Here is a 68,100-nt window from a genome sequence, read left to right on the forward strand (position 1 = left end):
GGTATGTACAACACACATACTGAGTAAATATAAGGGAACCTTAGAAAGGAAGACACTGACAGCTAAAGGGACTGTGAAAGGAAGGTGGCATTTGAGCTTGGAGACTGTCTCTTGATTTCCAAGGAACTGAGGGTATTGAATCAGAACTAGCTGCCAACAGGTATTTTAATACCATTGCTTGTCCTCTGCCAATTCTTGAGTCATTCTATAAAGACTCATGCAGACGACAGCTGCATTTCAGAATACAAAACAAAACAGTACCATATAACTAATATGTCCAACACTGAAAATAGACCAAAGAGGTAAGCAGATGTTAAAAACAAATGCCCAAATCTCAAATTTTCCATGATAGTCAAAAAACCAAATATACATGCCAAGAGAAGGAAGTAGGATCGAAACAATTCAAATAGAATAACCAAGTTTGCTTTAAGTGTCTGGTTATTTCCATTTAAAATGGTAAGGGAGCCTGAATTATGTAACTAGTTCATTGCTTCTGTCTTCCACTTAACTGGCAAAGAGATGATGATGATGATAACAATTAGTATTTATGTAGCATTTACTGTGTGCCATGTACTATGCTATGTGCTTTACAAATATCTCATTTTATCCTCACAACAGCCCTGGGAGGTAGGTGCTATCATTTTCCTCATTTTATAGATAAGAAAAATGAGCCAAACAGGTTAAGTGGCTTGCCCAAGGTCACACAGCTAGTATCTGAGATCCTATTCAAATTCAAGTCTTCCTGACTCTAGGTCCAGTGCTCTAGCCACTGAACCCACCCAGTTGCCCCAGAAAGATGATGAAAAAAATATATCTTTTCTGAGTCAAGAACCCAAACAAATGCTATGTAAAAACTAAGTTGTTGTCTGCTATGACAAGGTCAAAGGGCACTAACACGACAACTAAACCAATCTTGATCTTGTGAATTCTTTATAACTATTACGTTATACCTTAAAGAGACTGATTAAAGGAGCATTCTTTAAAACACCAGAGGAGGATGGAGCTTTAAAGGTCATCTACTTCAACTTTTCATTTTGTAACCAGGGAACCTGTAGCCCAGATATGCAAATCTATCTAAAGTTATACAATGGGTTCATGGCAAAACAGAGACTGGAATCCAGGTATCCCAAGCCAAAGGCCAGTGCTAACAAACTTAGTGTTGAAAGAAGTAGTAATGAAAGAGAACAAGCCAGCATCTGAATCTTTCAGTTAGTGGTAGTCTAGGCACCTCCTTTACTGTGCAATATAGGATGAAGGATTTATTGCTGCCCTGTTGACAGAGTTGCTTCCACTTGGCTATTGTGTAAGGAAGACATGAAGCTCATTGGTAGTGTTGGGGAATTCCTCAAACCAGAGGTCTTGGGATGCTCTCAGGAGTAATTCTTCCTACCTAGGTCCATTTGACAATCAAGAGGCAACACTAGAAGATAAAAGGGTTTAATTAGCGTCAGCGGGATGGGAGGCTGCCAGGTGGATAGCAATGTGCAGGACAGAGATACAGGTGTATAAAGGATTTTACATGGTCTTAAAGCTACTTTATAGGTAACAAAAGGAGCCTATTAGGTGAGGCTGCTTAGCTTCCTTCCTTAAAGCTGGGTAATAGGGACAAGATGGCAGGTGATTTGGGGGAGAACGTGTTAACCTTGGGGCCTCAGGAGTTGCCAAAGATGGGGGTTGTTCCAGTAGGATATTTTCTCTGTAGTTGATCATATCAGATATCCTGGTGGGACAAAAAATCTCCATGATAATAGAATAGGGATGGGGAATCTGTGACCTTGGGTGTGGCCTTTTGACTGAGTCCAAGTTTTATGTGACTCCAAGTTTGGATTCCATCAAAGGGCCACACCTGAGGACCTAGAGGGCCACGTTTGATCTCAAGGCCACAGGTTCCCCATCCCTGTAATAGAGGTTTCCTTCAAAAAGAAAATCAATAAGGATCATCCTTTTTTTGCCAGCCTTAGGTTCTCTATTTATACAACCCATAGCTTTGTTTCATTGACTTTTTTTTTACTTTTTCTATGAAGATGTTTTCCTCAGACTCACAGTACACGTTTTTCTCTATTATACTTACACTATATTATTATTATAGTAGTATTATTATTATAGTATTATTATTACATATTATATCTACTATATTATACTACTTCTATTATACCTCTACTATATCTTTGAACTTGATTGCACACTCCCCTTTCATTTGGGTTCAGGGTGAAAAAAATTATTTTGGCATGGAAAATGCATTCCGGATCCAGAGTGAAAGACAGAAGCCAGGGTCTAATAGAGCTAGCTTGAAGGCTCATAAGAGCAAACTGCTAAATTTTCGGTTTATAGTAGAATAATTGGAAGACATCCCTCAGTTTAAGAGGTCTTGATATTTTATGGCAACCATTTCCCAGTGCAGCCACCATTTTTGTGTGGCTACTTCCTCTTAGCTTGGTTTGATTCAAACAAGGTGACTTGCTCCATTCTATCTGCGGAACTGAAGCTTTACCTTGGTTTCTGTTTTGTTTTCAATAAACAAGATATTTTACAGGGGAGGAAATCTAATAATAAATATTTAACTATTCAGAGTATATGTTTTCCAAATTATCATTACCCATAAACAGGAAGGAGTGCCCCCATGGGAGTCAAGATGATTGATTAAGCCATGGCCACCATGACATAGTACCTCACCAAGGGGACACAGTCCTAGGCCTAATGGCGGTCCACATTTAGTTTCCTACAGTAAAGTGTGCAATTAACACAGTCCTCTTCACTAAAAGAAGTATGATTGTAAACCTCCATCTATTTTGAATAACCACATCTTCTGAACAATATGCAAAACTGGTAGCAGTTAAATTCAATTCAAACACTTGTTTTGAGGACCTTTACACGTCAAGAAAAATAAGAGAAAGGTCATCCTGGAGTGAGGTTAGTTAGGGAAGACTTTCTGAAGGAAGTGAATCTGGACCTTAAAGGGTCCATGAAGCTTTGGATTCGAATGTGAAGAGGAGAGGGGAAGGCCTTGGAATGAGATGAAAAGTATGAACAATGGTATACAGTTGGGACTAAGCAAGAAGTGCTAACAAGACGATAAAAAGATAGTCCTGATTGGGGTGAAATGGTATATTGATGAAGAGCTTTGGATTGAGCCATTTTGGATTTGCAGTAGCAGTTTAGAATGATAATCCTACTAGGGAAACATGATAGCTGTCCTACCAGAGGGCTATCTCATAAAAGAGGAATTCGACTTATTTTGCCTGGCTCCAGAGCGCAGAACGAAGATCCGTGGGGAGAATTTGCAATATTTTCCAAGGTGCAAAGAGGCAAATTTAAGCTTGAGGTCAACTCTTAAAATTAGAGCTATCCAGAAGCGGAAGGGACTCTCTCAGGAAGTGGTGGATTCCCTTCTCCTAATTTCCCCAAGCAAAGGTTGGATGACAACCCATCTGATATTCTGTAGAGGTGAGCCTTGTTCAGGTATGTGCTGTACTACACAGACCTTGAGACCTTCAAGCATGGACATTCTGTGATTCTGTATAATGGACTCTTACCATTTGGAAAAGGCTTTGTTCCTATTAATCTGGAAGAAAAGATGGTGTCAGAACTATACCTGTTTTCAATCTTTTTAGTGATTTTTCAGTTTACCAATTTCAAACTCACTCTGCTCCATGATCTAAACCCTCATTTTCTTCAAGGAAATCTGAATTAATTTTAATTAATTCTTCTCTCCAATCCATGGGAATCCAGTCTAACTACAACTCTCCATCTCAGTCCTTCAGGGACTCACTTTGATTTGCCTTTCTTTGTATCCCCAGTACTTAGCACAGTGCCTGGCATCTAAGTAACTCTTTAATAAATGTTTATGGACTTGGTGGATTCTACAAAATGCAATTTCCTGATTTAGTGGAAAAGCACTGAAAGGTACTTACAAACCTTCCTTTGGATCAGACATTTGTCTTTTAAAAACCATTATTTTGATGAGTCCAAAATAAGGAAATTAGATTTTTTATGAACCATCCATGACTTTGTCATCACTCCCAGACTGCAAATTCCTTAAGGACAGGGACCATGTCTCATGTATCTTTGCATTTGTTAGGTGCTGAATGAATGGTGTTGCCATTTCCAAAAAATAATAACAATAAATAAGAAAGGAAGAAATATAGAATACATGAATCCTATGTTCATGACTTGAGAAACTTAAAGCTTTATTTTTCTTTTTAGAAAATCTTGGGTATCTTTTGTAGTAAAATGAATCTCTAAAACTTAAATTTGTGCATGGAAATCACATTTACTGCATTAGAGTCTATAATGTGATATAGTACAAAGATTACTAGATTTCAAATGAGGGGCCCTGGGTTAGAATCTCTACTCTGCCACTCTGTGATCTTGGGCAAGTCACTTAACCAAGGTACATTTTCATTCTAATTTTAATAATTTCATTTTAACTTCCAGGAACACACACTAAAGTTTAGGAGCATTCTGAATTAACAAGTCTTCAGAAGAAAAAAAAAACTTTTTTGGACTCTGCTATACTTTTGACAATTGAATGCAATACTCATCAGGTGTCTTCTTGGGAGCTGTCAAATTATTTAAATGAGAGCACATCTGACATTTTCAGATGATCGTGCTCAGTAAATACTTGAAAAGAGTGTTTTCAAGGTGTCGGCTTTGATGGACACCATTTAGACTTTTCAAAATAAAGGTTTTGAGAGCTTTAATTTTGGAATGACTTCCCATAGTTCAATATAGAAATTTAAAATGTGCTAAACTACTTGGAAGAAGAGTGTCAAAAAAAGTTTTGCACTTCACTACAAACAGACACACACTCAACAAAGCACTCTCGTGACATTTGAAAGGCACTGATGGTGGATAATAACTATTCATAATATACTTAGAAACTCTCAGTTCTTCATTGTTCTTTATGTATCTAATTATTCCAGGTATTGTCATGTCAAAAAAAAGTTTCATGTGACATATGTTGTTCCCTTTTTAAAACTACAAAGTCAGAATGTACTGTCGCTTCTTAAAATGCTCTCTACTTTAAAAAAAAAAGACAGAAAAAATGCTCTCTACTTTTACTGTGAAATTGAGACTTGACAAAGTTATTTTATCCAGCAATAGCAACTTCATCATTTCTAAACTGGTGGTGTTTTTATGAGCTTAGTTTTTAGACTGTAGCTATTATGTCCATCTGTCCACCCATCCATCTACCCATCCATCTACCCATTCACTCATTCAATTCATCCAACAAACATTTACCGAGCAGCTATTCCTTAGAAGTATATAGATGTATACTCTATGGAAGGTAATAAGGAAAACTAAAACAGTCCTTGACCTCAGCTCACAATTTAATAAGATAAAAAGTTCAGTCAATTGTTTTTCAGATCAAATTGTCTATTAACACTAAACAGAATAGTAAAATAATGGAGTAAACTTTGCAATTTTCATCTGGATGTCTGATATAATGTAAAGGCTGCCAAAGACTGTTCTTTCTTTACTCAAGGCTAAATATGCTATACTCCTAAAAAAGAACAAAAACAACAAAACCAAAACATTTTCTTGCACACTGTAAGAAGGTCCAAGGACTACATTAAATTAATTACTGATTATTTGAGAAATCAATCTACCTGTGCAACCTTAAGCAAGTCATTTAACATCTCAGAGTTTCAGTTTCTTCATCTACAGTGTCCCCAAAAAGTCTTAGTGCAGGTTCAAGTTTTAGTATCTTAAATTTACACAAAGACTTTTTGAACACCCTGTATAATGTGAAGAGGTTGGATTAGGTGGTATCCAAGGGCCTTTTCAACACTAACATCTGCATATGCACACTGCTTAGAGATACATCTAGACTTTGATTCATGTCTTGCTATAATCACCCTGTAAAATTATACCTTCAAACACAAAATACTTTGTTGTTCGAATATTGAGGTAAAATTGTACAAGATGATTAGACACAAAAACAAAAATCCTGAATTTAACCTAGCCCAGACAATCCATCTGCTCTTCGGAAAAGTCATAACCTCTGTGAGTCTGAATCTCTATCTATACAATGAGGACAATATTTCTTATATTATCTACCTCATGGGAGTATTATAACAATCAATGAGTTATATCTATAAGGAGGCTTTATAAACTGTAAGATGCTACATAAATGTCAATAAACCAATAAACATTTATTAAGTACCTACTCTGTATTAGGCACAGTAGAGACTGAGGATTCAAAGACAGTCTCTGCCCTCAAAGGAGCTTTCATTCTTTTAGCTATTATTGTTATTTTCTTAGAAAGCTGTTCATGGACTAGATTCAAGGACTGAAAATCTAGAAAGGACTTTAGAGATCTTTTCATTCAACCCCTTCATTTTACAAATGATACATTTACCTGAGGTCCAATAGCAGGATTAATATTCCAACCCAAGCATTCTATTGCATGCTTACCTTTCGAAAATGATAGAATTCTGGGTGAATGCAGAATTTTTGCACTGTACATGACTGAATTAGCTAAGTTTTCTATCAGTCATTTCCTTCACTGTATACTACATGACTTGACATAACGAAACAATCACGCAGTAAGAAGAGCAATGAATTTGTAGTCAGAAGCCCAAGTTCCAATTTCTGCTACATACTACTTACTAATTGGGCAAATAACATAATAATAGCAATAACAATGATGATGACAGCATTTATATAACACCTTAAGGTTTTCAAAGTGATATACAAATATTATCTCACTTGATTTTCATAATAACCCTGGGAGGTAGATGCTGTTATTAACCTTTCCCCATCTTAGTTTCCTCATCTGAAAAATGAAGAGGTTGTAGGAGATGACCTTTCAGATCCTTTCCATTTCCAAAGCCATGATCCAATGTTCCTATGAAACCCTAAACCCTGATGAGTCAGGGAGGAGGTATTTTGGATAAAGTTCTTTATCAGTCAACATGTATCAAGTGCCAACCATGTGCAGAACGCATACCCGTCTGTATTGGGAGCCTCCTAGGGACACTAATTTTAAAAAAATTAACTTTATCAGAAGAGAGATGAAAGCGTGTGTGTGTGTGTGTGTGTGTGGTTGTGGGTGTGTGAATGTGTGGGTGTGTGTCTCAGAATGCATAATTGTGAATGCAGCTTGGTGTCATAGAAAGTATACTGGATTTGGGGCAGAAGACTTGGGTTTGAGTCACAGCTCAGCTACTTATTGTGTGGCTATGAACAAGTTACTCAACCACTCTCTGATCTTCAGTTTCCTCAGCTATTAAATAAGGATAATAATCTCTGTATATTATTTACCTCACAGGGGAGTTGTGAGGAAAGTGTTCACCGTAAAGCACTACCCAAATGTGAGCTATCAGTACCACTGAAAAATTGTTTTGTATTGAAAGCATAAAAGAAAAAAAGTTTTGTCAGAGGTAAATTGCAATATATAATGTATAATAATGACAACTACATTTTTATCACTTTTTCAGTGATGTCACTAATGAAATGGATATTTATCCATTTAAATTTTTATTTAGTTTAATATTATTTCATTTTATATTGCTGTGTAATTGTTATATAACAAAGTGAACTTCTACTGAAGTGTTCCTCTGACATGTAATAGGGTTTTAATGTTTGTCAAGGGCTTTACAAGTATTTTCCCATCTTATCGTCATAACAACCCTGGGAGGTAGGTGCTATTATCTCCATGTTATAGATGAGGAAACTGAGGCAGGTGAAGGTTGAGTGACTTGCCAAGAATCACACAGCTAGTAAATGTCTGACATTGGATATGAACTTGGGTCTTCCTGACTCCAGCTCAAGCTCTCTATTCAGTGTGCCACTTACCTTCCATCAAGAGGGCCAAACCCTGGGAAGACCTACCATCTTGGGCGGTCTTTAAAGAGAGCCTCAGTGTTGGACTGTTTGTCTATGCCTCAGAAACCAGCCTAACTGAATTTGGAAAGTGGGTTCTCCCTCCTTGGAAATCTCCCAGCAGAGGCTTTCTGGACAAGCACTTGTCAGCTATGTTGCAGCAAAGATTCCTTCATGCTTGGGTTTGATGGCCACTAAGGTCCCTTCCAACTCTCAAATTATGGGATACTGGGATGCACATTACCAGAGAACTGATCAGCAGGGGATGGTTTTTTCAGTCACTGTGACTCCTGACAACCACCTACATGGCACAGCAGAAAGAGCACTAGCTCCAAAGTCAGAGGATGCGAGTTTAAATCCTACCTCAGACGTTTATTATCTATGCGAGCTTGGGCACTTTACCTCCATGGGCCTCAGTTTCCTGATCTGTAAAATTCAGGGATTGGACTACATGTCCTGTATGGTCCCTTTCAACTCTAGATCTATGATCTTATTATTTATCATGGCATGGAGGGTCTTGCAAACTACAAATGGAGAAAACCATGGATCCCTGAAGTAGCAAAGTGAATACAAAAGTCTGTCATTTCAGTTGAAGAGAAATTACTACGCAAAATGAAAATTTAATACGATGTCCCTTCCCTTCACGCTTCCCCTCACAACTAAGTCTTTCTTCTCTCTCACTGATGAATCACCTTCAGATCATGCTAGTCTGGACAGTAAATAAACTTTTGGAGTGTTCATTTTCTTTGTCACAGGCTTTCTATCTCGAAAAAAAAAAACCAAGAGGAAACCAATTCCAAGAAAATTAAAGGAGAGTCTTGTCTTGTACGCTTGTCTTGTTGACTCAAGAATTTCTATTACCTTTGGACTCATAAAATGCTAGGTCTGTAAGGAACCTTACAGATCTATGCTAACCCACTTATTTTACAGAGGACACTGTAGCCCTGAGAACTGACGCAACTTCTTCATGGGCACCCAGCCAGTTAGTGGCGGAATTGGAAATATCTGCCTCCCAGCTTAGAAACTTTTTCACTATATAAGGCTGACTCCTGATATAGTTTACTGTATAAACTTTTATACTCTTGCTCAAAGACAACTTCAAATATTTCCTAACTCTGGTTTGAGATTCAGAGTATTGTGGAAGTCTTTGTTGAATTTCCCTGCACAATGCATTAACCACACATTTTGTCTAGTTAATAAGCTGTCTTGGGCACTGGCATGAGGTAGCCACTGCCAAAAAGGAGGGGGGAAAAGGCAAGTGAACCCGGAAGAGGACAAATTTTTCAGAACTGTACAACTCATTTCACATTTTGTGACTGAAAACAACTGCTTCAGTTCTACCTTGTTCAAATGGTGTTGGGGTCCTTGAAAACATCTTTCCATCCCTGGAACCAGCTTTCAAATCATGGCTAAGAGGAAGGTGCATTTACCTCCTGTTTCTGTTAGTTAGCAGCTGGGTATGGACAATTACATCCTTTCTGACAAGGAGCCTAAAGGGCAGCATCCTCAGATGTTAGTACCCATGTCTGCCCCTCCACTGAGATGGGAGTTGGAAACTTGGACAAGTTCTGATTGCCACGTGGAGCCGTGTGAGCTGACTAATGGGACCCCACAGTCCTTTTATCCCCAAGCAGGAGCATAGGTTTCAAACTGTCTGATGCATGTTTTTAAATGAAAATGCACTTATAATTTGTCTGGCTTCTTAATTTCTCCTCAGATGAAATGACAGCCTCCTCTGCTCCTCGCCTCTGTGTTCACTTTTATTATTTCTATTTCTTTATTTTTCCACCTCACCCACTCCTTTCTGTTCCTCAGCTTCCCGGCTGCATTCTATTGTCACTTCAGCATTCCCTTAATGTCTGCCTGGCAACCCACCATTAGGCACTTATTTTATTACTTCGTTTCCTACTTTTGATTTTGTGATTCATTTCTAACCTTTATTGCCTGAAACCTAACCCCTCTTCTACCTATCTCTTCTTTCCTTTCTAACCTCCTCACCCCTTAACTTTTAGACTATGACTGTATTTCATTTAAAACACAGAATCTATCATTTCTATCATAAGGTTGAACATTTTCTTATCTTCAAGTATGCACTCTTATTTTTTTCCCTTGCAGCAATTATTTTTGTCAAATAAAGGGCTGTATTTAATGTTTTCAAGTTCCTTTATGTGTAGGAACAAGGAAAAAGGGGAAAAAACACTGGCTATGCAGGAGGGAGAAAATATGCTATAAATTTATCCCACAGGCAGATATTGAACCCAATGCAGAAGTCAACATTTGTGCTTCTGTTTGACTGCCTGGGGAAAGCAATCAACAGAAAGGTAATTTTAAGTCAGATTTACAATTCCAATATATGACACACAGGATGGCTTTGTTGCGTTAGAATCTAACCGAAAGGTTTAAGAAGAATTAAGAACTTCATAATTTGGAGGTAACTTCACTTAGGGAAAACTCAGGATAAGAAAATCCAAAGTTACATAAAAATTAGGGGCTGCTTTACTTGTTATTGTAAAAAGATTACTGGATTAACCAAAAGATTTCCTGAAGGTGGAGTTCTTCCAAATGTTATATATCACATTCTCCCAATATACTAACTTGTCAGAGGTATCTGAGGGGAAAGGAACACAGGGAGAAATAAATAATGCTTGTGACAAGAGGTACTGACAATTAAAGCTCATATTTCTCTAAACTTATCTAATAGGATGCAAAAATAAATTTGATAGAATACAGAAAAATTCCATTTACTCAAAACCTTTTAAAAACACTATTACATAAGTACTGTATTCAAATTGCAACTGGTCAGGGAAGCTCAAACTTAGTTTAAGATCCTATGAAAAACATTCTTGTATGTTTACCTAGGCATTATTATCTAGAACAGCTATTGTACCTTTAGTAATTATGCTGTCAATTTAGAGTCATAAAAAACTTTCTTAGAATTGTTTCCATAGAACCAAGATGAACATTTTGGTAATGATAAGGCACATGGACATACTTGAAGTATGTTCCTTTCATCAGTACGACTAGTTTAACTTCTACTGCCTGTCTCTTTCCTTGAACTAATTTCTTAGGTAACTAAATTCTACACCATATTTTCCCTGCATTAGCAAAAGAAATGGAAAGCTAATTGTTTTTTTAAGCTGGTAACTTAGGTGCTGCATGGCAATGAATGCAAAGCAACTACAGAAGTATATAGACCCCATTAAACAAAGGGGGTTTGGTCCTTTGGAGAATGGCAGTAAATATAAAATTACTTGAAAACCTATGTTCCCAAAATGACCAGTCCTGTCTAATTGCCTTAAGACATATTGGTATATGAATTTCTAAAAAAGAGCAAGTTACTAGAAAGAGGTCATAGAAAATCCTTAGCAAGTAGCAAGTGCCAAGTCATCTAACAAAGAACAGAGTAAACATTAATTACTGTGCCACCTAGACTTTTACCTCTGTATTTGTGCAGATGCTGTTCTGGGATGTTTACGGTTACTAAAGGTTTCATTTGTTATAGCTGAACATCTGGCAGGAAGGTAGGGGCAGCTAGGTGGCACAGTGGATAGAGCACTGGGCTTAGAATAAGAAAGACCCACCTTTGTGAGTTCACACCCAGCCTCAAACACATACTAACTGTGTGACCCTAGGCAAGTCACCTAATCCTCTTTGCCTCGGTTCTTTATCAGTAAAATGAGCTAGAGAAGGGAATGGCAAAGTACTCCAGTATCTTTGCCAAGAAAACCCCAAATGGGGTCATAAAGAATTGGACACAACTGTTAAAATGACTTAACAACAATAATCATTTGGAAAATTAAAGATCAGGAATAATATATGTAATGGTGGCTATTTCTAGGGGAGACAAGTTTTGACAATAGCCTACTTGCTACTACTTGCTATAGCAATTTCCAAGCCTTCATAGGATAGTAAGTGTAGAGCTTTAAAAAAAAACATGAGCTAGAGTCTTAAATATGACTATGTGAATAACATTATATTTTACTTTAAATATAACACCTTAAGGATATAAATTGGGACAACTAGGTGGATCAGTGGATAGAGTGCCAGGCCTAGAGTCAGGAAGACCTGAGTTCAAATCCAGCCTCAGACACTTGCTAGCTATGCAGCCCTGGGCAAGTCATTTAATCCTATTTGTCTCAGTTTCCTCATCTTTACAATAAACTAGAGAAGGAAATGGCAAACCACTCCAGTATCTTTTCTAAGAAAACCCCAAATGAGGTCACAAAGATTCTGACATGACTGAAATGACTTAACAACAGTAACAGAAGATATAAATTATATCTTCCAGATTCAAATTTTCTAAGTAACAAATCAAAACTTGATTTCATAGAATCATAGAATCTCAAGGGAATTAAAGGAAGCTTAAACCTTATCTGATCCACCCTGTCATAGGAATACCCTTCATAAGATCCCCGACAAGCAGTCATCCAATCTCTGCTTGAACACTTACAGTAACAGCAGGCTCACCATCTCAAGAGGCAGCCCATTCTATTACTCAAAAGTTAAAGATAGAAAGTTCTAAGATGCTAGGGTCATAGATTTAAAGCTAGAAGGAATCTTGGAGGTCATAGAGTCCAATCCCCTCATTTCCAGGATTTAGTAGGCACAACAAGGTTAAAGGACTTGCCCAGGGTCACCCTGCTAGTAAGTATCTGAGGCTGGATTTGAACCCATGTCTTCCTGATTCTAAATCCAGCACAGCAAGGAGATAGTAGAGAGCTCCTCTCTGAGAGAGCTAACACCACCAGAAGTTGGTGCAGTCTGGAACAGTTTCATGAAGATGGACCCTGAGCTGAGGTTTAAAGCTCAAGTTGCAATTGGATAGAAAGAGATAAAGCTAACGATTGCATAAGCCAAGACATGGAAGAAATAAAGTCTAATGCGTATTGGAGATATCAGTGGATAGACCAGTGTGTCAGAACTGGAAGGTTGTAGGGAGATACATAGACTAGATGCAGGGGTGGGGAACCTGCGGCCTCGAGGCCACATGTGGCCCTCTAGGTCCTTTGGATTAAGTCAGGGGACCACAGTTGAGGACCTAGACGATTTAGTCAAAGGGCCGCACTTAAGGACCTAGAGGGCCACATGTGGCCTTGAGGGTGCAAGTTCCCCCACCCTTGATAGAGAAAAACAGAATTGGAAAGTTAGTTTGGTGACAGATTGCATGGGCATCCTGAATGACAAATGAATAAGTTTAAACTTTATAGGCAATGGTTTGAAGGGTCCTGAGTAGATGAATGATAGAAATAAAATGATGTTTCAAGAAGATCAAATGAAACCATGTGCCAGATGGATTTGAGGGGAAAGAGACTGTGGGCAGAAATCAGTTAAGAGTCATTTTTACCTGTGTATCCTTTGGCAAAGCACTTTAAAAGGGGCCTATCTATCTAGGTGGCACCACAGTGTACAGAGTGCCAGGCCTAGAGTCAGGAAGAGTCATCTTCATGAATTCAAATCCGGCCCCAGACACTTAGTAGATGTGGGACCCTAAGCAAGCCATTTAACCTTGTTTGCCTATGTTTCCTAATCTATAAAATGAGCCGGTAAAGGAAATGGCAAACCACTCCAATATCTCTGCCAAGAAAACTCCAATGGGGTCATAAAGAGTCAGATACAACTGAACAACAAATTTTCTCACCTGTAAAATGAGGGGGTCAGACCCAATGGCCTCTAAATCCCATTCCAGTTCTGGATCTATGATGATATATGGTTTAGATAAGGTGGGAGGAGGAATGGAAAGGAAGGAAAGAATGTCTTATTTGTACCATTTAGAATTCCTGTGATAAACAATTTTTCCCCAACCATGGAATGTTGGCTGACTGGCATTATTACATTACTATATCATGGTATTAAGAGGTATGTTAGGGTCAGCTAGGTGGTGCAGTGGATACAGCACTGGCCCTGGAGTCAGGAGGACCTGACACCTCCGACACATGATACTCACTAGCTGTGTGACCCTGGGAAAGTCACTTGACTCCAACTGCCTCACACACACACACACACACAAACACACACACACAAAAAAAGAGGTATATTAGTGTAGTGAGCTGACCTTGGGAATCAGGAAGAATTGGGTTCTAGTCCTACGTCTGATATACATTGTCTTTGTGACCCTAAGCAAATCACCCAACCTCTTGGTGCCCTTAACTTCTCGGTTCCCCAGGCCACTCTCCAAGCACAATACATTGCACCACAGTTGCTAATCTTCCCAACTCTAGGTCCAAGGCTCCCTCCAATGTGCCACCCTCCCAAAAATTAATGAATGTGTGATAAAGGGGGAATCTTGCAACTCAACACTTATCTGATCATCAGGGCTCTTTTTATTAACTACTTCCACTTGTGGAATGCAGTATACTATAGTGGGAAGATCATTGTTGGTGGGGAGAGAAGAGGAGGTGTCAGTAAAACTGTCTTCTTGTTCCAGGCCTGACTCTGACTCACTGTGAGACCTTATGTGAGTGATTTAGTTTTTCTCTGACCTTCAGTTTCCTCTTTTGTAAAAATGGAGGTAAAGGAGATTAATGAAACTCTCAAGTTGCTTCAAGTCCTTAAAAAATTCTGTAATTCTATGTATTCCTCTCTTGGCTTATAGATACAAGCCAGCATTCTTTCACTTTATTTTTCATCTCATCCTAGTTTAGAACAAAAAGATGATTTTAGTGCACATTTGGTGCCCACTATGTAATTTACTTTTGAACCTGTTCCATTTAGGGAGAGGAAAAGAGGCCTTTCTTCAGAGTATTCTTTAAAAATGTAATGTTTATTCAGTGGAATAACTCAAGTCAAGCTCTAGAAATTTTCTAATAGTTTATAAACACATATTTTTACCTAGTTCTTTAATAATTATATAACATAAGATAAAAATGAATCAGAAAAATAAAATCTGAGAATTTTGTCATGACTTAGCTGTGGAGAAAGTAATTTTCCCTCTTTGCAGCTCAGTTTCCTCATGTGTAAAATGAAGAGGTTAGACTACATGGCTGTAAGGTATCTGCCCAGCTCTGACAGTCCATGAAAATGTATTTGTTGGATATGTGTTTGGTGTCAGGAGGACCCTGACATGTCATAAAATAAGTTATTGAGAAAGTATAAGTAAAAGAATATTTGTTTTCATAGCTCTTCTTCAATCTCTTTATCCCTTTATGCTTAAGTGGAAATTATCTGTCCCCATAATAATGGCACTAAATTCTTTACTGACTTTTTATAAACTTTGTAGGAAATATGGTACTTCATGTCTTGTGAACAAGACAACTCAGTGGTTCTTGTGATACTAGAAATGGACTTTAGCTTTAGCTTTAGGTGTTCTTTTATGCTTTTGTATAATTCTGAACTTATTCTTTCTAAAAGTAGGTAGAAAATACTTTCAAAAGAAAAAGTAATAATCACTTCAAGCATAACCAGTTGACAAAATCTAATCTTACCCAACAGACAAAATTAATTAAGTAGACCTTTGGGGAATGCTGTTATAAATAGCCAGCTGTCCTATGATCCTGGTCAAATTATTTAACTTCTTTTCCTCATCTGTAAAATGGGGATAATAATGTCCATAGAAACCAAATCACAGGTTTGTCATGGGGATAGTACTTGGTAAATTAAAAAGACCAACAAAAATGGATGTTATTACTAGTAGTAAATCTAAAATTATTCAACTTACACATTTTATTCATATACAACTTTTCAGGGACATACCTATTGTGTAAAGATAGCATGTTTTCAAATAATACCCATATTCCCCTAACATTAACATTGAAACTATTCTATGGTCTTATAATAACATCTCATTAATATAGTGCTTTGCAGTTTACAAAACATCTTCCTTACAGTGCAATGAAGTGGTGTATTATCATCTCCATTTTATAGATGATAACATCAAATTTCTATGATGTTTTTAATGTTAACAACATACTTTCCTTACAACAACCCTGTAAAGTAGATCATATATCATTATTCTCATTTTATAAATGAGGAATCTAAGGCTCTGAGACATTATATGACTTACGCAAAGTTGAATGGCTAGTAAATGGGAGAAACAAGATTTGAACCCATTTTCTAACTGAAAGTCCAATGCACTTTCCCCTTCACTACAATGATTCTATATTTAGCAATGAATTAAATCTGGTTTAGCAATCCCACTTAATTTAGTCCTTCACCTAAAGCACAAAATTGTGGCATTTTATCTGCTCTATGTGAGGAAATTAAGGGTTGATGTCTTATAAGAATAAAACTGGCTTTTTTTTTGTTTTGCTAGTTATGAAAATATAGGAAAAATTCTAGCATTCTAGATTGAATACTTTATACTTACACTTCATATTTTTGTAGACCAAGTTCCTATGGTGTTTACTTTTTTTAATAAATTCATTCCAATGCATAATTTGAAGATTGCAGAGAATATAAACAATCAATAAGGCTAGAAAGGATCCAATCCCACATTTGCATAGTAGAGCCTTCTAGCCCACATAATCCCCCTTCTCTGGAGTCCTGATTCTCCCAAACTCAATCTCTCCAAAGAGTAGCAAGAATTTCTTTCCTCTGCCCCCTTCCCTGGAGTCTTTCATCCTTTTCATCAATCTAATTATCTCAACCTTGCTGAATTTCTGGTGAAATAAAAGTGTGTTCTCTCTGTATCTCAAAGTTCAAAGCTTAATGATCAGTAGAATGAATTTGCTCAATGAGCAATCAGCCCATTCTAAAATAGATCCTTCTTGGAGACCCACCCAATGGTTAAAAGAAGGTTGATTTAAGTATTAGGAAATTAGTGTAAAGTCTATGCTTTTGTTTGGCTTAACTAGGGCAACATCCTGCAGTCCCCTAAGAAACTAAACATTAATGAGAGTCAGAAACAAACTATATTCACCTGTTTTAAACTTTGTTTTTTGTATGTCATCATGCCTTTTTCGTCACTGAGAATTTAAACAATCACACAGAAGGAAACACTGACTCAAACAATAGTAATTACTATATTTACTATTGAGATCCAATGTACCATGGAAAATAGACATCTAACCCTACTACATAATTCAAAAGCAACATGGGAGACAGTTTCTACACTGAGGAACAATAAATAGAATTTAACAGGGAGGCAGATTTTGGTTTAATATAAGGAAAATTTCCCTAACAAACAGAACTGTCCATACAACAGGCTACCATGAAGGGGTAATGAGTTCCCCCTCATTGGAGGTCTTCAAGAAATGGGATGTTTAACTCCCAATAAATCAATAGGAGGGATTCATTTTCTAGGTGAGGTCTAAATGATCTCCTAAATCCCTTCCAACTTTATGATATCCTATGAGATCTCTAAGATTCTATGATACTTTTATTCCTTCTGCTGGAAATGGAGAGTTGAACATAATAAGGAAATATCTGGGTTCATACCAACAACTTGTAATCTGAGAAGCTTAAAAAATGAATGCCTATAAACTTGGCCACTTTACTACAATGTGTTTCCTTTTTAATTATAACAGAAACGAGGCTGTCTCCTCCACCTTTGTAAAATGGTGCCTACATAGTACTGAAACTGGAACCCCAAGAAGAAATTTTAGGAAACCAACTGCTAAATAAACAATGTCCCATCTCTACTTCAAGTGAAGAATATCTGTTCCTTTGAAGAGAAAAATAAGAGGCAGGAATCTGGGGGGAGTTGTTACCTTGATCTTGATTCTAGCTACCTCTCCATTATTTTTTACATTTTTTTTCTGTGTGGATGTTAGATGTGGAAGATATTTGCCCCTCATCTTACAGATGAGGAAACTGGGACCAAGAGAGTTTAAACATCTTGCTAAATGGTTTTCTATGAAGACTGATGCACAGATTATTTTAAAATCATCTCCATAAAATTTAAACATACTAATTACTTTGGGGAAGTCTAATTTCCAAATAAATGCAAATATATATCATAGAACTTCTTGGGGGAACTTAAATCTTATTAATAGCACAGTCACACAAAACAGGTAGCATTTATATAGAGCTTTTAAGTTTACAAAGTGTCTTACATATGTCATCTCATTTAGTCCTGATAACAACTTTGTAAAGTAGGTGTTATTATTTCCATTTTACAGAAGAAAAAACAGACTGAGAGACGTTAGATGACTTCGATCACATAGTTATGGCTAAGGAAGGATCTGAACTCAGGTCTTCCTGACTTTAGGACTCTGGTTACTGAGCAAACTAGCTGCTGCATAGAAAAAGCATACCTATTGCAAAGTGATAAACAGGGTTAGTACCTTCCAAATTCCCAAACTGGACTGTTTCTGTAATTTGGAGTAAACTGAAGCAACCTGGTCAAGGAGAGGGAATAATAAAGATGGAGAAAGGGCTCTATGGAGATTAAAAAAAGTGCAGAAAAGAAAAGAAGCAAAAGGGGAAAAAATGAGGCCTAGCTAGAAGAGAATAATGCAATTATAGTTGTACAATCATGTCTAAGATATGCAGATGATACCACTCTAATGGCTGAAAGTGAAGAGGAAGCCTCTTCACAGGGGTGAAAGAGGAGAGTGTAAAAGTTGGCTTGAAGCTTAACATAAAAAAACCCTAAGATTTTGGCAACTGGACCCATCACTTCCTGCAAATGAAGGGAGAAGAATTGGAAGCAGTGTCAGATTTTATATTCTTGGGCCCAAAGATCACTGCAGACAGAAACTGAAGCCATGAAATTAAAAGATGCTTGTTCCTTGGTAGAAAAACTATGGCAAAGCTGCACAGCATACAAAAAAGCAGAGACATCACCTTGCCAACAAAGGTCTGTTTAGTCCAAGTGTGGTTTTTCCAGTAACAAAATAGGGCTGTGAGAATTGGATTATAAGGAAAGCTGAGTGCTGCAGAATCAACACTTTCGAATTGTGGTGCTGGAGAAGACTTTTGAGAGTCCCTTGGACAGCAAGGAGAACAAATCAGTCAATATTTAAAGAAATTAATTCAGGCTTCACTGGAAGGTCAAACACTGAAGCTGAAGCTTAAATACTCTGGCCACATAATTACGAGACAGGACTCACTGGAAAAGACCCTGATGTTGGGAAAGACTGAAGGCAAAAAGAAAAGGGGATGCAGAAGATGAGATGGATAGAAAGTGTCATGGAAACATTGAACATAAACTTGGTCAGACTTCGAGAGATAGTAGAGGATAGAAGGGGACACAAAGAGTCAGATATGACAAAACAACTGAACAACAACAAAGTTAAATTATCCTAGTTAGGCCTCCCAACAATTCCAGCTTCTGGTCCCAAAACACCCTGGGCATTACCTTGGTTCCTTTGCAAAGTAGACAGAGCTAGAATGACTGATATTATAACATGACCTCTGGGTGAGGAGGAAAAACCATGTGTTTCAATGATCTATGCTACTCCTTGACACAAAAACCCATCTCTTTAAAACTAATAGTCTCTAGTCCTTATATTCTCTCTAATCCAGTCTCTATGGGAACAGTATGGTTTCTGAAGCATCAAACTTGTGAAACACCTAAAGGGCAATGAAGCATTGAAGTATACTGTAACATTTTACCAGCAATGACTTGTGGGCCAGAAGTGATGTAAAAGACATCACAACGGAAATGGTAACTCTGTGAAAGACTGCCTGGAGAAAGAAAAGCCTGGAGGCTGAGGGTCCCACTTAGGAGGATATTGCAATAGAGAAGGCAAATGATGATGAGGTAATAATTGTCCCAGTGGAAAGAAGATAGAATCAAGAAATCAATGATACTAAACTCAGAAGAAAAAATCATTTTCTAAAGTATAGATTATCAAGAATCACCTACAAATGTTCAAAATCACTAATAAATGGGGGGGAATCAAATTAAAACAATATTGAGTTATTACCTCATACTCAGTAAGTTAGCAAAGATGAGAAAACTCATTGTGGGAGGGATTGTAGGAAAATAGGCAATTCCTAACATTGTTCTTCCCTTTTGATCCAGAGATTCTACTACTGGAACCATATTCTAAGGAGAGCATCAACAAACAAGAATATGCATATATGTAAAAATATTCATGGCCACAATAATATTTATAATATTAAAAAAGGAGCTAGAAACAAAATGTGTCCACAATTGAAAAATGGCTGAGCTACCAATCTATGGATGTAATCTAATAAAACTGTGTTCTAAAAATGATTAATCTGAATTCAGAGAACTTGGGAAGACTTGTAGGAAATAATGCAGAATCAAGAAGGCAGAGCCAAAAGAACAATGTACATAATGATTACAACAATGTAAATAAAGTCATTGCTGAGAGCCAGCAAAACCAGGGTCAAGTACAAGGGTCAATGTCAGGATCACACTATCAAATTTAAAGGACACACCACTAGTTTCTGTTAATTATTGAAAAACTATTTCGGGGGGGATGTACTCCGTAAAGGGAGGGTTATTTGGGTACTTTTTGTGAAGCATCTGTGGTATCAAAACAAACTCATCCATGTATTCATTTTAATATGGGTGAGAACAGTTAGAGTAATAAGATTTCTCTCTTAACTATGAACTAACATTAAGTAAAGTATTTGCTCTGGAAGAAAGAGTCCTATTAATGATCACATAATTCCATGCAGGATTTCTTGGAGGACAGGGACTAGAAATGCACAGGATGAGAAAGGACGGATGGACGAGTTTAAGGAGCACCCACCTGAGACTGAAGTAAATAAGGATAGTTTTATACATGAAGAAACAAAGGCCCAGATAGGCCAGGTCATTTATATTCTCATGGCTACACAACTAGTAAGATTTGATCCCAGGTCTTTCAGAATCCAAATCCAACATGCTATCAATTATGCTCTATCATGCTATTTCTCTCAACCAGGAAGGAACGAATTACAAACCATTTATTAAGTGCTTAGGATGTCCCAAGCATCTGTTGAGCTCTGAGGATACAATTAAAAAATCAAAGATAACCTCTGCTCTCAAGACTTTTATATTCTAATAAAAGGGAGTGATGGCCACGGAGGAACATTTTGGTTTGGAAAGTTCTGGGGACAAGGGAAGGAGATTAATATGCCTTTTTATAGGAAAAATGGTAGAGTTGATTTGATCAGAATGAGTTGAGTATCACAAAGCACTTGCCTCACCTTCAGAAGGTTATTCCTTTATCCTTTTCATTCTTCCTTAATATTAACTTGGGATTTTATTCTGAGTTGATAATAATAATTATAGTCTACTGTGTCAAGATCTAATTAAAGTATTTCAATCGGAGGATTATTAACCAAAGAGGTTCCTTTTAAGTCAAAAACTGAAGTGATTTTCCCCCTCCACGTCATCATTAGAAATTCCAGAAAACATGAGTTTAAAATGGAAATACTGACAAAAACTTAACTACAAATGCATGACTGGTACAGCAATAATGCAGAATTACATGGCAAGGTAGCACTTAGATGATGACGATTGTACAAGTGTAGAGAAACTTATTAAAAATGACCCAAAGGAAGATATAGTATTATACCCATGCATTTTCTTTCAATTACTTATTATCTTATGCTCACATTGAAATCTTAAGTTCTTAAATATAAAATTCGAGTGATACAACTTTTTAAAAAATCACAGTTTATATACGTGTTTTTTATTACCTGGATTTTGAATAATTTCAAATTTTAAAATGCAATAAAATACTGAGTACCTTTTAAGTGCTAGGTATTGTATTCATTGGTGAGGAGGGGAATACAAATAAATGTATGATACTGACATGAAGCAGGGTACAATCTCTTTTAATAAGTTAGAGTAATTATTTCATAGTCCTGGAATTGGCAACAGAGGGCTAAAAGTAGCAATTTTTATTGTAGTGGTTCCCAATCTGTGGGCCTAAGACTCTTGGCCAGGAGTCAGTCAAAAAGCATTTACTAAGTACCTACTACTATTAAGCTCACTGAGGATACAAAGAAAGGCAAAAGACAGGCTCTGCACACAAGGATCCTATAGTCAGCTGGGAAAGACAACATGCAAACAACTATGTACAAATAAGTTATATACAAGATAAATGGGAGAAAATCTAACAGATGGAAGGCAATATCATTAAGAGAGATAGGGAGAGGCTTCTTGCAGAAGATAGGACTTATGCTGAGATTTGAAGGAAGATAGCAAAGTTAGGGGGTGGAGATGAGGAGGAAGGGAATTCCAGGCATGAGAGACAGCTAGTGAAAATGCCCAGGGTTGGGAGATAGTGTTTTGTATGAAGAAGAGCAAGAAGGCCAGGGTCATTAGATTATAGGGTACATGGTGGGTAGGTGGAGGAGTATAAGCTCTAGGAAACCTGGAAAAGTAGGAAGGGACCAGGTCATGGAGGGCTTTAAAAGCCAAAGGATTTTATATTTGATTCTGGAGACAATAGGAAGCAAATGGAGTTGTCTGAATAGGTAGTCACATGGTCAAACTTGTGCTCAATTGTGATCAATCTGATAGCTGAGTGGAAGATGAATTAGAATAGGGTGAAACCTGAAGCAAGAAGACCAATCAGCAGACTACTGCAGTAGTCCAGAGGTGATGAAGGCTTGGGCCAGAGTGGTAGCAATGTCAGAGGAGAAAAGGGGGCATAATGCAGGAGTTATTACAAAGGTAAAATTGACAGGACATGATAACTTTTTGGATATGGAGGATGAGAGTGAGAAGTTAAGAATAAAATCTGGTAAGGAACTTCAAGGATGGTGTGGGGAATCTAGGAAGAGGTGAGGTTTTGGGGGGAAAGATGAGTTAAGTTTTGGGCATGCCAAATTTAAGATGTCATCAAGACATCGGTTTGAGATGTCCAAAAGGCAATTGGAGATATGAGAGGGGAGGTCAGGAAAGAGGTTAGAATTAGATAAATAAATATAAGAATCATCTGCATTGAGATGATAATTGAATCAGTGGGAGCTGATGAGATTACCAAGTGAAAAGTATGGAGGGAGAACAGAAGAAAGCCTAGAACAGAACCATGGGCAATACCCTAAGTTAATACGCATGACCTAGATGAAAATCCAGTAAAGAAGGCTGAGAAGGAACAATCAGATAGATAGAAGGAGAATCAGAAGTAACCAGTGTCACAAAAACTTAAAAGAGAGTGCCAAGGAGAAGAGGATGATTGACAGTGTCAAAGGCTGAAGAAAGATTAAGAAAGATGAGGACTGAGAAAAAGGTCATTAGATTTGGTGATTAAGAAGTCACCAGCGTCTTTGGAGAGCACAGTTTCAGTGGAATAATGAGGTCAGAAGCCAGAATGCAGAGTTAAGAAGGGAATAAGAGGAATGAAAGTGGGGCCATTGCTTATATCCCTCCTTCTCAAGGAGTTTAGCCACAAAAGAGAGAAGACATATAGGACAAGAGCTAAAACGGATGGACAGAAGAAGTGAGGGTTTGTTTTTTTCTTAGGATGGGGAAGACATGGTTGTATTCAAAGGCAGGAAAGGAAGAAAGATTGAAGATAAGTGAGAGAGTGGAGATGATTAAGAGGGAAATCTTAATGATGTAAGATAAAAAGGAGGGGAGAAGAATGGCCTCCATTTTTTTCAGTGAAATATGAGGCACATACTCTGTGTACACCTATGCCAGGTCTGCACAACCCGTGGCCCGCAGGCAGCTTACGGCCCCTGGGCACACCAAAGGATTTCAGGCCCACAAAAAATGTAGAGGATGTTTTCCTCTACATTTTTTGCAGTCACCCAAAATTCTTTGGTAGGCTGCAAGCAGCCCATGGGCTGCAGATTGCACAGGCCTGACCTATACTAATATCATGTAATGATCTTTGAAATTTCTTGTCGTTAAAAAAGATTGGGAACCACTAGTGTGAAGGAGGGTTGGATTTAAAGTCAGAAGACTGAATTCCAGTCCTAGTGTGCTCCTTCCTTCCTCATGACCATAGCTAAGTCACTTTACTTCTCTGGCCTCAGTTTCCCTCATTCTTTTAATCTTCTCTTTCAGTTTTTGACAGACTTTTTGTTCTTTGATTCACGGCCCTTAAACTTACTTAGGCCTTTAGCCTTTGCATTTTTTGTGCATTTAAACTTTCTAAGGCACCTATTTTGGGTTCTCTTTTCTAAAATGTTTCCATATTATTGCCTTATAGACCTTGCCCCCTGGACCTCTTTATCTTTTGTGCCTCACTAAAAATACCATTTTCTGCTAGTGGTAGAATATTGCCCCATGGTAGGAATTTTCCTATTTGATTGTATAGTTCATTATTAACCTTTGCCCTCACCGTGGCAATTTTTTTCCTTCCCATTTGCCTTCCAATCTTCTCCTAGGGTCCATGCCCTTCCACTGTATCATGTCTCAGTTGCCTGCAGGAGCTCTGATTCCCTTTCTCCTGAGGCAAGACTACTTATCTTGCTAAGAACCAAATCCTTGCAGATTTTTCTCACTGTGAGATCTGTCTCCCTTTATGTACTATTTCTCCTTTCCCAGGGGAGCATTCATCAGTGGTACCTCTCCTACCACTGAAATAATATTTCTCTTTGTCTTTCTCTATTTCAATACTTCCCTTTGCCTCCTCATCCATTTTCCTATAGGCTCTCCTCTTCCTAGGTGACTACAGGAATTATTTTCCCTTCGTTGTTAACCTTGACTTAATTAGGATACATCTCATATATTCCCCTCTGTCTTCTTCCACTACTCTCCCCTTTCATGTGCCTTCTCATTCTCTAATTTAGTTTCCACTAAAACACTGATTCACCTATAGGCAAGGTGATTTGTGGTTTATTCCATGTTTCTCCACCATCACTTCTGTTTGATATCTGTTTTCACCCTTATCTCCTTGTATACTTTTAAAAAGAAATCTCAATATTCTCTCTATTATTTTGTTGGTGTTGTTCTTGGTTGCTGTATTTGTCTATCTTTCTTATATTTATGTTGTCTAGGGTATTTGAAAAACAAATAATTTGTTCAGGCCTGGCATTTTTTCCAAGAATGCTTCAAACATTTCCTTTAAATTGAATGTCCATGTTTTTTCAGTAATAGGTTCAGGTTTGCAAGATATGTCACTTTGTGTTGAATCCTAAGCTCCTTTACTCTTCAGAAGACATTATTCCATTCACTCCTGCGATTTCTGGTGGGAACAGCATTGTGATATTGTAATTTCTTTTCCTTTATATTTGAAGGTTTTTTTTCCTAGTTGCTTTCAGAATCTGTTGTTTGCCATTGTAATTGTTAAATTTAACCACAGTGTGTCTTGGAATTTATAACACAGGTTTTATTTTTTGAAGGGAGGGCAATTCATAGGTTCTGTCAACTAGCACTTTATTTTCTGTGTTTAGAAGTTGTGGGAAGCTTTCTTGTATTAGTTCTTGCATTATATTGTTCAGGTTTTTTGACCTGTGATTTCTTTCAACAATATCTATAATCCTCAACTAGTCTTTATGCCTCCTGTCTTCAAGATCAATATGTTTTACTTGTATGGAGATCATGTTTTCTTTTAATTACTGTTTTTTGTTTTTTCTTCTCTTCTATCAGATTTTACTTGTGTGTACTTGCATTCCCAATCAATTATTTTTTCCTTCTTTGTGAGACTCGCCACTCTGGATTCAAAATTTTCTATTCTGACTATGATTTCCGCTGTGCAGACCATAAATTCTGCTTTTGCTATTCTCATTTCTCTTTTAAATGATTTAGGAAAATCCTTTGAGCTTCCATGCTCTCTTAGAAATCCCACATGGTCCTCTGCCTCAATAGATGTTGATTCATTTTCCTCTATGTTGCCTGAGACAGGACTGTGGCAACGCTCTGTGCTGCAACAGAACTCTGCCAGAGAACTGAAGGAAAAGGGAACTAAGGAAGAACATTATGTGTGGGGGAGGGTAGAGGGTGACACTCTGCTAAACCTGAAGGAAAGAGACCAGCATGTAGCTAGGGCCAGTTCTGTCCCCTCAGAAGTCACTTGGGGCAGAAATTGAGGCTGGTGAATTATGAAGTGCCCAGCATAAGAGTATTCTGAGTCAGTTTTAGGGACCAGCTCTCAGGGAAACTGTTGTCAAAGGGGAAAGAGTAAGAAAGTGAATCACAGAGGAATATAAAGAAAAAAAGACTGAAATTACCAAAGATATCAGGAGGAAGAAAATCCCATTAAAAACATTTAGCATTAAAATATAAATCAATAATGAAGATGTTATCAATAGGACTATTGCCTCTAGATCTGCTAAATTTTGTTTACAAAAAACTCACTTGAAACATAAAGTTTCATACAAAGTTGAAACAAGGGCCTGTAGAAAATCTGTTACACATAAGTTGAACTCAAAAAAGCAGGAATAGCAATCATGATCTCAGACAAGGGAATCACAAAAAATAAATTATTAAAAGAGATAAAAAGGTAAACTACACTATGCTAAAAGGCACTATGTACAATGAATCAATAGTAATAATTTATATGTATGCACCAAAAGGCACTATATATAAGTACTTAAAGGAAAAGCTAAATAAGTTATAGGGAAAATAGAACATTAACTATAACAAACTCAAGCTACTAAGGTAAGAATTCACTATTTGAGAAAAACTTCTGGGCAAACTGGAAAGCAGTCAGGCACAAATTGGGTTTTGACCAATACCTCATACAAAATACTAAAATATGCTGCAAATGGATACATGACTTGAATATGAAAAGTCACATCACAAACAAGTTAAAGAAGCAACAAAAATATTCTTTCAGATCTACAGGTAGAAGAATTTATGACCAAAGGTTAAATATGATCATGGAAGATAAAATCATTAACGGGTGGAAAAACAAAACCTTTGCTGCATATTTCTCTCATTTTTAAGATATATAAAGAATTGATCCAATAAAAGTTATTCCCTATTTGATAAGTGATCAAAGGAGATGTGCTTCTTTCAAAAGAAGCACAAGAATCAACAGCCACATGAAAAAATGCTCCAAATTTTTAATAATTACACAAATAAAGATTAATGCAACTCTGAGATTTCACCTCAGACCCATCAGATCAGCAAAGATGACAACAACAAAAAAAAGGGAAAATGAAAAATGTTGGTGGGGCTGTGGGAAAACCTGCACATTGACAGACTTTTGGTCGAGTTGTGAATTGGTACAGCCATTCTGGAAAACAATTTGGAATTATGCCCCAAAAGTCACCATACCATTCATATACTTTGATTCAGCAACACCACCATTAGGCATATATCCCTAAAAAATAAAAGAAAGAGGAAAAGGACTCGTGTACAAATAATATTATAGTTGCCTTCTTTGTTATGGTAAAGAACTATAAACTAAGGAGGTCTCCATCAATTAAGGAGCAGCTGAATTATGATATGTGAATACAATAGATCCTACTATTCTATCTGACATAATTAAAGAGATGGTTTCAGAGAAACCTAGGAAGGCGTGTATGAACTGATACAGCATGAATTAAGCGGAACTAAGAGAACAATTCATTCTATAACAGTACCATAAACACAAACAACTTTGAAAGACTTAAGGGCTCTCTGCCCAACACAGACAACTCATGATTCCAGACAATTAATAATGAATCATGTTACTCAAACCCTGACAGAGAAGTTACTGACTCAGGGTGCAGAATGAGACATATTTTTGAATATGGCCGATGCAGGTATTTGTTTTGAGTGACCATGCATATCTGTTACAATGCTTTTGCTTTGTTTTTCTTTTCTTTTTTCAATTAGTAGGGATGACAAGGAAAGATAATAAATGCTTTCTAACTGAAAAAAAAAACTTTTTTTTGTTTGTTTTGGCTAGACAATGGGGTTAAGTGACTTGCCCAGGGTCACGCAGCTAGTAAGTATCAGGTGTCTGAGGCCACATTTGAACTCAGGTTCTCCTGACTCCAGGGCTGGTGCTGTATCCACTGCACCACTTAGCTGCTCCAAAAAAAAAAAATACTTCTAATTTAAAAAATTGCCATTTGTGCAAAGAAGGATTAGAGAAGTGAAAGACTGTATGTTACTTCTTCTCTATCCCCAAAATCAGCAATTCCTTCAACCACAATTACATGGCACGACTGCAGGTCCTTTAATCAACTTTCTCTAGACTCCTTTTTGCTTGTAAACGTTCTGTCTTAAATATGCCATCCAGAGCTAAACATAACACTTCTAATGTGATCTCTCCAGGTCAGACTATACTAGAAATATCATATCATTCATTTTGAATTCTGCTTCTATTAAAGAAAAATATAATTGAAGTAGTTTTTTTTTTTAAATATCACACCACTGATTCAGATAAACCTTGCTACCCAGGAAATTCCCATCTTTTTCACATGAACTTTGTCTATCCTTGCTTCTCCCAATCAGTAATTGTGTGCTTGAATTTTAAATCCAAATATGACTTTACATTTGTTTCTAATCCATTTCACCTTACTCAGTTTGAGCCTGTTGAAATCTTTTTAAATCCAATATCTTTACTCTTCCTGACTTCTTCACAAGTCTTGAAAATATTGGGGGCATAAGTCTGTTCTAACAGTCTTAAACTATCTTACTATATTTTACTATTAAGAATTACTTTAGGGGTACAAGGAATAATTAGTTTGCTGCCTATCTAAATCCATGCATTATATTAACAAAACTACATTAAAACAGAATTGTCAAATGAATATTCAAAAAGATCAATAAATTATGACTTTGCATTTTTATAGCATATTAGTGAACAGAAATAGTTCCCTCTGGAAATATTCTCTTCTCTTATATGACAATTTGAGGCCCTTTAAAGTTATGTAGCTGTGCATTTAAAACATTAAAATCTTAAGACAAAAAAATAAAAATTATAAAACTGACACTTAAGATATTAAAATCACCATATATATAGGTGAGACACAGTGTGGCTTTGGCCACACACTTTAAGATGAGAAATCTAGAGGTGGAAAGAACTTCAGAAACTATCTAGTTCTCACTTCCCATTTTACAGATTAGGAAAATGAGATAAGGTAATGTTAAATGACATGGTGAATTCCACATACAGTTAAAGATGAGGTTTGAATCTACTTCCTCTGACCTCAAGGCAACCTTCTTTGCTCTGATCCCTCCATGTTTACTCAATTGCAAAACTGTAACTAATAACAATAAGACAAAAAAAAGAAACTGAAAGAATACAAATTGGCAATGAGAAAACAAAACTATCACTCTTTGCCTATGATATGATGGTATACTTAGAAAACCCTAGAGAATCAACTAAAAAACTCGATGAAACAATTAACATTTTCTAGCAAAGTTGAAGGATATAAAATAAACCCACATAAACATCAGCATTTCTATATCTTTTTTTATTCTGAACTTAATAAAACAAGCATTTCCATAACATAGAACAGAAAAAAGAGATGATTTCACATGAAACTGCAAATTTTTTAAATACATAATAAAATTATTATGTAACTCTTTTTTTCCCATTTTTTTCTTCCCTCCTCCTCTACCCCTACCCTAGAGTTGGCTATCATTAGACACAAATGTGTGTGTGTGTGTGTGTAAAATCATTGTATACATATTTCTATTTATTAATAGATATCAAGGTATCAAGAGATACCATCTTCATAGGTTCTTTGTAGTTAATCTGGGTATTTATAATAGTCAAAATGGCTTAGTTGCTCAAAGTTGTTCCTAAAATAATATTACTATTACTGTATACAATGTTCTCTTGGTTCTGCTCATTTTGCTTATTACTTCATGCAAGTCTACTTATGTTTTTCTAAGATCATCGAGATCATCATTTCTTATAGCACAGTTGTATTCCATCACAATCATATACCAGGACTTGTTCAGCCACTCTGCAACTGACAGGCATTCCTTCAATTTCCACTTCTTTGTCACCACAAAGAGAGCTATTATATTTCAGGACATATAGATTCTTTTTCTTTTTTCCTAATCATCTTTGGAAACAGACCTACTAGTGCTATTGCTGGGTCAAAGGGAATAGGCAGTTTAATAACTCTTGGGGTATAATTCCAGATTGCTCACCAAAATGCTTTCCAACTGTGGTTCAGTTCAGTTCCACCAACAGTGAATCAGTGTTCCAGTTTTTCCACATCCCCTCCAACATTTGTAGCTTTCCCCTTCAACCATTTTAGCCAATCTGATAAGTGTAAAATGATCTCAAGGCTGTTTTAATCTGTATTTCTCTAATCAATAATAATTTAGAGAATTTCTTCATATGACTATAAATTTTGATTTCTTCATCAGAAAACTGCCTGTTCATATCTTTTGACCAAGTATTCATTAGGGAATGACCTTTATTCTTATAGATTTGACAAAGTTCTTTAAATATTTAAGATATGATACCTGTATCTCAAAAACTGTCCATAAAAATTTCCCCCCAATTTTCTGCTTTTCTTCTGATCTTGGCTACATTTCTTCTATTTGGAGAAAACCTTTTTAATGCAATGTAATCAAAATTGTCCATTTTACACTTCATAACTGCTCTCTAGCTCTTGTTTATTCACAAATTGTTCATCTATCCATAAGTCTGATAAGTAATAATTTCCATATTCTTCAAATTTTCTTGCAATCTCTCTCTTTATATCTAGGTCATGTATCCATTTTGGCTTTATCGTGGTAAATGGTGTGAGATATTGCTCTATGCCCAATTTCTGCCAGACTGTTTTCCAGCTTTCCAACTCTGAATGTAGATTGAAGTATACTTTCTGTTTTCTTTATTTTTGTTTTATTTTGTGTTTTCTTTTGCAACATGCTTAATGTGGAAGTATTTTGCATAACCTCACATGTATAACCAATATCAAATTGCTTGCCTTTTCAAGGAAGGGGGAGGGGCCAAGGGAGGAAAAGAATTTGGAACTAAATTTTTAAAATGATAGTTAAAAAATCTTTTATATGTAACTGGGAAATACTTCGCAAAACAGATAAAAAATAATTTTAAGTAATAAAAAAGGAAAAAAGTTAAATCTATACTTAAATAGGTAAATCTATAGTTAAATAGGTAAACTCAATACAAGCAGGTAAGTAGAAGAATGTGTTCCATGGCTAAGTTTAGTCCCTATGGAGAATAACCAAGATAAGAGCCGTTCCCTCAATGGGGACATTTTCCAATAACCTTTCCCTCCACTCTGCTGTCTGCCCCACCCTTGCAAGATGCAGTTCTTCACTTTTCTCCTGTTTGGACTTCCCCTTTGTCTCTGTCTCTTTCTCTTGCTTTCTTGCACCTCATCCATTTTCCTCTTCCTTCTCCCCTCCCCCCTTTCCCCCCTTCCCACGTGCCACTCCATGCCCGCCTATACCACCCCCACCCCCAAGCAGGTTCTAACCTCGTTCTGGTCTCCTGCTGCTGAGCTTGCGCACCGCCACGTGCCTCATTTTCGCCATTCTTCCCCCCACCCCACAAACTCCCAACCACACCCTTCCCTTCCACCCCTCCCCCCTCTATCCCAAGCTAGCACGAGGCTGGGGAGCGGCTGGCAGAGCTGAGCGCGTGGCTGGAAGCCAGAGAAGGCCAGAGGTCTCTCAAGGCGAGTCAGAACGTGGCCACTGAGGGGAGGGGGTGTGCGGAGGAGAGGGAAGCGAGCTCGTGGCTGGAGGCCGAAGTCGGGCATAGGTCGGCGGTGGACCTGACCTGCGTGGGGTAAGGCCAGTCCTGGAAGGCCGCTCCAGGGGCAAGGGCGAGGAGTCCTGGGGGCTCGCGCCACCAGCCGGACAGCCTCTAGTTGGCGTGGGTTAGGGGGTCAGCGGGTCAGGTGGCGGGGGAGGGGCGGGGGCTGGCCTCGAGGGCGGTCTGGGGGAGGTGGCCTGCGTGCGTGCTGGACCAATTAAAGGGCCTGGGCTGGGGTTGAACTCTTGGGGGGAAAGGGAAGGGGTGGGGAGGAGAGGAGAAAGGCCCTGCCCTGCGGAAGGCGGTGGCCTCCACTTAGCGGAGGGTGGTGGCTAATAGGCCCCCATTAGCAGAAGATGATGGCCAGGCCCCACTTAGCGGAGGGGGGTGGTCAGGCCCCCATTAGCGGAAGGCGGGGGTTGAGGCCCCGTTAGCGGAAGGCGGTGGTCAGGCCTCACTTAAAGGAGGGCGGTGGCCAAGCCCCCCTTAGCAGAAGATGATGACCAGGCCCCATTTAGCGGAAGTGGGGTGGTCAGGCCCCACTTAGGGGAGGGTAGTGGCCAGGCCCCCGTTAGCGGAAAGCAATGGCCTGGCCCCCATTAGCAGAGGGGGGTGGTCAGGCCCCACCTAGCAGAGGGCGGTGGCCAGGCCCCCAGTTAGCGGAAGGCGGTAGCAAGGCCCTACTTATTGGAGGGCGGTGGCCAGGCCCTCATTAGCGGAAAGCAATGGCCTGGCCCCCGGGGTTAGCGGAGGGTGGTTGCCAGGCCCCACTTAGCGGAAGGCAGTAGGTCTTCTCCAGTTATCGAAAGGCAGCAATGGGCCACCCTGGTTAGCGAAAGGAAATAATGCCCTGGCCCAGGTTAGCGAAAGGCAATAGCCAGTCCCAGTTTTGGAGGTTAATTGGCCGGTCTTGGTTAGTGCAAAGCAGTCAACCAGCACTGGTTAAAGAAAAGCTTAAGGCACAAACCAGTTTAGCGAGGGCAAAGGCCTGGCCCGGTTAACAGAAGGCAGTGGGCCCTTGGTTATAGAAAGTTTTCAACCAGCTGCTCTTAGTGAAAGGTGGTGGGTCTACTCTGGTTAGCGGAAGGCAGATAGTTGATCAGCCTTGGTTAGCTGAATAGGAAGGCCAACCCAGTTAGTGAAAGGTGATGGGCTGACCTGCTTTTAGTGGAAGGCAGTGCATGGCTGACTACTGTTTTCAGAAAGCGGTGGCTCCTGTTTTAAAGCAAGATCTGTGTGAATGGCCCGGAGATCCAGGCCAGATAGATTGCAAAACGCAAGGTCTTGGAGGACCCTGACATAGATTTCTTGGTTTCCCTGAAATAGGCTTCCAGAATGGGGACGGAAGCCTCCGCCTCACCAGAACAGTTTACTAAGATAAAAGGCACCGATCTGATCCAGGAAAAGGCCAAGGAAAATGATGTAGACAAAGTGTCTAAGCTAAAGGAGAGGCAGAGCAGCTGTGGCCTTGAGGTGGACTGTTCCTGTGGAATCCTTCAAGCCAAGATTGTGGAAGGAGAGTTGGAATTAGCCCCCTCAAACGAAGAGAATGAGAAGCACATACTTACCTTGCAAACTGTGCATTTTGCCACAGATGAAGTAGACTACCAGGCGATAAGCCAAATGACTGTGCAGCCAGCAGAAGGGATTCATGTCGTGGTGCAGCAAGGAGAAAATGGTTTACAATCCTTGCTAGTGTTGCAGCAAGACATAAATGTCCAGACAGAGTTAAATGAGATATCCCACCAGAATTTGCACCAGTGTGTTGCAATAAGCATTCAGGAAGAGGTGTTTTCACTTCATGAAATGGAGGTGATGGAGATTAATGTTGTGGAAGAAAGTATTGAAGTTTCCAGTGAAGAAGATAAATTAACAGTTAACCCACCATTAGATGAAAACACAGAACTGATAAAGGTAGAAAACTGTTAGTATGTACAATTTTTAAAGGGCAACACCTTTTAGTCATTCTCTGCAGAATTAGTGATATGTTTTTTTGTTGGTTTTTTTTTTTCAGTTTAAAAACAAATCTATATAAATGCTCAGGGTAGTAACCCTAGCACTGGCTAATGTCACACATCTTGAGAGGGAGAGTGAATAAATTGCTTAAATGTATATTTTAGACATTTTAGCATTGAAAATATCACTTTTATTTATGCTGAAGACGGGTTAGTACTGAGTTAATGTATTAAATTTGAATAAGTTTGATGTTTCTGTGAATTGTTGTATTTTTCTTTATTAGGATAAAAACAAAGATATATATGGGGATGAAGGGGAGGTCCAGCAGCTATGTGAAGAAAGAGAATTTGCTGATCAAAAGGAAAATTTATTTATTTTTGAAAACCTCAGAGAGGGAGAAAAGGAAGAAATAATTCTGTTACCAGCCAACTCAGAAATTGAAGAACATGAGGATATACCTTCATCAGAACAAGATATTGATGAGGATTCTGAACCTGCAAAAAATCAAGCAAAGACAAAGGGTAGGGAAGATTAAAGTAATTTATGTTACATGAATTACTTGAGATTAAGAAAAATAGGATTGCAATTTTCTCACAGAAGGGGAATTTATACCTCCCATAAGAAAAAGGCCATAATTCTACTTGAAATTTCTAAACAAGTGGGTGATTTTAGTTGTCTTCAAAATATTAAAAGTAGTTGACAGATGGATTTTTGATCAACTCAAGAATTTTTTTTTCATTGGTACATGATCTGTGGAAATTTCCGATACTGATAAAAATTGCAACTCCTCTGTGATTTGTAGTTGTGGAGAATTGCCCAGGGCACTCAGAGGTTAAGTGGCTTGCTTGTCAAAAATAGCACTTAAACAGTCTTCCTGATGGCAAAGCTAGCCGCCAAGTTACCTTTTTTTGAATAAATTAGTTGTTAAAGCTAGAAAGATGTTTTAACTGACTTAGTATAGACTTATTTTAAAATGGTAGTAGAAATGCAGGTATGGTTTGTTCTCAGAGTAAACGTTCTATTTTGCCACGGAGCTGATTTGCACAGGAAAGGTTTTATGTGTTTTTTAACACCTTATATGATTCATGCATACCCCAAAACAAATATTATTTTATAATATTAGTAGCTTCTTATTTGGGGTGCTATAAAAATAACCTCCATGTTTAGATTGTTAGTACCTATCTAACTTGTTTTGTGCAGAGCAAAGCATGGTGTATATATTCAATTCTGTTCAATTGGTATATCCAAGGGTGGGGAATCTGAACAAATAAGTTTGGATTTAGTCAAAGAGCCACATTTGGGGACCTAGAGGGCCACATGTGGCCTGGAGGCTACAGGTTCCCCGCCCCTGGGTGCCATTTGATGGTGATTTTAGCTAAACTCTTTTTAAAAAGTCATTTGCAGATGTCGCAGCAGAAGTCTAATTCTGCTGTTCTCAATCTGAATGAAAACATTTGAGTATATTTCTGAATTATTAGTATCATCTAAAGATATTAATTATTTTTGTTATGTTACTTCATAGGCTATTATCAAGAATTTTTAGCAGTTTGGGGATATTTTGGTAGACTGGAATTTAAAGAAAACCATTCTATCAGTTATTCACATTTGAGAAATACATTGTTTATATTTTACTTTATTATTTTAAAGATTCTCAATTTCATTTTTATAGATACTCCTATGCTGATCACAACCTCCTCCATGCCATAGTAGATTATTTCATAAATTGATATGACCAAAAATTCTATCAACAGATAGCCAACTCTCTGGTGGTAAAACCTAAACAAACTTAGCTATTCTGGTGTTTAACATGTGGTTTCTTGCTGGGCCAATACTTGGAACCATTTCAACTTTGTACAGTCTGCCAGAGCTTATGTTTTACTGTTAATAGCCCTTGAAAATTCAGAATTATCTCCATATCACAGTAATAGATACTTAATAAATAATCATGGATTATTTGATTGGTTAGAACATCTTTAGTGAATACATATTAAAAACATTTTTTTTAAAATTGAGTGTAAATTTTGTAGTTTCATCTTGGTACACAAGCAGGGATGTTTTTTGAAAGATTATCCTGGCAGAACACAAATTCTGACAAGTTGCAAAGGCTTTGAATATATGTATGTTTAGACCACCAATCAAATTACCATTTAAAGAATAGAAACCTAGCTAAATTCAGAGGATTTTATCACCAGAATGTTATCTATCAGGCAGTGATATTTTTTTTAACCATAATACCTGCTCAACCCACTATCCATATAACCTTGGCCAAGTCATCTATACTTCCTGGACTTCAGTTGCCTCATCTCTAAAATGAGGAGGTTGAATGAGATGGCTTCTGGAGATCCTTCTAGCTCTAAATCTGTGATCCTGTGAACTCATAAACTTGAAGACATTGTGAGTTTCATCCCTCAATACATGCAGGGATTTAAGAATGTGCACATTGATGAAATCACAGATATTTTGAAATACTCAGGAAGTTCTAATTTTATAGTTACCTTGATATGTTGGTAGTCATCCTTTAATGTTTGGTACCTACAGTGCAAGCTTTTTTTCTTCCCCAATTGTTTGAATATGGTACTATCTGTGAAATATATAGTATATATTTTCTGAGCTATTTCATTGGATTTTTAAAAGAGGAGTTTTCAGGTTAAATTTGTTTAATAGAATTTAATGGTAAGCACATTTTTAAAGAATGAAAAACCTTTTTCTGTAATTGAATATGAATGCAACATTTTTATCCTTTAGGAATGAAACGAATCTTCCATTGTGAAACATGCATATTCACTGCTTCTAGAATCTCAAGTTTTAATCGTCATATGAAAACTCACTCTGATGAAAAACCTCATATGTGTCATCTCTGTCTGAAAGCCTTCCGTACTGTTACCCTTCTACGGAATCATGTGAACACACATACAGGTAAAATAACTGGGAAATCCATTTCTTTTATTTGATGACTATCAAAACCCAAGAAACTTCATCTTCTACATGGAAACATATTACATTATTAGATTAAATATTGCATATTACACTAGGATTGTATGATATGAAGATAGGTTTCAATATGAAACATTTTAAACAATGTCTGTAGGTGACTAGCATAATCTAATTACAGGTTTGCAAATAAGTATGATCTTAAGATTATCCAAACAATATCATCTAAGTAAGTAATATTTACTGATTGACTGAAAATCCTACTTTTTTTGGAAAGCAGCTGTAACTTAAGATAATAGGAGAATTGGTTTCAGTAGCTGTTGAGACAAAGGGGATGAGGGAGGGAAGGAAAGACAGTTCTTAAGTAGGTGAAAAATTTTTAAGATCTCCAAGAATGGGATATTGCCATCTTAAAGAGGAGTGCATGTATTAGTAGTTAATTATACATGTTCGAGAGAGACAAAATTAAAAAGGGAGGTTAATCCTGGGAGAGGAAAGAATAGAGGAGTACCCTGTGTGTGTTTGTGTGAGATGCCTAATAGTTTATGACATTATACTTACAAAATTGAGTTGAGTTTGGAGAACATGCCAATGCACTACATCAATAACAAATAAAGTTGTAAACTAAATACTTAAAACATAAAATGTTCAAGATGCTCTTCCCACTGTCGGAATCAGAAAGGGGAGGATCCAAAAGATAACAGTGCTATATTTTTAATATTTTCTTTGTTTTTTTTAATGTTAAAATCAGTAATCCCAGAATTAAAACAGTTAAGGTTAATTACAGATTCCTAAATGTTGCTCTTTAATTATATATAGAAAATGTTCTTTGCTCAGACCTGAAAAATTATCCCATTCTATTAATGATGCATTATAGTTTAGCGTTGTATCTTATCCTTTTTCAAGCTATTTAAAATTTAATGTGACCTTATATCTCCATATTATAGATTTATTGCTGGAAAACTTAATGAGTAAATCTCATTCATAAAATTTTAAAGTAAAAAACATTGTCTTTTATAGGAACCAGACCATATAAATGCAGCGACTGTGATATGGCATTCGTGACTAGTGGTGAACTTGTGCGACACAGGCGTTATAAACATACTCATGAGAAACCATTTAAATGTTCAATGTGCGAATATGCTAGTGTAGAAGTAAGTGCAGTTCTAGATCCTTTAGCATACTTACTTTTCATATACTTAAAGTTTGATATTGCCTTATAAGAAATTATGGCATATATGCTTTTAATTTTTAATAATGATGTATACCAAAGTGATAATGATTTATAAATCTAAACTAAAAACACTTTTTAAATACAGTAAATAATAAACTATTTTCTATGTTTTCTAAAATTTAGATAGAAAAATCTATTTCTTGTTTTCTGTGATTACTGAGCAGTAAGGAAGGGAAGTTGTACACAAATGCTATATAAATATATTTATGCTAATTAAGTAAAAGAAAAACTAATCTGTAACTGAATTTGAGGCTATTTACTTTCCCTTTGAAATGAGCATTTCTCCCAATCTGAGGTTTCAGTTTAATAAGTCATGGTTGGAAATCTGTCATAAATTTGTAGCTGTCTTTAGTATAATTTCAGAATAAAACTATGTTCAAGAAATACCAGACAAAATTTTATATTGTTTTGCCAAGTATTTCAAGGTAGAATTCACTTATATTCAGTGTTAAAATGACTTCAAAATAGATTTTATCTTGCCTGTTGAAGTGTGTCTATTCTGAATTTTTGAGTATAACTCAATTGCAATTGAGATTGACCATTTGCTCCTTTCAAATTAAGGGCAAGTTTTGAAAAGCATGAAATTTCAAGCATAATTATTTTCCACTCTCAGTTACAGGAATGCTGCCATTTTAACATTTGGCCTTATATGTCGCAGTCATTTCACAAAGAGAAATTATATTTCAGTTATATATAACAGCAGTATCACTTTTCAAGTAGAATGACAGCAAAACAAAATTAAGCTTCACTAATTATCAGAAAAATATTTAGGGAAAGATACATTGGAACAGTGTACTGAGACTAATGGAAAGAGAAGCATTACACAAGATACTAAAGAAGTATGCTAACTTTAAAATTAATAAAAATGACATAATGCTATAGTTTCTTAAGCATACATGTTACCAGAATCTTAATTAAATAACTTTTTTTAAAAAAATTCTGCATCTATACAATAGACAAAAAATTTGTAACTTAATGAAGTTAAAAAAGTAATGTTTTTAAAATGTAGCTATATTGGAATTTTGAGAATGAAAGAAATCTAGGCAGTCACAGAGTCTATCACTTTGCTTTCTGACAATTCTGCTCTTAAACCATGCCAGAAAGATGACAGTCTGTCCCCAAGGGTCAGAATCCACATCATATATGCTAGAGAGAGTATGTGGGGTTGTTTTTCATTGTCATGTGATTATTGGTGGTGTATCCCTCTCGTTGCCATGGACTGCCGAACTGGTAGCTTCTCTGGGCTCTCATTTCTTTTTTTCCTCTACTTTTAACATATCATAAGGAAAGAGGTCAAAGGCTTGATTGAGTCTATCTTTAAAAACCTCTAGAAAATGAGATTCTATACTCATTGTTAGGAAATTTTTCCTTGTATCTAACTGAAACTCTTTGTACCATAGTTTAAACCACTTTCCTCTTGTTCTATCCTTTCATATACTTGAAAACACAGAGAATTGTTACACAACTTTATCCTTCCCAAAGAAATTTAGTTCCTTTACATTTTTGTATTTTCTTATCTTTGACATCTTTTGAACTTATGCATGCTCACTTTTTGCACCATAGATATATGTTATAGATACCAGAGATATACAATATATTCAAAGGCTATATTGCCTGTGTTGGTAATGACTATTGGAATTGTGTATAGCATAAAGACTCTTAATAGCCTCTGCCCAAATTCTGAATAAAGAATGATGTGTCTATAGCCTGGCAAAACTGTATCTTAGTAGTTACAGGGAGAGGTTTGAGGGAAGAAATTAAAGGCCAAGGAATGGAAATTAGCTAAATTATATATAGGATTTTTCTTCCTTTACCTGCAGGCTTGTTGATGTTGTACAGTCAAAATAGAATATTGCTTATTCTGTTTAAAGGTTGTGTCAGAGAAAGAGGTGTAAGAGATCAAGAGATGATCTAGAGATACTGCAAAGCACAAAGAAAGACTTTATAGAAAGAGCTTTCAAGTGCTTTGAATTCATTTGCTCTAGAAGGTACCTTCTAGTAGAATAAATCCATATCTTTTGAGGCAATCGGTATATTGTTGTTTTTTTTTTTTGTTTTTGTTTTTGTTTTGTTTTTGCTTTTTGCTAGGCAATTGGGGTTAAGTGACTTGCCCAGGGTCACACAGCTAGTACATGTTGTGTGTTGTGTGTCTGAGACCGTATTTGAACTCAGGTCCTCCTGACTTCAAAGCCGGAGCACTATACACTGCGCAATCAGTATATTCTTAAGGAGACAAGGACTAGACCTTTAATTTCATTGGCATAAGGATCTCCAAGGTGAGGAAACTCTCCCCATAATGCCTTCCGCCTAGGTAGGTTTAGGATAGAGACTGGACCAGTGATTTCATTGGTACAGGAAACCTGTCAGGTGAGGAAACACCCTCTACCAGAGCAGGTTATCACCTTCTTTGTAGTTGCCTAGAGGACTGAGAAATTAAGCCTCGCATCGCTTTAAGGCTACACCACAGCTGCCTCTTATACCCTTAAAATGAGAACGTATTTGAAGTGGGGATGGAAGAAATGGTGAATGTAATGTGCTAATATATATTATCTTGTCCTATAAAAGGTCTAATAATTTAAACATTAAAAGATTCTGACAACATTAAGGCAGTTAGAACTTGATGATTTTCACCTTTGTGCTTCTATAACGTAATATAAACTTTGTGAGCATTGAGTATATACTGCCATAGAAACAAAATAAAATGCGGGTAATTGAATAGCTAAAATTAAAATTTTGCTTTGTAAAGTGAAAGCAAATAATGTTGCTTAGAACTAGATTTTAACCTACTATTGTTCATCTGCTGATTACAATATAAAATGCCACATAATGTGTTACAGTTTTTATTTTATTTTTCAATTATTTGTATGAAATGTTTTGATTGAAAGAAAAATAATTTATTTCAAAATAAAAAATATAAGTATTATTGGATATTTTGAAGGCATACAATTTGGTTTTTTTCCAATTTTTGGTGTCACAACAAAGTTTATATTTTTGTCTTTCACTTGTATATTAGGCAAGCAAATTGAAGCGCCACATACGTTCACATACTGGAGAACGTCCTTTTCACTGTTGTCTCTGTAGCTATGCTAGCAAAGATACATATAAGCTGAAAAGACACATGAGAACTCATTCAGGTAAAAGCTTTTTAATATTTAAGTTCAACCAAGTAATACAATACTCAAATTTGATAGTGTTGGGAATAATTTTATATTAATTATAGAATAATTATGCTATTATAGAACCCTGGAATTTATATAGAAGTTATAGAATAATTATAGATTATAGATTTGGAGTTGAAGGAGATCTCAGAAATGATCTATTACAATCCCTTAATTTTACAGATGAGGACAGGAAGGCCCAGAGGGTTTAAAGGACTTAAGCAGAGGTCACACAGTAACATATCTGAGATTTGAACATAAGTCTCTGTGTACCAATTCTGATTCCAAATTCAGTGTTATTGCTGCTGCACAATTATATCCTGAATGTTATATTTTGAGATTCAGATTTTGATATATACAACTTTAAGTTAACATCAAGAACAGTTACACTTCCCTGTTGATTTGAGCTTAGAGTAACTTACGTAAGACCACAAGATGTTTTCTTTTCAGAATTTTTGTAATGCTTAAAATAAAACTTCTAAAATCAGCCTGTAAAGTTACTTATGCAACTTTTATACACCATTAGAGTTACTGAATTACTATTCAGTGGAACAAAACCATATAAATAACTTTTGAGGGGGTATCAATAATGTTCACCCTTTGTTTGATATGGTTGGACTGGACTGCTAAGATCCTTTTCAACTCTAAATCTATTATTCCTTTAATTTAACTGAAGTCATCTGACTTAATTAGGGACTTAACACATCATAAAGGTGTTCAGATAAACAGGCTAAGGAACAAAAGACTAAACAAAACCTAGATACAAACTAGTATTATGTCTTCCATGAAGCTTTTCTTCATTTCTCCTTTCCCCTACCATTTGTTAGAACATTTTCCTGCTAAAATCACCTTGAATTTACTTATGTATATGTTGAATCTCTCCCAATAGCTTATGAACTTCTTGAAGCCAGGGATTTTAAATGTTTCTGGTTTTATATTCTCCATGCCTTGCATGTTTAACAAAAGTAGACTTTTATTAGAAATTTGCTTGAATTAGTTGGATTGCTTTGGACCACAATGTGCCTATCATTGTACTAGAACCATTTGTTTATTTGTTTTAATATAATTTATTTTTCTCCCAATTACATGTTAAATTTTTTTAATTTTTTTTAAAGTTTTGAGTTACAAATTCTATTCCTCCCTTTCTCCCTCCATCCCATCTCCTTTCCCTGAGACTGTAAGCAATTGTACTAGAGCCATTTAACCCTGACACATACATTTCATCTGTTATCTTGAATCATAGGTGAAAAACCTTACGAATGCTCTGTCTGCCATGCCAGATTCACCCAGAATGGGACCATGAAAATACATATACTGCAGAAACATAGTGAAAATGTCCCCAAATATCAGTGTCCACATTGTGGTACAGTCATTGCAAGAAAAAGTGACCTACGTGAGTAGTTGGTTGTTTTAATCAAGTTTGCATTGATTTTCCTTCTCACACGTGTTAACTTCTGTAATTTCCATTAGAAATTTGTTTTCTTCATGAAGTGATCTGTTGCCACCTTGTGGCTAGAGTGACAAATACATGTTCATCGCACAATCCCATAGCACATTTGTAGAGCTCTGCGTTTCAAAGCTCCTTCACATACATTTTCTTTCTGGATCTTTACAAGAAGCCTATAAGGCTACCATTATTATCCCCATTATATACAGATGAGGATGCTGAGGCTGAGAGCAATTTAATGACATGCCCACAGCTTGTAAGTGGTAAAGATGAGATCAGAATACAGGTCTTGACCCCTAAGTCAATAGCCTTCATAACAGCATACTTCTTCTCATGTGGTTTATGAGATTTATAAATGAATATTTGAAGTCAATTAATCAGTTTAGTTAAATTGAAATTATTGATATAATTCAAAATTTGTGGAAATTGAAGTTCATTAGGATCAAAGTTGGATACTTTTGTTATTAACATTGAAAAATATTAATTAATGAGGTTACAAGAGTTTTAAAATTGTTTATGTTTCTCTTAACAGATTCAAGTATGCTAGGATCATAGATTCTTGGAAGAAAGGATCTTAGAGCACATCTAATACACATCCCTTCAAAAATTCAAGAAATTATTCCCTTTGTACTATCCCACTAATTGAACATTTCCAGTAATGGCAAACTTACTCCCTCATAAGCCCATTCCTTTTTTGAATGGCAATAATTATTTTAAACAATCTCATATCAAATTAACTTGTGCCTCACTAACTTCCACCTTTGAATTCTAGTTTAGCCCTCTTCTACACAGTGTAATCCCTTTTACACATGACATCCCTTTAAATATTTTAAGACAGCTATTTTTTCACCTTAAGTCTTCTCTTCTTCAGACTAAAAATCTTCAGCCGCTTCTTATATGAAGCACTTCTAGACCTCTTCACATCTTGGTTGCCTTTCTAAGATAAACTTCATTTTGTCATTGCCCTTTTATTGTGGCATACAAAGCTATACACAATACTTTAGATTTGTTCTGATCAGTGGATGTTGTTAATATAGCCTAAGTTTGCCTCAGCTTCTTCTACAACCCTGTCACATAGTTGTCTCTAACTGAGCCAGCAGGGAACTCGAACACCTACCTATTAACCCATGTCTCTCCTTCCTCTACTTGTGTAGTTGAATTTTTAAAGAAACTTTGGGCCCACGTATTTAACTTTCCAAGAGCTTTTTGAATGTTTACTTATTATTCCTCCCAGCTTTATGTCTCCCCTCTCCTGGCATTGCTCCCTTAAATCATTTACTCTGTGGCACAAGGATCTCTGAATCTATCTAACAATACTGCCATCTAGCTCACATTTCTCCAACTTCAAGTTTATAAAACCTTATGTTATTTATGGAAAGGACATTAGAAGTCTTGTAGTTTACTCTCCTTCTCCTCCCCACTAGACTTTTGTTTTAAATTATGAGAATGCTAAGGCCTGAAAGTCAAATAACTTGCCCATGGTTATACTACTACACAGTGGCAGCATCAGAACCATAACCCAGGTCTCTTGACTTTCTGTTTAGGGCTTCCACAAGTATATCATAAAAGATTTTCTTTGATATCTTGCCAGAAGCAGTATATTGACAACCCTCCCCTGATCTAATAGTCTAATGGCTCCAAAAAAAAAGGAAAATTGGTACTTTCACTAATTTTTAGATGAAGTAGACATTTGCATAAAGTAGCATGGATTTATTTAACAATCTCTTGAACCATACATTCTAGATTTTTTTTTGTATTCTCTATGATGCTCAATAGTCTTTATTTCTAGAATCTATCTTTTTCTAGGTTTTGAAAAGTTTGTTTCCAGTTTTTGTTTTATATGAATTCCTCAGATATTACAGACACAAGTTCCTGAGCCCATGTACAAGTGTTTTCAGTGCCATGGGTGTAAATTGTTCAGGCCTGAAAACTTAAACTTATTTAAAGGACTTTCTTACTATAATTTAATGTACTCTATGCTTCAGGTCTCTCAGAATCATATTCTTTCCAAATTTTTGTGTCTTAGAAATATTCTAGTTGATTAAAAATATAGAGGTCAAATAGGAGTCAGGTAGTTCTGTATTCTCTTTGTCATCTGTTCACATCATACCATCATCTCTCAAGCAGTAGGTCTGTTCCTTCATTACTATTTTCTTTGTTAATTGCTAAATAACAGCCCTCTTTTACTGCTATTATCATTTTTATCAATTAGTTGGTCAGTATTTAGAAGTTTCATCTTTTATGTTATAACACTTTTAATGGATAAGCATCCCTAATGAGTCTTCATAAGATTTCCATATCTCCCCTTGCTCTTTTTTTCATTCTCTTCAAAAATTCACGCTACTGAGACTTTTTAATGTTTTACCAAACATTTAACATTTTATGTTATACTAATTGATCAATTTAGTGATCTAAGATGTGCTTGACTTTAAAAGTAGATAAGTGTGTAAAAATATATGTGTGTGCATACAACATACTTGTTTGTATGTTGTATGTATGCAGACACATATGTATATTTGACACTTGTTAATTCTGAGCATTCTAAGATGTGCTTGACTTTAAAGTTAGAGACATTTGTATGTGCATAAATGTATGTAAATATATATACACAATATCCACATGTGTATGTTATGTATATATAGATACAAATATATGTATATAACATTTTTGTTGTTAATTCTGAGCATTCTAACACAGTGTGTGGTACTGTGTAATACGTTCCCAGTGGAACTTTAAAGAATACATGAATTTTTAAAAATAGGTGACTAAGAAAACCCTAATTATATTTTTCTTATATTGTATTAGAAAAACAGTATTGCCTATATAGCTTCCAATTAATAGTTCATATGTGGAGTGTCCAAAAGTCTTAATGCAGTTTTAAGCTCCCCTTTTTTCCCCTTAACTTAAACTGCACTAAGACTTTTAGAACACATTATACAGTTATTCCTTCCACATCAAAGGGCACTGCACCCCCACGATCTGAAAAATCCAAGTAAAAATTTTTGGCCCTACCTTCATACCAGAGAAGTCTGAATTTTTTCTTTATGGGGTATTTTCATTACCTTATTGTAAAATTTGGATTAAGCATTTGATCATAGGCTCTATTTCATTTTCAGCTTCCACAAAACTCCCCAAAAATTCCCATTTAATTTCTTAGGCCAACCCATAATATATTCAAACTGTGATGGGGAAAGTTGCAATGTGTAAGGGATAATTGTATTCCATATATTCCATGTAAGTTGGTTTGTTTAACCTAGTAAATTTGCATGCAAATTGCTTTATTAGAAACAGAAGCAATTTGAATAAGTATGAGTCAGCATAAGTGGGATGTATCAAAGCTATGCAAATACCAGCTTTTTGTTTGGCTTCTTACACAGAGTATAACAGAATTGTCATGCCTAAAAGCCTGATTCAATTGAGCAAAAATCACAATACAGCATGCTTAATCAGACCTTGATAAACATCTCAAATGAGAAGAGACACGTGAAGTGTCATTTGGTTGTAGCTTACATAATATTTTTAGTGCTTGAATCTTTAGAATATTAACTAACAATTACCAAACATAATCTTAAATTTTAAAATAAAGGGAAATACCTCATTTTTGTAGAAGGTGGAGAGCATGTGTATGAAAACCACAGCTTTTAAAACTATCATCTGGGTCTATAGCCAATGAATATCTGTTAAAATAACTTTCAGTTTTACACTAAATTCTCTTCTCTAGTGATGAATATTATTTCAATGAGGTTCTAGCAGATTGTTATTTTGGAGAAGGAAAAAAATGACCAATTTTATTGGAAGCTGATAGGTACAATGATTTGTTAAATTTTTTAGGTGTCCATTTGCGAAACCTGCATTCTTATAAGGCTACAGAGATAAAATGCCGTTACTGTACTGCTGTATTTCACGAACGCTATGCACTCATTCAACACCAGAAAACTCATAGAAATGAAAAAAGGTTCAAATGTGATGACTGCAGTTATGCCTGCAAACAGGTATTTTGTGTGTCAGTGTATTGGAATTTTGGAATGCATGCTAGTAGTATATTAAGAATCAGGTAGGCATTCTTTCATTTTTTAAGATCTTAGTGAACCCATCCTATTTTTAAAGGACTATTTCAGAATATTACCACCAGAATATTGGTCTCACCACCACCACCTCACTACTCCTTCCCCATAGTGAACTTTTGGGAGGGTGATATGCACAGGTTGGGTAGGCATGGATGGTTTACAGTCTACATCATTTGAGGGAATATCCACATGCATGAGATCATAGATCCATTGAAGTATTTCAGAATAATAAGAAACCTTCCACAAATCAGTGCTTTAAAACTTATTTCCTATTATAAATATTTTTGCCATTGATTGTGAAGTAAAAAAGGATCATAACACATTAATGCCCACCTTCATCCCACCTCCAAAAGATCAACTCCCTTTTCTGACTACCTGATTTCTCTCAATGCCGCCACCATTCCCCTAGCCTTCTATAAGCTTGACACTTTGGTGTCATCTTAGATTCCTTCCTCTGCCTTGATTTCCACATTCAATTAGTAGCTAGGTCCTATAGATTCTACCTTCACAGTGTGTCTTGCATTCATCCCCTTATTTCCAGTCTTACTGTTGCCACCCTAGTTTAAGGTCTTGTTACAGTTAGCTTAGATTATTATAACACCTTTGTCTCTAGTTGCTTTCCCTCCTCTAACCTCAATCCATCCTACTTTCTGAATCTCTGTGTCTGTTACTAAAAAAAAAGACTTTCAGTGGCTTCCCATTACTAGGTAAATAAAGCATAGATTTCTTAGCATAGAGTTCAAGACATCCACTACTCAAATGGATTAGAAAAGGTTGACTGGATACTGAGAGAAGGTAAGAAGTTGTGGTAATCAAAAAGAAGTCATGAATTCCTTTCAAATGTTTACCAAATATGTTAGGTAAAATTTATTTTTAGTATGTTTTTAAAATTATTTATAGTACCTTTGAGAGTTAGAACATTGTCATTTTTGGAGAGATTATTTCCAACCCTAGAGGTCTTCTGAATTTAAAGTTTAATAAATTTGACAAACTCAACATCATTGTATGTATTTATTAAGTTGCATGTTCACTTTAGCAATAAAAATTCATGTAATTATAAATATAAGAATTAGTATCCAAACTCATCACTGTTTTTATAGGGGGATAAACATTACTATGAGGTTCCGTTGCAGGACTGGGCACACCACAGTGTGCTATGTAGAATTGGACAATACGCAAGTAATGAAACTGTAAGTTATACTGTATGACTTGTGTGGTTAGTCCCCAAAGGGCAAGGACAAAATAGATAAATCTTTCTTTAAAATATCATGTGTGTAAGTCCTTAATGAATCCTTTGGGGGGATATTTTTCTGAGGTGATTCATAGTTGAAATCAACCAAAAAGCACTTATTGAGGATATGCTATTTGCTGATTACTGTACTAGGTTCTGTGAGAGAGAACACTTGAAATAGAAGAGACGTGGAATGACTATTGTACTGAGGGTTTTTGCTTAATTAGGTTTTTTCTTTCTAGGAGCAGCACATGACAGTACATAAACGTACCCACACAGGAGAGAAACCATTTACCTGCCTTTCCTGCAATAAATGTTTCCGGCAGAAACAACTTTTAAATGTTCATTTCAAGAAATACCACGATAAAAATTTCGTACCAACCGTTTATGAATGCCCCAAATGTGGTAAAGGTTTTTCACGATGGGTAAGATACTTAAGGAGACATAGTGAATTCTGGAAAGATTCTATTATGACAAAGATGAGTACCATACTAGAAAAAATCTCTTTTTCACTGATCACATCTACTATGCCTATATTATCCTTAGGCACACAAATTAGACAATTTTAATACTAATATAAAATATAATTATAGAATTTTTATTTTGCTATTGTTGATTTTAAAGTTTGGGATTTTTATGTTTTATTAATCCTTTTTGTTTTTTACAAATTACTTCTCAGTAACTGCACTTCCCCCATAGAACTTTCCCTTATAACAAAGAAAAATAGTCAATCATAACCAATTGACACAGTAATTGAGTCAGACAACATATTGCAACATTTCCCACTCGTAGTCTGTTGCCTGTATACTGAAAGGAGGGCAGTGTATTTCATCAATGATCCTCTAGAATAAATATTAGTAATTGCATTTAATCTGGTTTCTGATGTCTTTTATGGTTGTTTTCATTTGTATTATTATTGTAGTTGTATATATTGTTTCCTGGTTCTAATTTCTTCATTCTGCAGCAATTCACATTCAAGCTTCCAATATGATTTATCATATTCCTAATTTCTTACAACACAATATTCCATTGTATTAATACATCATAATCTGTTTAGCCATTTCCCAAATTATGGACATCTGCTTTTTCTCAGTTGTTTTGCTGCTACCAAAGATGTTGCTATGATTATTTTGTTATATATGGAATTTTTTTCTGTCATTTATGCCTAGAAGTGGGAACACTGGGTCAAAAGATATGAACAGCTTAATATGTTTGGTAGTTTAGAATTAGATAAAAGTAGAAATCTGGCATGAATTAATTATCAAAGTATGATCTCACTCTAAGAATTTTATAACAAATAAGTAATGTCCAAAGGTAAAATTTCTGAGAAGTTTTTTGACTTCCCAAAATAATAACTTTTTGTTTAAATATTTTACATATTCAATTCATGAGACAACTAACTGCTAATGAGTATGACTCCATCCAGATCTACTCCGTGCGTTTTTTTCTCATTTTTCCTTAAAAAATTTTTGGATGGAAATCCCAGTGTTACAAAGAAGAATAATCACATATGAAAACTAGTGTATATGATCAGGTTCAGAAGAAATGTAGAAAATGGTACTATTATCTCCATTATATATTACCCGATTACAACTAAAATTGAACATGCATAGATTTTTCTATGCAGTTTCATCATGTGATGGATAGAGCACTAGACCAAGAGTCTAGAGGCCTGAATTTGAATCCTGGTCCTTCTCCTAACTAACTGTATAATCTTGAGCAAGTCATTTTCCTTCACAGGGTCTCATTTTCTCATCTGTAAATTAAGAGGGTTGTGTAGAATTATCTTTAAGAAGGTATCATGATATAGTGGAAATAATGTTGAATTGGGAGTCAGAGAACCTGAATTAAATCTGAGCTTTGCCATTTGTCACCCTTGTGACCTTGGGCAAAGCACACAGCCTCAGTTTCCTCACCTATAAAATGAGGGGGTTGGACTAAATAATCTATAAGATCTCCTTTATCCTTTATCTATGATGCTATGATTTCATCCAGCTCAAACAATCAATCTATAATTTTGAGTTCAGAAATGAGTTTAACTGTATCTTTTACTTTGTGGAATAGACACGTTCCTGAAAATCTGGCTGTAAAGTGACTCTTAATGTACTATTTACTTCTGTTGTAAAACAAGACCTATGTTCCCCATGAAAATAATTCCCGTTTACTGAAGTAGTTTGTCTTAAATATTCCCACTGGTATTTTGAATGTTTTTTTGGGAACTCTCTTGCTATACTTTGAATAATCTGCATTGCTTTTTTAGCAACAGGCTCTTCTCTGTCTTGCTGCGCCATATGTTGCTTTATCAGATGATAGGGATTTCTTCTTATTCCTCCTACACATTCATAGCTTCACAAATTTAACTTCACTTTCTCCTTTTCTTAATAGTATTTAATAAAACAATACTGTGACAGACCATGACAGTAAAAGACTATTTCGTGTGACCTGAAAATTCCTTAAGAGCAAAGTTTTGGGGAATCTTCTTTTTTTAAAGGATCATCTACTTAATTCTGTAAATTCTGTAAAACAAAGAACTGTTCAGCTATACATGGATGAAAGTATTTGTACTAATAAATAGTATCATCTTTATTTGTACAAATGATTAAAGGTAGATATGACCCAGTGTTTTCTCAGTGTTTAATATCTTGAGTATAAATATTTTGCTGACATATTGAAAATAATGGTACTTTCATTATGCTAACTCTGAAACATTTTACCAACAGAGTAATATGTGCAAACATTCAGAGCATTGTGAAGTGGTTAAAGGAAAGGCTGTTCTGTCAGCAAAAGAAAAAAAAAATAAAAAGAAAAAACAGAAGGGCTCAAAACAAGATGCAGAGGAAGAAGGTAAACACTCTGTTTCATGAGCCTTAGGAAACTCATGAGGTCAAGTAGAGCAATACAGATCCTCTGGCCTTATAGGGTAGAGGCTGGTTTTTATATATGCCCAGATAAGTTGGAACATCTCTATTTGCTTTTAGGAATGGATCAACACCATGCATTTTATAATATATAGCTTCTTCAAATATTAAATACTTATCATTGGGAAGTACAAATAGAAATTATTTTAAATTATAGTGCCCTCTTGTAATTTTTCTGAATCATTTAAATGAACCTGATAAGTATTTTTAATTCTCATGTCAGAGATTTTTAAATAGTTACATTCTAGGGATAACAATAAAGTATTATGTAGAGTACTCTTTAGTGATCACAGAATTCAATTCTGTTACTTATGTGTAAGCAGACCAATGTCTAAAAGCATACAGAGTAAATATTTAATTGTTTATTCTAAAAGACTCTAAAAGTTATTACAATTGCATTTCAACTTCTAAGAAAAAAACCTTTTCTCTTTTATTTAAAAAAACTAGTTTATTACACAATTTTTCCCAAAAAAGAAAAAGAAGTGTGGTTTTATGTATGAGTAATAAATTCATGTTTAGTTATACCAAAGAAATTTTGATATAATGAGCAAATCTGGAAATATACACATCTGTTGGTAATCTTATGTGATTAAAATTCCTAATACAAATAAAAATTAGAGAAACATTTAAAGTAGTGATTGATGTAAATAAAAGAGCCCCTAAATTGTTACTGTTATTCCTTAGACACTTGATAACAGCACATCTTTGTTAAGCTCAGAGTTAACATCTGCTAACTGCTTATCTTGACTGTTGATGCTAAAGTAAGGATGAAAATATTTTATAAATAGACAAAGGATGCACCTCACTTCATATTTATTTTCCTATCTAAGACTACCTTTGAAACCCCAAATTCCTTCAGATGTAGACAATAAAAGATAGGCATAATTAGTCAGTTTTGAATAGATATTTAAGGATTTAATTGAAAATTAATATCTTTAATCACAATGGAAAGTGTGGGGGGAAATAACAAAAGAATATAAAGAGAGCAAAAGAAACAAAAGTAAAACAAAGTTAAAAAGCGATTCATGTAAAAGATTATCATATAGATTTATATAGATTTCAAGCTGCCTAAGATTTAGAAATTATTTTAGGTAATTGAAAAAAATGTCTGAGATTTTTAGAATCAAAATTTTAATTTTAGGGTAGTATCTGTTGTGATTGGCAGTAATATGGAATAAGAGTATAATAATAATAATTCACAAAATTCACAAGTGCTTTGTATCCATTGTCTCATTTGAATCTTGCAACAACTGTATGAGGTAAGTACTGCAGATATTATTATCCCCACTTTCCAGATAATGAAACTGAGACTCAGGGAAGCTAAATAATTTGCCTAAAGTTACTCAATTAATAAGTGTCACAGATTCTGAACTCAGTTTTTCCTGCCTTCAAATCCAGAACTCTCTCCACTGTGCCAAACTGCCTGTCTTCCCATTCTGGCTACTTTTCACTGTGGTGAAAGTGGTACTCTAGTAACCATCATAATTTCATGCTGGCCTTCACTACTAGAGCAAAGCATAAAATTGATAAAATTATTATGGACAGTGCCGTTGAGGTGCTTCATTTTGCAGCTGATGTTTTTACTCATTTTATACAATTATTATCTAATGTTTCTACTTTATTCTGCCAGTGAGAATAGGATATTTTCCTTTATGGCATACTAGTCTTAAATAGCCAAACTATTGATAGGCCTCTTTGGAACATTAAGTCCAGTGTTATCTTTTTTATTACAGGGAAGTACTTTATATAGATTAACAGCATTTTTTAAGAAGCCCCCTATGATATTTTAAACTGAAGCTATTCTTCCTTCTCATGTTTGTAGCAAGAAAACAGACTAGTCCCTTGGGCATTCTTGGCCAATAAGAAAGTTTATCGAAGGGTATAAATAACAGTTACTAGTACAAATATTTAGAATGATCTTTTGTAATCCACATTACCCAGATTCCTGAGAGTGGGAACAAAAATCTGATACTTCATATGCTTCATAGCACCCAACACAATGCCTTGAATGTGGCAAGCACCCAGTAAATATTTGTTGATTGGACAGACAAACAAGAAGTAACAGACAAATGTAAAGGAACAGTTTGTTTTTTTTTATTACGGTAGTTCTATCCTGTTTCTGATAGAAACAAGGCTATTTTGGAAACAAATAACTTGAATTGTTAAGCTACTATGAAATAAAGTGTTGGTTTGCTAGAATATTTTTCCTATTTAGAGCAAGCAGATGCAATCAAGTACTAAATTGGTCTTTGAAATAATATCATTTGAGGGCCTAAAATTAACACACAAATAGTAAAGGCACAAAACAGGAGTATTTATGTTATGCTATCATCAGAGGATTAGTACTTTAAAATATTTGATTTCATACTTTAAATCAAGTTACTTTTCAGGATAAATTTGTACATTTGCAGTATATAAATTCTGATTTTAATGTATCATTCCTAATGTCAAATATGGTCTCTTTTTTCCTATAAAGTTGTTGAGCAGATGCCAATTGAAGATATTTCCATTGTAAACATAGAGCATCATACAAATGAAATTGTTCCTGTCGTATATGGATTAGCAACAGATGTTGCTGAAGAACGAAAACCAGAAGTGACTTGTGAAATGATCCTAAACATGATGGATAAGTGATGCAGATTAAAATTTTGTATATCCTTTTAGTACCTCATCTTTAATTAAAGATTTTTTTCAGTGTCTTAATTCTAAACACAACATTAGTACATGGTTATGAAAATTGATTTTAGAGAACTTTTCAAAAGTTTGTAGTGGGGCCTAGAATTGCACACTTACTAGGATAATATAAGGTGTTTAGAAATCTATTGAAGTTAATTTTATTTATGCCAATTTTGTAAAAGGCTTACAATTCTGAGTCAGAGCATCTTAACTTCAAAGCCATTAAACTCATTCAGGTTATCACCTTAGCAATTCATAGTTAATAAAGAATGATATTAGAGTTCTTCTTTTGATGTTAGACTAGATTGAGTGTGATCTTATGGAGCAGATAGTCAAAGCCTGAATTTTTTCTGTTTATTTAGATACACTACCCACAGAATTTCCAAACAATCCATGTTGTTTAAAATGGATAGCACTTAGAAAAATTTATGGACCTCCTCTGTAAAAGCTGACACTGCCATGAACCTTAAATTACTATTTTTAGTGATAATGCTTTTATTTAATTCATTTTAAACTACATAGTAGTTTAATTTCCTGTTATGAAATAATTTTTAAAATGACTCCATATGAAATGAAAAAAAATGATAAAAAAGATTGGTCTAGAAAACAATGAAGAATATATGTGGAGGTTTAAAAGTGATTTACTTTTTAGAATTTATATTATTAATTATGTTTTAGGCCAATGTAAAACTCCCCTAAATTCAATATCAGATAGCTAAGCTATCACCTACTTACACATCAGTTCATACCTATATTGTTATTTAAACTACTTTATATTTCTAAAAATAATTGGCAAAGTGGAAAATATTAATTATATTCATGAAACTACATATTTTTGAGGAATTTATTTTATTTTTAACTTGTCTATTTAATATGGAAATATTTTACCTCCTTATAGCATGGGACATGTTACTTCATTTCAATTTCAAATTAACTTAGATTTCTGTATGATGAACTAAATTTTTCTCTTTTTGTTTATTGAATAGTTACTTTTGGCATATTTAAGCATGTCTTTTCAGTATCTCAGAGTCATTGATAAGTCAATTCAGGTTCTTAGATTTTGATATGTTCTTTTAAATGTTCCAAATTTAGAAGATTCTGTACATGTTAATATGTATCGGTAAATTAATTCAACAAGATTTATATTTTACAATCTGGTCTATGCTATTAATATGACCATTTCATTATATTAACATCTTGTCACATTTTACTATTATTTCAATTAACTCAAATGAAATGCCTTTTTAAAAAAGTCTTGTGAATTATGACCCTTTAAAAAATAGCTCATTTTACATCAAAGCTGTGACACTTTTTTCTTCCCAAATTGGCAACATTAATGTTGACTTTAGGAAAACTTGTTTAGAAAATAAAGTTAGCCATGTTATTAGTAGTTTCAAAATATATGTCTGAGTATATTATGTATTATTGTAAAGTTTAAAATGTTTATGCTGAAAAATTTTCAAGTGATATTTTGGGTCCACAGAAGACAAGCAAATAGTGAAAGTTTTAAAAACTAAGACTGTGTCTAAACATCACCAAAACACTAAGACAAATTTTTAAAATAAAATAAAAAACTTTGAATAATATGGATATTTTAAATACATATCTTCCAAGTCCTGGTCCTCTATTTGTATAGAAAATATCCAGATGATAAACTTTCACGTTCCATCCAAATATTTTTCCATCTAGAGGTCTCCCAAATTTTTTCCTATCACTACATTTGGAATAGAAATTTGGAATAGAAAACAATTTGGAATAGAAAACAATGACAGTTGTTTCCCAAAGTGAAGTCATTTTTTTAGATCACTTAAATGCACCCAATTGATAAGTCTCTTTTATGTTGTTATTGAGGATGGAAAGTTACAGAAAAATCTTAGCAGTTAGTATTATTAATTTGTACTAACCAGAAAAGATGAAGTGAAACCTTTGTTTGTCTTCAGTAGTAACAGTAGGGCTGGTTATATATGAAGAAGCAAAGAGAAAGTAACATCATATTAACTTGAAAAAGAAGTATTCGTTGAGTTTTACTGTGATTGAGTTTTGAATGTTTAATTAAATGACCTGCCTTTGGAGTGATTGGGCTTAAAATACTTTTGACATCTAGCACTAAATAATTCTAAACAATAGACAAATCTTGTATAATTTAATGTCTCTTTTTAGGTCAAAATTGCAAGTGTTTGACAACAGTTTAATTGAATAAAGGTTGCTTTTTAAACTGACTTGATACCTTGCCATTGTATTTTTAAACAGCCTGTAATACATAGTTTGAGGTTTGTTACTGAAGTAGTTGAATGTTTTTTTTCAAAGTTTAGCAGACCATTTATTTGAAAGTTACAAGAATTCCCCCCATTACTGTCAACTGACTCAAATAGTGCCTCTAAATGTTTTCCATTAAAATGCTTAGATTCCCTCAAAATGATTTATTATCTTGAGTGCTCACTGTGAATATTTTTTGTTTGTCTATACAATATGTACATGCACCATAACAAAGTTTTTAAAAAGTTTTTTCTAACATTTGACACACATTGGAAGTAATTTTTGATACCCTCCTTTTTTTTTTAACAGAATCATAGAATGTCAATCCTAGAAGAGACCGTAGAAAGAATTTAGTTTAGTTCCTTATTTTTCAAATGAGGGAACTAAGGTCTAGAGAGATTAAGTGACTTAGCAAAAGTGATATATAAATGGCAGAACTGGAATTGGAATACAAATTTTTCTCCTGCTAATCCAGTGAGATTTTTTTCTTGCTACACTACTTATTCCTTAATTCATTATTGTATTGAATCCCATTTGAGACATGCACATTCTAGTGACTTGACCAGTTTGTAACATAGCGTTTCTATGTATCATAGCTTTCTATAATATATGAAATAAGTTTATAAAATAACTGATCTGTAAGCCATATAGGAAACTATTATCTGTTCAGTGTGCACAGCCCAAGGTCAGGAAGGATATGTTTACTGTGTATAGTACGCAGCATACAGAGCCATTACCATGCTTAGCTAGACCAGCCCAGTATCAATAAGAATCCTCTATTTGTTCGGTAGCTCGCATCCCTGTCTGGCAGACTGAAGCTGCATGCAAGAGGTCATATGTATCGAGACAGCAGATAACACTCATATGAAAGTATTCCTCTCGGGAGCAGATGAATGAGTCGAAACAAAACATAGCTGTCACTGCCTGATGATGGATGACGGTTTTTAGAAGATGAGTCAAAAGGTTATTGATGAGAAGATCCATCCTGATAATTACTATAATTATACCCTGAAGCCTGATCAAAAACAGTTAAGTAATAACTGAAAATAACATGCTTGACAATGAATTACTTCACCTTAAATCAGTCAGTTTCACACATTACATTTGACAGAATGAGCTTTGTTTTTAGCTTCCTTTTCCATAGTAATCCCTTGGTTGATGGCTACTGAAAATATAAAAATACTTCATTTTCCTTAAAAATAGATTAATAGCTGGTATTATTGAACATGAGATATTCTGCTTATTTCTAACAGGTAGATTTAAGTGCTCACACCAATTGGGCAACACTGGAACAATCAGTGAATAGTGATTTAAAAAAAAATTTATAAATCAATCGGCTCTCCTTCAGGTGCAACAATCGACATGTCAGTTTAATGAGTTGTCTAAAGTGCATTACAGAAAGAAGCTAATAGCTGACATTTGTATAGTGCTTTATGGTTTACAAAGCATTTCATTTGTTCCCTATAGTCACCGTTTTAACAATGAGGACCCTTGCTAATCACCTAGTACATACGAGGCTCTGTGCTAACCCTGAGGATTTAGAGGCAAGATGAAAGAGCCTCTGCCCTCTAGGAGTTTACATTCAGCTGGGGGATTCTCTATAAACAGCACATAAGATGACTTGAGGAGGAAGGAAAGAGCTCTAATAACTTTACTGTTAGGAAAGACTTTCTCCTCCTTCAAACACAGAACTGATTTTATTTATACCATAAAACAAAACAGCTATTTCTTTTGACTGCCAAGAGGACTCTTTCTGATCTCACTCCTTTCAAAGCCCTGTACAATCCTGGTGATTCTCAGTTCTCTCTTAAGTGGGATGTTGGCGTTAAGTAGAAGAGGACTCTGAGTTCTATCCTCTGCATGTGTGCTCTGAGAGATACATTGGTTCTGTGACACTTCCTATTCCCGGTACTTTTGGTAGTCTTTCTGGTGCCCTGTTCCCAATAGAAAAGACTTTTCATGGGAAGTGGAACCTCAACTAATCCTTGAAGCTAAAAGGCAGAGGTGGAGAGTGTGTGTATTACATGTGTGGGAAACAGCTTATGCAAAAACACAGAGTTGGGGAATAGAATGCTGAGTTTGGGTGATCAGAAGCCATTTGGGCTGGAATGCCAAGTACATCAAATGTAGTAATGTGAAATAAGTTTGGAAAGACAGTCTGGAGCCAGACTGTGAGGGACTTCAAACAACAACCTGAGGAGTTTCTGTTTCATCCTAGAGGCAATAGCATGCTACTGATGGGAACCAAGGGATAGGGGTTTGCATGGTCAAGCCTGTGTATGAGGAAGATGATTTTGGCAGAGGATGAGTTGGGCAGAGGTGAAATTAGAAGCTGAAAGATCAATTAAGATGCTACTGCAGTAGTACAGACATGAAATACTGAGGACCTGAACTAGGATAGTTGCCATGTGAGTAGAGAGAAGGGGGTTAAAAAAGATGAGTAGTACTTGTTTAAGGTTGTACGGCCTATGAGCGGTAGCTCCAGCATTAAATCCCAGGTGTCTTGACTTTCCACTATACTTCACTGAACTTCCCAGGTTTTCTAGTTCATAGTAGTGATAAAAGGCACCCCCATGTCATAGTCATTTAAGAAATAAACTCTTTAAACATAAATCTCTGATTTTAATCAGAAATGATTTGTTTCTAGTATTGAGAAACAAAAGTAATATACACATTTGTACAATTACAATTCAACTAAAAGCAACAAAAATTTATCTCCCTCAAGGAGCTTTTATTTTACTGGTCATAGATAACTATTACCTAGTTCATAGAACTCAATGTAAACTGCAACAACAAAATGAAGGAAACAAACTATTTGGAAACTAAGGTCTTTGGGAGAAATTGAGAAGATACTCACTTCTAAACTGTTATTCCATCTCTCTTAAATGTACCACACCGATATTGCCTACGGGATAAAGTCTAAATTCCCTAGCCTGGTACTCAAAGTCTTTTATAATTGGGTCTCAAATTGCTTCTTCAAATTTACTTTCTATTCCTTCTATGGCTAATGGCTTTCACCATATTTTTTCATTTCTCCACACAGGAGGAAGTCTCCCTCATGGCCTGAAATAAGGAACAGCAACAGGAAAATATCTAGAGAATGACTCACTGACAAATGACAGACACACCAACAAAGATTCTTTCCCAGCAAGTAGGTTAGGTCCTATGTCTTATCTCTCCTTATTGTTAGTTCACTAAACTAAGATAGCTGCCAAAATGTTAGTTCAAAAGCATGTATTAAATACATACATACTATGGGATTCTGGGAAGATGGCAGAGTAGGTCAGAAAATTCCAAGCTCTCCAAATTTCCTCCACAGATAGAACATTTCTTCAGAATGAACACAGAGTGGCAAAAATACAGGGGTAAAGCAGTTGGCCTCCTAGATGACTGGAGAGAGGACCTAAGGAAAGACATGACATACAGGGACTGAGGTTTTGCCTTTGTGAACAGCCTCGGCCTCTGAAATTTTCACCTCACAAACTTTCATCTAATGAAAAGCATGGAGGTTGGGGATTAGGGATGGGGTGGCTCAGTAAGGGAAGATTGAAGCTCTGGATGCCAGGCCTACCTGTACTGACCAGACGTGATCCCAAGCTGCAGCTGTGGGCAAGGAGGAGTGAGTACACACTCAGTGAGTGTGGTACCACAAGGAGCAAGAGCATTTTCTGGACAGTGTGGCCAGAGGCCCCAGACATAGCTTGGGGAGGAGAAGAGTGCCTGAGGTTGGGTCCTGGGACAGAATTCAGAAAAATGACAGTAAGAAGGGCCTCAGACCTGGGGCACCACTACCCACAATTTGGGATTAAAACCTGATTACAACAATAAGCTGCTAAAAAGAAAATAACCTGATTATAATAATAAGGTGCTGAAAATAAAACAAAATAAAAATTTAAAAACCAGACTTATGGATAGGTGAACGATATATGAATTAAAAGATAGCAGTGTGAGGTATAATTTAAATTACATTAATTGATTTGTACAAATAAAATAAATTAGCCAAGATCAGAAGGAAAGCAGAAAATTGGAGGAAATTTTTTATAGACAGTTTCACAGATAAAGGTTTTATATCTCAAATATATAAAGAACCTTGTCAAATCTGTAAGAATAAAAGTCATTCCCAAATCAATAAATCCCCGAATCAAAGGCTATGTATAGGCAGTTTTCTGATGAAGGAATCGAAACAACTTACAGTCATTTGAAAAAATGTTCTAAAATCATTATTGATTAGAGAAATGCAAATTAAAACAACACATATTTTTATCTAACGGTAACCCTGGTGGGGGGGGGGTGGATAGAGGGGAGAGAAAAAAAGGGAAAAAAGTTATATGATAACCTTATTATATATTTGAAAGTAATAGCAAGTTGTACATAATAGATTTTCAGTTTCATGTACAATCATCTTTTTTTTTCTATTCTACAGTTATGGAAATGCTTGTTTTATTTCTTAAGTTCAGAAAAAAATAAGTAAAATTTTAAAAATATATACTATGGGCAGATAGAGCACTGGGCTAAGCACTGTTGGAGATACAAAGTTTAGTACAGAAATAGTCTCTGCCTTCATGGAGCTGAGACAAATAGTCAATAAACATTTATTAAGTGCCTACTGTGAGTCATGAACTGTGCTAAATGCTGAGGATAACAAAAAGAGTAAAACGGCGGTCCTTGCCCTCGTGGAATTCATCGTCTAATAGGAGAGATTAGAGGATAAGACAACAACTTCATTAATAATTCTTTACTATTTCAATTTTTCTGTGATCTCAGAGATTGTTATTACTTGTCTAACACTATAGATCACAACCCATTCACTCCTCATTCTGTATGACTCTTATTTGTGAATACCTTTAAGTCCTCTACAGGAATTCTACCCAAAGTGTTTGAGATCTTCCTCTAAATCTCTTAACATTACACAGAAAACAGTGAAGCTTTTTTAAAAGAAGTTTTTATTGATATTTTATATGTTTTACATCACTGTAGTTATCCCATGTATCCCTCCCTGTCTCTCCCAGAAAGTAATCCCATATGACAAATAGTTTTTTTTTTAGAGAGGAAAAAAATAAAGTCAACATAAATGATAAACACATTGAAAAGGTTCAAAATGTGCAATTTACATGTAATACCTTTGGACCTTCCACCTCCACAAAAGAATAGGATGGGGAGGGGGGTCTTCTCATATCTATCTTCATTTGAGTCACACTTAATCTTTATAATTTTGTTACATTTACTTTTAATTTTTATGGAAGTAGTTCTTTCCATTTTACATTTTTGTAGTTATGGTGTATGTTGTTTTCTTGGTTCTGCTTCACTGTGCATCAGTTCATATAAATCTTTCCTTGTTTCTCTGTATTCATCATATACATCATTTCTTACAGCATAATAATATTTCATTATATTCATGTAACATAAGTTGTTTAGCCATTTCTCAGTTTATGGACATCTATTTTGTTTCCAATTCTTAGCTATCACAAAAAATGCTGCTATAAATATTTTGGAGTATTTAGGGACTTTTTTCTTATTGATAGCTTCCTTGGAATATAAGCCCAGTAACAGAGTCTCTGGTTCAAAGGATGTAGACATGTTATTCACTTTCTTCACGTAATTCCAAATTGCTTTCCAAAGTGGTTGTACCATTTCACAGCTCCACCAATCATGTATTAGTGTACCTTTCTTTCTATAACCCCTCCAACATTGACTGTTGCCATTTTTTGTCATTTTTTCCAATTTGCAGGGTATGAAGTAGAACCTCAGGGTTGTTTTGATTTCTGAGCCTTTCAGTCAATTATGTAATTATAAAGTGTTGATCTGCTATAGAACATCTTTTGTGAAACACTATTTCCCTCTCTAACTTTTATCAAAGATGCCTTCATGTGTATGTTATTTTCACAAAGTTTTCTAGAAATAGGAAAGCAGGCATGTAGTTCAGTGATTATTAATACCTTCTATTTTTTGTTTTGTTTTTGGAGAGGTTTTTGGTGAGACATTTGAGGTTTAGTGACTTGTCCAGGGTCACACAGCTAGTAAGTGTCAAGTGACTGTGGCGGGATTTGAATTTAGATCCTCCTGACTCCAGGGCCAGTGCTCTATATACCTTTTGTTTTTATATCACCTGTATTTCCTCTTGTATCCCTCCTTCTCCCTCCTCTCAGAGAGTTATATCCTATAGCAGAAAAATAAATAAAAGGAAAAAAGAACAAAATCAGCAAAACCAACTGACATTGAAAAAATTTGACATGATGTATAATATTCCACACTTGTGGACTTCCACTTCTGCAAAGGGATGAGGAAGTTTTCTTCTCACATCTCTTCTTCAGGACCAGGCATGGTGATTATAATTTTACAACATTCATTTTCAATTGATTTGTGATGGTTGTACTTTCCATTTACTTTGTCTATATTGTTTTCCTGCTTATGTCACTTAGCGTCAACTCATATATCCTTCCATACTTCTTTTGTGTTCATCATGTTTGTGTTTCTTAGCAGCATAGTAATGTTCGATTACATTCATGGATCACAATTTGTTTGGCCACTCTTCAGCTGATGGGCATCACTTTATTTCCAATTCTTTACTACCACAAAAAGTGCTACTGTAAATGTAGGGGTATATGGGGCTTGTCTTTTTTTCTATGATGCCCTTGGGGTATATGCCTAGCAGTAGAATCTCTGTATCAAAGAGAATGGACCTTTTAACCATTTTACTTGCACAATTCAAAATTGCTTTCAAGAACAATTTAGCAATTTACAGCTCCACTAACAATGCACTAGGGTACTTGTCTTTTCACTAACCTTCCAACATTGATTATTCCAATTTTTTGTTATCTTTGACAATTTTCTGGATATGAGGTAAAACCTCAGTGTTGTTTTGATTTGCATTTCTCTTAAGTAATATAGAACATTTTTTCATATGGTTATTAATAATAGTTTAATAGTTTAAAATTCTTTTTTTTAAGAACTGTTCATTCACATTCTTTGACCACTTAATTGGGAATGGCTTTTGGTCTTATAAAATTCTTCTAGATGTCTATATATTTTCAATATCAAACCCTTATCAGAGATACTTGATAAAAAGATTTTTTCCCCAGTCACTCATTTCCTTTCTTATTCCACGTGTTCATTTTATTTTTTTAATTTTTTAAATATATTTTACTTTCCCTCAATTACATGTTAAAACAATTTTTAATATTTTTTTAAGGTTTGAGTTCCAAATTCTATTTCTCCCTCCCTCTTCTCCCCCTTCTCTAAGATGGTAAGCAAATAGATATAGCTTATACATGTGCAATCAGATCATTTTATGTTTTCAAAAGCTTTTCAATTTAATCAAAATTATCTATTTTACATTTTGTAGTTGCCACTAATCTTTGTTTTGTTAAGGATTTACCCCCTACCCATAGCTGTAAAAGGTACGTGATTTCATTCTCCTCTGATTTTTTAATAGAAAGATCTTTATTATGCTGATCACATATCCATTTTGAGTTATAATTCTTCCTTGTCTAGTCTGTTCATTTTCTAGTTAACTAGCACTAAATAGTTTTGATAATTGTTGCTTTATAATATAGTTTAAGGTCTGGGATTAAATTATCTTTTAGGCCACTTCCAACCCATTTATTCCATTTTATTACTTATTGTCCTTTCTTATGTTTCTTTATTTCTAATGAAGTTAAAATTTTCTCTTTAGTTTTTCAACACAGGCAACATTTTGGGTTTTGTTTTTTGTTACTTTTTTTCTGATTCATTTCTAAACACATCTGTAGCTTTTTCAACATTTCCAGAAAATTCTGTTGATTTAAACTTTTTAATCCAGAATTTGGTAAAATGCTAAAGCCTACTTACTTGCATCATGTGACTTTCCATTGCCCTTTGGATCACCTGCAGTTTTGATCCTTCTAAAATCACAGTGTTTGATGATTCATTGCTACTTAGCATCATAAGAAAAATACTGGTATGAAAAAGATGTTTTTTGTGGCTTGATCATTGAAGCAAAAGCCCCCCTCAGTTTTCCCAAATATAAGCCAACCCACTCTTCTCTATTTTAATTCTAGGACCAGATCTATGTGGAAGGTCCATAATATATACACATACACACATGTGTAATTATGTATGTACTCAAGTACATATGTATATGTGCATATATAGATAGATGTAGGCTTATACAGATATATCTATGGGGGGGGGAGGAGAGAGAGAGAGAGAGAGAGAGATTGTATGTGTGTATGTGTATGGCAGCTAGATAATACAGTAGATAGGGTACCAGGCTTTGAGCCAGGAAGACCAGAGTTCAAATGTGGCCTCAGGTCTTTATCATATATAGAGGTTGTTTCATTTTATGTCTCTTTATCTCCAGCCTCAGGGGCAGCTAGGTGGTATAGGTAGTATATATATCTAGGTGGTGTAGATCACTGGGCCTGGAGTCAGGAATATTTGAGTTCAAGTCCAGCCTCAGATATTTAATAGCTGTGTGACTCTGGGTAAGTCACTTAACCCCTATTTGTTTCAGTTCTTCCTCTGTAAAATGAGGGCACACTGGAGAAGGAAATGGCAAACCACTCCAATATCTTTGCCTAGAAAATCCCATGGACATGGGGTCACATAAAGTTGGACACGACTGAACAACTGAACAACTGAGCAACAACAACAATCTCTAGCATCTGACTCAGACACTTAATAAATGCTTGTTGAATTGATGAATTGATTCAGTTAGCTGCCCATTTCGCTTCATGTAATGCTTAGAAGAATACACATTTTTTCATCACCTTGGTTTTTTTCCTGTGTGGATTGCTATGGTCTTTTATTTTTAGAAACCAGGGGTATCATTGAAGAGGTTGTGAGGTTCAGCACTATCAACACAATATTAATCCAGAAATAAGAGCATATGGAAACTCTCACAATCTCTAAGGAATCCCCCTAGTACTTGGATTTCACATAGGTCATGTTCCGTGACAGTGGCAAACTGTTGGTGAGCATGTATCTCCATGTTTTATGCCTGGCTTAATATTGGGAATGAGAAGAATGCTGGACAAAATTGTCTTTGCGATTATATCTCTCAAGGAATCTTTTGCATAATCTTAACATAGACATGGGAAATACATAGAGGGCATAAGCAGGCTGTAGCTTACTACTAATGAAAGCTTCCATGTGAGAAGCAGCATCAAAGACAGCATCCTTGACACCTTGGAAAAGTACTTTCACCTCTCTAGGCTTCAGTTTCCTAAGATGTAAAATGAACAGCCCATGCTGTTCCTTCAAGTTCTAATTCTTTTATCTCATTTTATTACGTGATCTCTTTGTATCATAAGAAAAGGAAATTCTGTAATAAGAAAGACAAAGGGGCAGCTAAGTTGTGCAGTGGATAGAGCACCGGCCCTGGACAAATCTGGCCTTAGACCAAACATTTGACACTTACTAGCTGTGTGACCTTGGGAAGTCACTTAACCCCAATTGCCAAAAAATTTTAAAAAAGAGAGACATAAAACAGAGAGCTTGAAATGTACCGGTGCTCACAAAACATTTTAAATTCCTAGAAGAATGATTCCAGCATTTTGGGCGAGTCCTCTGTGGAAGATTTATGGAAGGATATGAACAATAATTATACAGAATAGTGACACGGGACTAAAACTCAGTATAGAAACCGAGGCTGGATATATAGATCTGCGTATCAGATGCATAGAAGTGATCACTGAAAGCATGGGAACTTGATGAGCTCACCAAGTAAGAATACAGAGAGAAAGAGGAAAGGGCCCAGACCCTGACCTCAGGGTACACCCACAATTAGGGGGCATGACATCGATGATGAGCCATCAAAGAATAATGAGAAGGGGTGGTCAGAAAGGTAGAAGAACCTGGTGAGAGCAAGATTCTGAAAATCTAGAGAAGAGAAAGAATCCAGATGATCAGCAGTGTCACTTGCTACAAAGAAGCCAAGAAGGATGAGTATTGAGATCATTAGAGTTGGTATCTGAGAGATCATTGGTAACTTCAGAAAGAGCAGAGTTTCAGTCAAATGCTGATGTCTAAAGCCAGATTGCAGAGTAGTGGTGGAAGCATAGAGTGGTGAACAGCTTTTTAAAAAGATATTTTTGTTTCATTAAATATTTCCAAATTAAATTTTAAACATTTTTTCTTTAGTATTTTATTCTTCCCCAATTACATGTAAAGACAATTTTAAATTTTGAAATTTAACATTCATTTTTTAAAATTTTGAGTTCCAAATTCTTTCCCTCCCTACTGCCCCTCCCCCACCTCTTAAGAAGGCACACAATAGATATACCTGTGAAGTCATGTAAAATGTATTTCCTTATTAGCCATATTAGAAAAGAAAAATTAAAAACAAGAAAAATAAAGTGAGAAAATTATACTTCAACTTTTTTTTGAAATTATTCTTATTTCACTAAATATTTACCAACTACATGTCAAAAAATTTTAACAATCATACATATGAGGTCACGCAAAATATATTTCCATGTTAGCCGTGCTGCAAAATAAGACAAAAACAAAATAAAATAATAAAAACATAGAAAGTTTTTTTTTTTAAAGTATGCTTCAGTCTGCATTCAGAGTTCATCACTTCTCTCTCTGAAGGCAGATAGTATTTTTTATCATGGGTCCTTTGGATTATGGTCTTGGATTATAGTCTTGGTCAGAGTAGCTAAATCGTTCACAGTTGATCATCATACAAAATTGCTGTTACCATGAACAATGTTTTCCTGATTCTGTTCACTTCACTTTGCATCCATTCGTGTAAGTCTTTCCAGGTTTTTCTGGGAGTATCCTGCTCATCATTTCTTATAGCTTAATAGTATTTCATCACAATCATATACCACAACTTGTTCAGTCATTTCCCAATTGATAGGCATCCCTTCAATCTCCAATTCTTTGCCACCACAAAAAGCTGCTATAAATGTTTTTATATAAAAAGATCCTTTTCCCTTTCCTTTGCTTCTTTTTGGATAAAGCCCTAGTAATGGTATTTCTGGGTCAAAGAGTATGCATAGGTAAACAGGTTTTTCAAGGAGTTTTACCAAGAAATAGGGGGAGAGCAGTAGGTTTATGGTAAGTCTGAAAGTGCACATCCTTAAGACAAATCCCCTAACTAATAAATTTCTTATGAGAGAGGTATTTTACCTGAAACATTACATTAGGAAAGGTAAGGTTTTTAAATTATATTATATTTAAATATGATAGTTCATAATTAGAACTGACCTAGATGAGAGTTTACAATGCAAACTCCCTATCATCACCACCACCAGAGTACTGGTGAGATCACCACATTCCCATTGTGTAACAATGGTAGAAACCAGCAAGCATCACATTATCACCCTGAGTAGGATTGAAATGAGCAAAGCTTTTTATTTAAACTCCAGAAACTGGCAAACAGAGACACCATTCCTGTCATTTCAATTTTGAGGGACTTCAGAGTTTAATTGACTGAAGCATGAATTAACAGAGAGGGCATAGAGAAAAAGAAAAGGACAGCATCCACTATGAAGGAGTGAAAGCTGGCCAGACAACAAAAACCATTCTGTTTTTCATGACTGAAAACTAGAGCAGTGGACAAGAGATACTTCAACTACAAAGTGCTTCCAATATTAATGAGCAATATTCCTAACAGGCCTCATAGAAATGGGTTTTCAGGGTGGTGAAGTCGGTTTGTTTACTAACCAGACATTAGAAATAAATTGCTTATCCCAAGGAGGTCAAAGATAGAAAGATTCTGTTTACAGTAAAAGACTCTTGACCTCACTTTTTGGAGTAGCATAGAGCTAGAATCAAAGTAGATGCCCATTGATTGGGGTATGGCTAAACAAACTGTGGTACATATATGGAATATCATTATGTCATAAGAAATGATGAGAATGAAGAATTTAGGGAAGCAATGGAAGACTTATATGAACTGATGCCAAGTTAAGTAAGCAAAACCAGAAAAGCAGTATATACAATAACTACGACATTGTAAGTAGAAAGAAAGAAAGAAACAAAGAAAAAAGGAAGGAAGGAAGGAAGGAAGGAAGGAAGGAAGGAAGGAAGGAAGGAAGGAAGGAAGGAAGGAAGGAAGGAAGGAAAGGAAGGAAGGAAGGAAGGAAGGAAGGAAGGAAGGAAGGAAGGAAGGAAGAAAGGAAGGAAGGAAGGAAGGAAGGAAGGAAGGAAAGGAAGGAAGGAAGGAAGGAAGGAAGGAAACTAAATGCTATGTAATTTTAATGACTAAACTCAGTCCTGAAGAAGAGTTGTGAGAATATGCCTCCCTCCCTTTTTTTTCAGAGACAAGAGACTATTGGTATAGAACTCTGAATATATGGTAGGACTTGGTTTATGTTTTGGTGAGTTTTGCTTTCTATAAGGACTAGACTGCCTTGATTTGTCTCAATCAACAGATCAAACTTCAAAGATTCTGTTAAACTGTTCCCATGAGCCCCTCAAATCCTTTATCAGCAAAGTGCTGAATTTGGTAGGGAGAACAAGGATACTGTAGCCAAATCTCAACTAATGAATACTTAACTCCAAAGAATAGCTATCAGCTTGATATTCATACACTGGAAGAATACTTTTTGGTATTTTAGCAGCACAGGGAAAGGAATCTATACTGATAGTATGCAGTACAATTACTTAAGCTCCTATGTTTGCCTGTATTTATAATGACTTACATTCTTAAACTACTTTGAGATTTGCAAAGCACCTTCTTCACATTACCTACCTCACAGGATTATATTATCATTTCCATTTTACAGACTGGGAAATTGGGTCTTCTTAGATTGCTAAAATGACTTGTCTGTGGTTACACAGCTAGCACATACCTGAATAAGAAGACCTGAATTCCAATTCTGACTCCCAATCCAATGTTCTTTCCATCACACCACATCACCTCTTATACATTGCCTCATTACTTCAAGGAGTCATTCCTCCATTGACTCATATACTCATATTACAACCCCTGTCAGTATAGTATAGTAAATATATATATATATATATATATATATATATATATATA

The 68,100-nt window shown here is 35.7% G+C and overlaps 1 protein-coding gene across 2 annotated transcripts; it reads left to right on the plus strand.

The window, feature by feature from the left end:
- The first annotated feature begins 32,585 nt into the window (after nt 1–32,585).
- On the plus strand, nt 32,586–52,826 carry CTCFL (CCCTC-binding factor like). Of its 2 annotated transcripts, XM_027852707.1 has the most exons (11): nt 32,586–32,780; nt 32,973–33,164; nt 33,490–33,727; nt 35,952–36,122; nt 37,158–37,291; nt 40,385–40,505; nt 41,773–41,922; nt 45,808–45,968; nt 47,517–47,699; nt 49,995–50,118; nt 52,669–52,826. In XM_027852707.1, exons 1-11 carry the CDS (start codon nt 32,586–32,588, stop codon nt 52,824–52,826), a joined length of 1,827 nt encoding a protein of 608 aa, XP_027708508.1. The 2 variants fall into 2 exon arrangements, with proteins under 2 accessions (XP_027708508.1, XP_027708504.1); XM_027852703.1 differs by having other exon boundaries at nt 32,586–33,164.
- Nucleotides 52,827–68,100: the final 15,274 nt, after the last annotated feature.

The sequence above is a fragment of the Vombatus ursinus genome, unplaced genomic scaffold (genome assembly GCF_900497805.2).
Source record: "Vombatus ursinus unplaced genomic scaffold, bare-nosed wombat genome assembly UNPS02000580.1, whole genome shotgun sequence".
Lineage (NCBI taxonomy): Eukaryota > Metazoa > Chordata > Mammalia > Diprotodontia > Vombatidae > Vombatus > Vombatus ursinus.

What these genes read in the sequence shown, in the direction of transcription:
- CTCFL (XM_027852703.1), top strand. Translation starts at nt 32,586, where the DNA reads ATGGGGACGGAAGCCTCCGCCTCACCAGAACAGTTTACTAAGATAAAA. An exon ending in AAATCAAGCAAAGACAAAGG is followed by an intron (nt 33,728 to 35,951) that starts GTAGGGAAGATT and finishes TTTATCCTTTAG; the next exon opens with GAATGAAACGAATCTTCCAT. An exon ending in GCGAATATGCTAGTGTAGAA is followed by an intron (nt 37,292 to 40,384) that starts GTAAGTGCAGTT and finishes CTTGTATATTAG; the next exon opens with GCAAGCAAATTGAAGCGCCA.